The 72089-nt window shown below is 36.1% G+C and overlaps 2 protein-coding genes across 2 annotated transcripts; one reads left to right on the top strand and one right to left on the bottom strand.

The window, feature by feature from the left end:
• Window positions 1-13570: 13570 nt before the first annotated feature.
• On the bottom strand, window positions 13571-16818 carry LOC145066127 (protein DETOXIFICATION 16-like). The gene is made up of 8 exons (XM_079013309.1): window positions 16318-16818; window positions 15669-16213; window positions 15495-15581; window positions 14983-15039; window positions 14674-14912; window positions 14212-14330; window positions 14045-14131; window positions 13571-13768 (listed from the first exon to the last, which is right to left on the bottom strand). Exons 1-8 carry the CDS (start codon window positions 16588-16590, stop codon window positions 13712-13714), a joined length of 1464 nt encoding a protein of 487 aa, XP_078869435.1. The 5' UTR covers window positions 16591-16818; the 3' UTR covers window positions 13571-13711.
• A 26446-nt stretch (window positions 16819-43264) lies between these two features.
• Window positions 43265-44910, top strand: LOC145070131 (chlorophyllase-2-like). Its single transcript, XM_079017077.1, has 2 exons — window positions 43265-43670; window positions 44116-44910. Exons 1-2 carry the CDS (start codon window positions 43425-43427, stop codon window positions 44791-44793), a joined length of 924 nt encoding a protein of 307 aa, XP_078873203.1. The 5' UTR covers window positions 43265-43424; the 3' UTR covers window positions 44794-44910.
• The last annotated feature ends 27179 nt before the right edge of the window (window positions 44911-72089 follow it).

Here is a 72089-nt window from a genome sequence, read left to right as displayed (position 1 = left end):
TCCACCCATGTTTTCCACATTTTTATGATTTTGAGAATTATACTTTGATGACTATTTTACTATGACATACTTTTGGATGGTTTGATATGAATATTTGATTGTTTGGGTTGAATGTAAAATGAAATTTTTACCTATGATTTTTGGGATGTTACAAGTTGGTATCAGAGCCTTGGTTTGAGGAATTCGGGCACACTTTTAGGTTTGTCTAAACTCAAACTGAGGAATTGATAATCTTTTTGAAAGGAAAGAGTTTTCTAAATAAACTTCTATAAAGAAAAGGGGTGTGATGCATGAAAGCAACCGATCACAAGTAAGTATTACCAAAATACCCATACATGTTATTGTTTAAGTATCTATATATGTGTATATCATGTTGGATTTGGGCTAATGATCTACTTAGCATTGCATAGTAGAATGTTAGGAGAGATGCCTTTGTATGCCAGTTTTATGAAACCTTAGAATTGCATGCTAGTATGGATTTTAGATAATTGGATATAGTGGCTTGGTTATGTAGTGCTCTAGGTTAGAACTCAAAGCTCGAATGCTGCTTTCTTTGTGCTTCTAGGGACTCCACTAGTGTCGGCTAATTATTAAGTGAATACTTCAAATTGCATGTTGTGGGGATTTGATAGTTCTCTAAGGTTAGGTTCAACTGTATTGTGCAAATCTTTTTTGAGTCAAACCGTTGAAGAGTGGGACCTAGTAGTCGAAAATTATGTGGTGCTGGTAACATGTAATTGCATTAGTGAAATAGTTAGAAGACATTAGAGGGGAGTCTCTTCTGCAGCTGATGGCAGAAAGTGGTTTGGAAAGGAACCCTAGGAAACGTCTTAGCATGTAAGGTACTCTATAGTGCGAGTAAAGTATATGATAGTAGGAAAGTGACTTAGAGGATTTGATTCAGTCCTTGAGGAAGGTATAAATAGGTGTGGAAGGTAGTATTGGGCCCGTACTGCTGAAAGCATAAGATCTATACCCAAGACAAGGAAGGCCTTGATGAATTCTAGAAACTTCGGGAGTGTGAACCTCTTCGTGTGTATACTAATTGTTTATGTATTATGTTTCAACATGGTGGTGATACGCAGCAGAGCAGGAGGATCAGGATCTGGACCTAGTTCGGGCATCGAACTAATTGATGAGGGTTTGTGCGAGTTCATCGCATCTGAGATTACGAGAGGCACCCTTGATGCGACCCCGATGATGTTCGGTCGATCAAGGAGGGTATCATCGAATTGATGGAGGATTATCTGCGGATCTTTAGGGCTGATTTAGCTGTTGGTCAATACGGAGCCCACATTCTCTCCTTCAAGGATTTCATAGGATGTGGGTGACAAAATTATTTGGGGTGAAGGACCCTATTGCCGCCAGATGATGGATAAAATATATGGAGAGTGCTCAGATGACTAACTTCTGCCACGAGGGGTCAACGGTGAGGTTTGCTACAGGTTGTCTGAGGGAGCAAGCCCGGGATTAGTGGGAGGATGTTGGATTTGCTCTGGGAGCCCCAACCACTGAGGCCATGACCTGGTCAGATTTTGTGACCCGGTTTTGAGTAGAGTTCGAACCGGCTGTTGAAATGCAACAACTGGCAAGGGATATGCGACAGACGACTGGGACCGTGACGGAGATCACCGCTAAGTTCCAAGAGAGAGCTCTATTGGTACCCCGGTATACTGCATAAAAGGAGATGAGGAAGACTCGGTACCATGACATGATGAGATCAGATATCAGTGAGTTTGTTAGCTTTTCAGCCAGTCTGAAATTGGATGACATGATATCTAGGGCCCAGGAACGAGAAATTGATTTGGAGTACATCGGGAAGAGGAAGGTAGAGCAGGTGCAGACGGCTGGGGTTTCAGCGAAGAAACCCAAGTGTTTTGATTCTAGATCGAGGGGCTAGTAGGGTCGGGGCAGTTGTGGCAAGTGCGACAAGACGCATGAAGAATTTTTCAGGGTGGGTGGTTCGGGCTGCTATAAGTGCGGAAAAACGGGTTACTTTGACAGGGATTACACTGCCTCCACCACCACCCACGTTTTTTGGTCTAATCCACTTTCATTGAAATCAGAGGGGCCACAAGAATGTCGATTGCACGAGTTTGACTGGAGGAGCGGTTGCAGCACTCGGTCCGGCGACGTTGAGGATCACTTATAGACGGGAGGGCAAGCAGGCGGCCCTTGTAGCAAAGAGCTGTGCTTTTCAACTGATGGCCGAGGAGGTGCGTGCAACATATGATGTGGTTATGAGTATGTATCTTCTGCTTATCTCTTTATTTATGTTGTTTATCATGCTTATATATTTGTGTTGTTGATTAGAGTCGTTCCTTGTGAACGACATTCCTACATTGGTTTTCTTTGATTCGGGGGCTACTCGATCCTTTGCATCTATTGCGCTTAGCAAGAGGTTTAACGATGTTCCGGGGAGATGGGTTATCCATTAGAGATGGAGATTCTTGACGACCATCTTGTGCGAGTGTCGAGGGTTCACCGGGGATGTACTTTGGAGTTATTCTACAAGCAGTACTCGATTGATTTGGTTCCTATTCCCCTGCGCAAGAGCAAGGTCATTGTGGGGATTCATTGGTTGAGCCCCAATAGGGGCAATGATTGATTGTGGGCTTCAGTTGGTACGTGTTCAAACCCCAATTGGGGGAGAGTTGGTGATACATGGGCAGGGTGCTCAGCGTGGACTGTCTCTCTGTTCAGCAGTGAGGGACATGCATTATCTTCAGTAGGGTTGTTTAGGGTTTGTGGCCTATGTGATGGATAATTGGGAAAAAGAAGGGTGACTGTGGATGATGTGTTGATTGTTTGGGAATACCCAAACGTTTCTCTAGAGGATTTTCCTGGAGTGCCTCCAAAGAGAATGGTGGAGTTTTGGATTGACTTGGTTCTAGGTGTGGCTCAGATAGCCAAGGCACCTTATCGGTTAGCATCTCTAGAGATGCAGGAGTTGTTCAACCAACTACAAGAGTTGTTGACAAGGGGTTCATTTGACCGAGTAGTTCACCGTGGGGAGCGTCAAGCCAAAGTTAAGGCGGTGATGAGGTTGGAGGTTTTGAGGTCTCCATCCGAGATTCAGACTTTCCTTGGGTTGGCAGGTTACTATTGGAAATTCATTCAGGTTTTCTCCAAGATATCGATTCCTTTGACCCGATTGACAAAGAATTCTGTCACCTTTCGTTGGGGGCCTAAGCAACAGACAACTTTTGAGACTCTGAGGCAAAGATTGTGTGAGGCATCGATTGTGCTACTATGAATTCAAGTATATATCAATTATAGTTATGGGCTTAGATACATAATCCAATAGTTTTTGCTCTAAATATTGGCGCCACTATATTTTTGGAGTTCGATGTACCATCTATACAAACCATAAGAGCCTGAGATATCTTATGGATTAGCCTAACCTGAACATGAGGCAGAGGGGGTGGCTAGATGTAGTGAAGGATTATAACTGTGAGATTCTGTATCACCCAGGCAAGGCCAATATGGTGGCTGCTGCCGTGAGTCCGAGAATAGTTAGTGCCCCGATTCGGGAGGTATGTTTGAGGATGACTATGATGACCCCAATCTTGGAAATAATCAACGAAGCACAATCGGAGGCCAGTAAAGGAAGAGAACAGAAAGAGTGGGCAAGTGAGGCTCAACAGGTATTGATGGAGGAGGACCACAAGTTGAGATTCTCCATTGGCTACCAAGATGTATCTTGACCTGAAGCATAGCTATTGGTGGCTGTGTATGAAGAGGGGTGTGGTCTGGTTTGTAGAACGATGCTTGATGTGTCGGAAGGTCAAGACCGAGCACCAATGCCCTCATGGTGGAGGTTCCATTATGGAAGTGGGAGCAGATCATGATGGATTTCATTACTAAATTTCTCAAGACCGCAAAGGGTTTTAATGCCATATGGGTGATAGTGTATCTTTTGACGAAGAGTGCTCACTTCTTAGAAATAAGTGAGGACTCTTCTGCGGAAAATATGGCTGAGATTTATGTTCGGAAGTGGTGGCATGACATGGGGTGCCGACTTATATTGTTTCATATCAGAATGTTCGTTTTACTTCCATATTTTGGAAGAGGTTTCACAAAGAACTGGGCACCTGGTTGCATTTCACTACCGCCTATCATCTATAGACTGACGGGCAGAGCGAGCAGACTATGCAGACACTCGAAGATATGTTGTGTGCCTGCATCATTGATTTTGGTGGGAATTAGGACTCATACCTTCCTTTGACTGAGTTTTCTTACAACCATAGCCATCATGCCAACATTGGCATGCCCCCCTTTGATATTTTATATGGGAGGAGGTGTCAAAATCATGTTTGCTAGGGCGAGGTCGGAAAGAGGGTCATGGAGAGCATCGAGATAGTGCTAAAGATGATTGAGCTTATCCAGCAAGTCAGACAGAGATTGTTGACGACCCAGAGCCGCTAGAAGAGTTATGCGGTTCGGCGACAATCTGAGCTAGAGTTTCAGGTTGGAGATTTGGTCCTTCTGAAGGTATCACCCTAGAAGGGTGTTATCCGCTTCAAGAAGTGGAGCAAGTTGGGTCGTAGGTTTATTGGCCCTTTTAGAGTGTTAACCCGTGTGGGCAAGGTGGCTTACCGGTTGGAGCTACCTAAAGAGTTGAGTCAAATTCATGATACCTTCCATATTTCCCAGTTGAGGAAGTGTATAGATGATGAGATAGTTATGATTTATGTAGATGGCATTCAGGTCGATGGTCGCCTGAATTACATTAAGAGATCGGTGGCAGTTCTGGATTTGAAAGTGAAAACCTTGAGGAACAAGGTGGTGAACTTGGTTAAAGTCTAGTGGCAACATTAGAAAGGCTTTGAGTGGACTTGAGAGCCCGAGGATGAGAAGTGGGAGCATTACCCGGATCTGTTCGTAGAGGTTGACTTCGAAAGTGAAGTCTGATTCTAGTAGGGAGATTTGTAACACCCGTTGTAGATATTTTTCATTCAGCCCTTGTATTTCTTTTAAGTTTTCATATCAAGTCCTTACGTGGGGCGTACAAGGGATACACCGGGCATAAGTCAAACAATTTATGAGACAAGTCAAAATGTGAGTACGCTAGGCGTACATAGGTATACGTCGAGCGTACTCGTGTTGCCTCCAAACCCTAATTTCTTGGGTGTGACCACTATTTAAGCAACATAAACCCTCTTGGACCTTCTCGTGACCAACCTCCATATTCCCCAAACCCTAAAATTAAACCATGGTGTGTGAAGGAGAGTTTTGGAGCTTGAAAAACGATTCTTGTATGCTGGGTGTTAGAAGGAAGATCTTTCAAGTGAAGGTGGTGCATTCTAGCTTGTAAATCCAGAAACTCCATCTTCTTGTGCGCCCTTTCAAGGTATAAAGGTCAAATCTTGGAGCTTGTCTAAGTACATCTTGTTTAGTTTTTCATTTTGGTTATTTTTGTCCCAAAGCTTGGATCTTTGTGAGTTTGGAGTACTCCAGAGCTATTAAGCTTTCCTTTCAGACATTCTACGCTGTCTTGAGTCATAAAAATGCTAGCTTGGCCATTTCCTTTCGTCCATGCAAGAGTTGTTGGGTTTTTTATGAAGTAAAATTTATGGGTTTTGAGTTTTATCTCCTTCTAGCCATGTAAAGGCTTAAAGTCATAGACTTTATGGATTAAGACATTCTTTAGGGGCCAGATCTGTGTTTGGAATGGATGTCTTAAGGATTAATATGTTTTGCATGTAGATTGTGGGAGCAACTTACGTACGTTGAGCGTACGCCTGGCTATGCCCCATGTAGCCATACACAAGACCAATTTCTGATGATGCGCTCTACGCCATCGTAGAGCCGAGTACGTCGAGCGTACTGACCAAGTTGACTTTTGTTGACCTTTATGGAATTTGGCCAATTGAGTATTAGGTGGACGGTGAGGGGTTTGTGAAGGGTAAAATGGTCTTTTACTCTAAGTATGGACTAGACTTGACTTGGGCTTAGTAGTGTATGTGTATGTGTTAATATACCTTAATTATTAATTAAGGTTAACTGGTGTATTTAATTAGGCGAAGTCTAGTTTCGACAGTTCGGGTGTGAGTTCTATCAATTATCAGTGTCAGGTGAGTCTCCTCATTTATTCTTATTTCTATGGTAGAATAGTTTTATATATACATGTGATGACCAGCTGGGTCTAAGTGCTATTATTGTATATGTGTTGATTATATGTGCTGAGACTTTGGGTAGTCTCCAAGGTTGTTGATAACCCACATGGCGTGCTGTTTGGCTACTAAGACTTCAAGTAGTCTTTAGGGTTGCTGAAAACCCATAACTATTTTATATGTTGTGTTATATGTGATATTTTAAGGAACTCACTAACATTTGTGCTTAAAATTGCTGATTATATGTGTTTCAGGTACTTCTGAGGATCGTGGGAAAGTGAATGTCTGATTATACACACTCGCTGGGAGATTAAGTTATTAGACATTTTGGGATACTTTGATATTTAGATGTAAAATTGTATTTGACTTTTTGGGGATGGTTTTTATGAAATTTTTTTATTTATGAAACTAAAAATGAAAAAAAATTGGTTTAAATTTGGATGTTACATTAAGTGGAAGATTTGGAATATATGGCCCAGATTTGTTCCCGCGTTCTCGATTTCATAATTGTTTTCATTTAAAAACATTCCTCTCTCTCTCTCTCTCTCTCTCTCTCTCTCTCTCTCTCTATATATATATATATATATATATATATATATATATATATATATATATATATATATATATATATATATATTATTTTTTTTGATGTTTTTGGCATGTGATTCTTATAGGCAGTGGCCTTTGGGTCCCGTGGTGTTGTTTGTTGGAAAAAAATTTGGTTGGATTTTTGGTTATAAGAGTCACCATTGATGTGTAGTGTTATATATCATGTGTATAAAATATTACTTATAAAAATATATTATTTGTAATAATTTTAAAAGTATATTACAAGTGTAATATTCAACATGAATATTAAATACAATATATAAACATTATATGTAACATTACATTACATATGAGTAATATGTGTAATCGTGACTTCATGAATACGTGAAGCAGTGGTGTCGCCAACAAACAACCCTTCTTTTCTATAACTAATTTTCGAATATCTTTCTAACGAACCTGATCTACTACAACGAACTCATCTTGTTCCCATGGCCAACCATCATATCCTTCTCTCAATTCCCTTTCCACCCGCGTCATGTCATTCTCTAGATTCATTTTCTTGTGTGGGGATGTTGGTTTGGGTTTTAGGTTTAACGATGGATCTAGAGAATAATTTGTTTCTCATACAGGGGCGGACCTAGGGGTCGTCCACGGTGGCACCGACAACCACTAACTTTTCCGGCTGTAGTGAAAAATTTTCGAAAATTTTATTTTTTCTACTACCGTGCAACTCCTACTGTAAAATCCTACGTCCGCCCTGTTCTCATATATTTTAGAAGGTTGGTAGTGTTGCAGGTTTTGCGGCTATGTATATGCATGTGTTTGTTTATACAAATGTTTGATTTCTTAAATGGAATTTTGAAAGTTAGTGGTGTTTGTGTCCGATAGTTACGTGGTGGAAGTGGTGTCTATGCTACTAAATAAAAGGTGGGGAAGAGGGGTGGAATGGTTTGGTTTTTTCTTTGAAAAGGATCCATTTATTTAACTAATATTTTTTCAATTAAGTAACATAAAAATGGTAAAAAAAAAAAAGTCAGCAAGGACAAATCATCGATTATGGACCAAATTCAAAACTAAAACTAAATTACGAGGACTTTTCGAGTGAGAAAATGAAGTTATAAACTAAATATGTAGATAACCCTAAAAACCAAAGGGACCATTCATGTAATTGATCTTTTTTCTTATGACATTTAAGAAAGGGACGATGAAAAAGCAATACAAAACGAATTTAACACACGAAACATTAAATAAAGTGCTGATTTCAAAATTCTTTTTAGATATCTTTGGGGATCAGATCAATGACCACATGAAACAAACCACTTAGTGCATTATAAGAGCATCCGGTGTACGTTGCACGAACGCGTCCGTGGTCTACTTGGCCACGAACCACGGCCGTGCACACCACCCCAGTGGTTCGTGGTGGCTCGTGGTCGTGGCCTTCCGTGGCCCGGACAACGAATGCAAACGACCAATCGAATTCGTTTCTTGTGTAGCCGTTGATTTGTATCCGTTGTGTAGCCGTTGTTAAACGGCTAAATTTGTAAAAAAAATAAATAAATAAATAAATAATTTATTTACCTATAAATACCATACTTTTACTCCTTATTTTTTACACCATTCTTTTCTTTCTCTATACACAAACTACACACTACATCTTCACAACCAAAAATCATGGATCCCAACCAAAATACCCCTCCAAACTACCGAAATCGCAAACCCGATAACGCTTTTGCGTTAGACACAACACCTCGACAATTCCCGACGATGGAGTCACCTCAAGGCGGTTTTATCAATCTACTTCAAAGTGGTTCCCCTATCCAACAAACACCACTTTTCCAACAACAATATCAACCTTTTCCGGCTTTCCAACAACAACAAATGCAACAACAATACCAACAATTTCAACAATTCCAACAACTACAACAACAATCGTCACAACAACCACCAAGCTCACAACCACCACTTTCGCCGGATTTTGTTCCGGAAACGCAACCTTCACCACCACCTCAACCAAAAAAAAAAAGGAAAAAAACCGGCCCGACCCACTACCAACCAAGAAAGGGTCCCATGGACAAAAGAAGAAGAAGAAAAGTTAGCGGAGGCATGGGTGGCGGCTTCCGAAGATCCAATTGTAGGAGATAGCCAGATGTACGGAAGTTTTTGGGAAAAAGTCCGAGCCATTTTTTACGAGTTAATGGAAAGTGAAGCTCGAAATGCCGATCAAATTACGTCGAAATGGCGAGATATTCGATTAAAATGCACCGATTTTGGAGGAATCTACAACAATCTCCTAAACATACGCAAAAGCGGCTCGAACGATTTTGATGTTTTCAAGGCGGCCATGGACCAATATGAAAAAACAACGCCTACACGCAAAGCTTTTCTGTATATGAAGCCGTGGCTAAAATTGAAAGACTCCCCAAAATGGAAAGAGCAAACGGAAGGAAGTTCCCGATCTTCTGGTTCAAAGCGTTCGAGAAACCCCGATGGAACTTCTCAACAATCGGACGGCCGAACACACATCGACATCAATGACGATCCGATAGATCTTGAAACCGACCAACCTCTTCCTCGGCCCGTTGGAAGAAATAAAGCAAAAAAAGCGGCGTCAACATCTTCGAATTCTAGTGTTATGGATATGTTCGGCAATAAATTTGATTGATATGTGCAGCTTCAAGAAACGAAGGCCGAGGTGATGACTCGGATGGAACAAAAAATGATCGAAGCACAAACATCATTTCAAGAGGCACAAGAGACACTCCAAACAAAAACCGATATGGAAATCTTGAAAATGAAAGCGGACGACCTTGAGGGCGAAGACTTGGAACTTTTTCTAGCAATGAAAGAGTCGGTTCGAGCCCGACGTAGGCGTAGGGGGTAGTTTATTTTATGTATGGTTGGAATTTTTAGTTTTTTTAATGTTTTTTTTTTAATTTTTTTTAAATTAACTAATGTAATTTTTATTTTGATTGTTATTTTTATTTTATTTTTTAATTTCAATTAATTTAGTTTTTATTTAATGTAATTTGGTATTTTAATTTAATGGAAAAATAGTATTAAAAAAATGTTTTTAATATATTTTTGAATTAAATTTAAATAAAAAAAATGAGGTGAAGTGGTGTTTCACATTGCGAACTCTCTGCTCCTTGTAAATCTCTTTGTACCCACTCTCCGGCCGACGCCTTCTCCTCCGCCGTTACTCGTCCGTGGAACACCATCTGCTTGTCACTGTAACTTATTCAGGATTTTTTCACGTAAATGCCTTTGCTTCCTCCTTTTCCCCCGTTGAAGGTTACCGGTACTGATGGGTTCAACGGTATGGACGCGATGCAACCGGAGGAACCGACGTTTGCCACTGATTTTGACGCGAAGTTGCCGGATTCTTTTGATCCTTTCGTCTTCGTCGGTGATTGGTAAGAAACATAAACAGAGTAAAAACTTACTCACTAAAGAAATAGCGAAACCCATGGACAGAGTTTCAACAGAAAGAGTAGAACTAAACAATTTGAAAAGAAAAAACTGGAAGAACACTTGTACAGTTCTCTTAATCAACGAAGAACCAGTGCACAAAAACAAATTACAAAATAAAAACTCACGAGTGAAAAAGTTGAGAGGAATTTTGGGTTTCCTCTGATATGAATCAGTTTTAACACGAGAGTAAAACGCTGTGTTCTTGAGTTTAATTTTTAAAGAGGGGGAGGAAAGGGAGGGGAGGAGAAGAAGATGGAAGGAGACAAAAAATGGAAGAAGAAGATGGAAGAAGAAGAAGATGGAAGATGGAATGAGAAGAAGACTAATGGTCAATCCGGATTGGATGTGACCCAAAGTCCGCGTGTTCCTACACTTCTATTCTTCTTTATGAGCTCTGCAGTCCATAAGAATGAACATATGACAACTAAGCCCCTCAACTTTATTTTCCTGCACCAAACATACAAAGTACCTATTCCTAATATATAAAACGAATTATTTCAAGTTTAGGTTGAAAGATTAACTAACAACATTTTTTTAACCTTTTTAACAAGAATAACAACGGATTAGGGGTCATAATGGAAACTAAAGGAACGGATATCTAACATCAAAAATGCATTTAACATATAACATAAAAATGCAAGATAAAATCTGATCATAAAAATGCTTAAGGGAAAAATGTGCTCATCATGTAAAATTACACAAGGAGAAAAGAATATGATATAATGATGACCAAAAAACGAAGAAGATGAAGATGAGGATGAGGGCTATTTATAGAGTTGGGTTAGAGAAATGACCAAAAGTTGAAGGGGGGGAGCAATGATTGGCGTGAAGTTCTGAAGGTTTCTGTTAACGGTTAGGCACGTTCTTCCTCCATTACTGGCTACATCAATAAACTGATAAACCTACGGTACTGCCACCGTTTAAGACCACCCCTAAAAACTGAAAAGGAAAAATACAAGGTACCTAAAAGTCAAAAACTAACGGAGATAACTACTTTTTTTTTTATCAAATTATGGTTTAAGATTTTAGTTATAATAATAGTTACCATATACTTCTCTATCAATTTATTCAAGGTTAAAGACATGACAATGCTAATGTGATTATATTTCGATGGAAGTTTTTATTTATTTTAGAGGTCCTTTAATACAAAAAAGAAAGAAAAAACCCTAATAGCCTTGGGCGTCATTTCTGATACCAGAGAGTTGAAGAAACACAAATATGACAGCCAAATAAACACATGTAAGTTGTGAATTTCAATGATTAGACATGCGACTACACATTTTGCAGGAACAAAAATATGTTGTAAAAATATAAACTGATGTGATCAAGCGTTCAGTGGAATGGACACCAACGATATTGCGGTGATGACGACAATATCTTCAGAGACATGGGATCACAAAAGAAAAGTTGGTCATATTCCGCAGAAGGTATAGAGAATACTCTCTGATTGAGAATACTGTCAAGTTAGTATTTTCCGGCGAAGGTGTCATGAAATAGTGAGCGTATTTAATGAGAAAATATGTTACCATCATTGATAACAATTTATCTTTATGGTGAAGTGTGCATTTAACTTTAACTAGGATCCGTGAAATTGGATTCGTACCATACAAATAGTGGGATGGAACATTTAGTTGTCGGTTGCTTGTCTCTTATGGAAGGATCGTCCTATTAGTTAGGGAAATCGTGGGCATTTGTGATGTTTCTTGCCCTGACTCCATAGTCATCAGAATGCCAACATATGAACAATGTTATTCTATTTGGTTCGAATAAGGGTGCTTTTAGGATTTTCCTTTGCCTGAGGGAGGAGGAAGTCATTTCCTCCCTACCCACTGGCACATCAGTTTTTGTTTCTCTTTTTTCTTCATCTTTTCCAACCCATAACATACAGAAATCATATCTTTCTCAATCCACTCAATTAAAAAAAAATACAAAACAACTAAGGTACAAGTCTTAAAATACATGGTACAAGAGAAAATGAGAGAGAAGATGAAATGAGTTACTGAAACCAATTAAACAAGAGAGTTGTACCTTGGAGGTACCGACGGTAACTCTATTACTAATTAAGATTTTACCTTGGTTGTTTTGTATTTTTTTTTTAATTGAATGTGTTAACTAGGTTGAAAAAGATAAGGTTTCCGTGTGTTGTGGGTTGGGAAATATGAAGAAAAATGAAAGAAAAAAAAACTAATGTGATAGCAGGTTGAGTGGGTTGGGAGGGAATGACTTCCTCCTCCCTAAGTGAGTTGGAATTAATTTTATTTTAAAATAGAAAAAAAAAAAAAAAAAACAAATTTGATTACTCTTTTTAACTATTTCTAAGAGTTAAACAAAAATCAAGCATTTTCCAAAATAACTATCAATTTTGCTCTAGTCACCGTGAAATTCGTAGGAGAAACTACAAACCAACAAAATAACGATTGTTGTTTTTGGGAGTTTTCCTCCACTTTTTCAAATTTGCAGTTTTACACGATTTACTGATTTAGTAAAAAGTTCACCGTGTAATTTTATGAGATGTACATATTTTCCAATTCTCTAAGTTTTGATGTGTTAAGCCTCTAGTTGCTTCTAATGCTCCTCTATAGACATGAAGTAGTGTACTTTAACATTTTTTTTTATCACTTGTCACATTCTTATTCAATTTGCTAAATATCATTTTATGGTTATTTTGAATTAACTTCTATTCTACATGTCATTTTTATGTTTTTCTATTTTATTAATTTCACATAGTATTTAAATGCATATTAATTTTCTTAATGAACTTTCTTTTTAATTTCAAAATTATTAAATTAAAGCTTTATTAATTTCTTTTATTTATTTATCTAAATTATTTGTTTAAATTTAGAAAAAAAAAACACTTAAATTTTTATAATTCAATATTTTTCTCATTTTTCTTATAAATTCAGACTTCTTAAATGTTTAGAATTTTATATTTAGTTTCTTCTTTTAAATAAACTTATATAATACATGAGTCTTATACCTAGTATTTAATAAATGAAATGATTAGGAAAACTTAATTTAGCTAATTAAAGGTCAATTAGTGAAATACTTTTAAAGGCATAGTTTTTACTCACAATCTCAAACTTTAATAATCTTAACCTTGTAAAGATCCATTTGTATAATTGAAAACCCACTTATAAAATCAAAAGCACTAACACCCTTAGGGGGTGTTTGGATTGTATGATTATTTTGGTAGGATTTCGAAGAAATTGAAATTTATTGTGTTTGGTTTGTAAGATCTATACATTGAATTTAGTATAATTCACATTTTCATCTAAACTTCATTCAATACTTATTAAAGGATAATTTGAGAATACAAATTAATTTAAACTAAGAGATTTTCAAAACACTTTGTAATTTAATATCCTTATATATTTTTTTTGTTCCGGACATGGATTATACCGAATTTTAATTCCAAATCCATTAAAATCTAAGAATTTAACGAACCCAAAACGTTTTAGGATAGCCAACTTTCACACTACATGGATCGTTGTATTATAAAATACAAGAAAGCATTCAATCTCGACAAAAAATCACGAAAAAGAAACATAAAAATATTTCTTCGTTATTTACCTTCGCTATGATACTTCATCATGGACCATAGACTCATAAACTCTTTGATTGGCTTTCTTTGCCTACAAATTTAATAAAAAGCAATGCACGATTAAATAACATAAATGTTACATGTAGTCTCATTTCAACTATATATCATAAAATATGTATAGTTCAAGTAAAAAACGACTTAATAAGAAATTAAATTAGTGAACAAAGGCTTTTTCCACTAAGCATCAACTATTTACAAATTTGCACTCATTTCTCCTTCCGTTTCTTCATATATACGTTGTGTGTATCAAATATATTTTAAACATCATTTATTAAACAGAAAAAATCAAACAAGAATAGCGACTTACTTCCTTTTCCCAGTTTGTGCATAATGTCAAAACATACAGAAAGAACGCTTGAGCAAATAATGCAGCAATAATCCCATACCATAATCCCTACATAATAAACATAAAATTAAATAAAAGAAATCTTTGAAAAAACGTTAAAATGTGATCAAAGATGAAAATTTCACTACCTTTCCTCCCATATGAAGTACAAAAGCAAACAAGATCGCTAAAGGAATCCCGATTAGATAATACGCTCCTAAGTTCACAATTGCACCAACTTTTTGTCTTCCACTCCCTCTAACCGCCCCTACCAATTTCGAAGCACAATATATATATATATATATATATATATATATATATATATATATATATATATATATATATATATATATATATTATAAACACAAATGGAAGTTGTCATCTCACATCAAATAGGCATATGATAGATTTTTTCAAGTACTTATATTTTTAACATGGTATCAAAGCTCAAGGACTATATATACATATACTTAACATGATATGTCATTGAACATCTGTCTAGTGACATGTTCACGTCAGTTAGACATTGTCTCATATGCCTAAGTTTGACAGTTAAAATTAAAATAGTGCTAGTAACTCTGAGAATGAGTAGTTAATTGACCGATTGTCACCTGAAAGTACGGATTGGACGCCATCAATGAAATGAGATCCGGCAATAAGCAACATCATTTGTGCGATATAGGTCACCACCTCTTCTTCATTGCTATAACAATACCCCCATAGTTTTCTCCCAAAAATCAAGACCATTGAACCCAAAACCCCTTCGGTCACTACTGCAACCATTGCAACACGTATCGCTAAACGTGCTGCGTGTGCCTTCCCAGCACCTAATTCATTTGAAACCCTTACACTGCAAACAATTTAAAGAAAATTAAACAACAAAACGTGAATTATAACAAGTTTATTCGCGAAAAAATCACCTTGTGGCACTACTTAGACCAAGAGGAATCATGTAAATCATTGAACATGTATTCAAGCTGCCATGAAAAGTCAACTAGTTAGCCATAATAAGATGATAGAATTCAGAATATAAATTATAAAGACGTAGGATATAACAAATTAACTTTTTTTTTAATAATAGAAAAAAATAACCACCTATTTTCGAATTGTGAAATACCTTTTACCTGACAAAGACTTAAAAAAAATGTAATTTTCCTTTTGTGAAATAACATTATCATTTCGTACAATATTAACAACTTTGCAATATATCGTCAAATATGATTTTTTTGGAATCTTTTTATTTTCTTACTTTTTTTTTTCTAATGTGGAACATTCATATAGCAATTTTGCAATATGCAATTGACCTTGCAAAAAAAAAAAAAAACATTTTTTTTTGTAGATCATTTTTAAATGGTAAATGGTCAATTTGTAAATTATGACCACCCCTTTTGGGTATTTTTGTAAATCTTAGCTTTGAACTCCATTAACGAACCTGATAGAAAGAACCGAGGTTTCTAGTTGAGGATTTGGAAGAAGACCAGATAACAACACCATCATCTCAAACGACCATATCTCCAAACTGTTGAAACAATCACATACTTTTAGAAAAAAGATTCAAAAAGCTGTAAACTTTATGAAAAAAATAAATTCATCATGAAAATTATACCAGACCATAACTGCAGAAGGAACTGCAAGTTTCAAAAATGTCGGAATGTTACAGAAAGCTTCTTTCGAGAAACCAGTCCAAGTCTTTTTACACGAAGGAGAAACCCGAACATAAATCGCCAACAACAAAACATTAATCCAAAGAGAAACAGCATTCGCTAATGCTGCACCTCGACTTCCGAGCCCAGATTTAAACACCATAATCCAACAAACAAGAACATGAACAAGCGTCGTAATCCCAGTGCTTAACATCATCGGAATGACATTGTTTTGAGATTGAAGAAATCGAACATGGCATTGAAGTAATGCGTTTGCAAAAAGACTAGGGATCATGAATCGAGCATAGAGTCCAGCTTCTGCTGAGATTTCAGGATCTTGTCCTAGGAAAACAAGCAAGGATCCTGCATTTGCCCAAATGAAAGCAAGAGGAATGCTCACTGATAAAAGAACAATCATCGCTCTCTGCATATGGATTCCGAGCATGTGATACTGTTTTGCGCCATATGATTGTCCACAGAATGTGTCTAAAGCACTCCCCATTCCAATCTGTTCACCATTAAAACAAGAATCGAACTGGGTTTAAGAAATTGGTTGATATCTGAAACGCCATGTAAACAAGACGATGAAATGAAGGAAGAAGATGAACTAACCATCAAGCTTGTACCAGTGACGGAAGCAAAAGAAGTAGCCATTGAAGCACCGGAGAGAGCGAGCTCACCAAGGTGACCCACAAACATGACGGAAATCATCGATAACCCACAAATCAATAGATTTATTGTCATCAAAGGCCCTGCTAAGTATAACTGCTTCTTAAATTCTGTCAATATCTCATCTTTAGTGTATGAATATGATCGAGCTCTCTTTTGTGGTTCTTGATTCACATGATTACTCAGAAGTGGCGATGCAAGCCCTTCTTCCTCCATTGTTCTGGTAACTCTTTGGGAGACTACAAGAACAGGGTCGAATAAAGATAGTGAAAAATATCAAAACGATGACGATGGAGAGAAAGATACAATTTTGTTTTTAAAAACGATTTGAGTAGACTGAAGAACAAGTGGTGAGAGATGCTTTGTATGTTAGTAACAAAATCGTTTTTGGTTTCTTTTTTATAATGGGTGGAAGTGTGATTTTCCACATTAGATACTTTTATAGTGGGATTTATGATAGTATCAGCAAGTCTATCCAGGAAAGTGGTGGGTTTTAAGGGTTTTTTGTTGACATTGAGTGGTAGCCAACTGGATATTTCTTGTTCCTAGTGGAAGGAAGCAGAGCATCTTTCGGTCTTTCCGCATCGCGACATTCGTTGTGTTTAATGAGATAACATTTTATATACATTCTTGAAAATTACTCTTTCAGTTAAATTACAAAAATGGCGCTTTGTATTTTTGTGTTCTTTTGTTATATATAGTTAAAAAAATGAGTTTTGTTCGCTATAAATGTTATTCTCTTTGATTAATATATAGCTAAGGCCCCTTGGTATACACTATGGATGAACGTGGGTCCAAACCCGGAACCGGTTAACGGGATTTTGTAGAATCAGAAACCGGACCGGTATATATGAATCGGTTCCGGGTAAAATGGTCTAGAACCAGAAAACCCGGAAACATCAAAATAGGTAGGTTGGAACCGGATAAAGTGGGTTTAGAATCGGAAAACCGGAATTTTTTGGTAATTACTTACTACTTAGTGGGTTGAACATTGAAAATTTTTATATTGATATCCCGACTTTGGGGGATAGTAACTCATTGAATATGAAATCAAAATTAACAAAATTATAGTCTAAAATCATGTAAAAACTCTAAAATAAACTCTGGAAAAAACCGCATGTCAATCTGACTTTAAACGAATGCGATATGCATGTGTTAACATTTTCACATAATACAAAGTACAAAAACAAATAGTTGAAAAGTTGAAAATTTTCAGTTTTGATATCCCGACTTCGGAGGACTATAAATCATTGAATGTTAAACCAAAAATGACAAAATTATAGTCTAAAATCATGTACAAACAGTAAACTACAAGTTGGAAAAAACCACATGTCAATCCAACTTCAAATGAATTAGATATGCATGTTTTAAAACTTTCACCGAACACAAAAAAACTGAAAAATAAAAAACTTCCAGCTTTGATATATCGACTTTGGAGGACTATAAGTCAATGAATATAAAACTAAAAATGGCAAATTTATAGTCCAAAATCATGTGCAAACTCTAAACTACATGTTGGAAAAAACTGTATGTCAATCGGAATTGAAACGAATGAGATATGCATCTTTTAAACGTTTCACAAAAAACCGGTTCCGGTTCCAAAAACCGGTTCCGGTTTTTAGACCCGGTTTACCCGGACCCGATGGACCCAAACCCGGATTACCCGAAACCTGGGTAAAGCCAATTTTTAAACCCGGAACTAGTCGTGATTCTATATATTCCGGTTCCGTTCCGGTTTTCCGGTTCTAAATCTCATCCCTAGTATACACATATCTCCACCACATCAAAAATGTTGTAATTTGAGTGTCATATCTTCACCACTTCCACACCACATACTCATGCTACCCGTTACTTGACACACCTGTTAGTGTGGTGGTGATGTCATGGTGGTCTACGATGTGCACACTAGGTCGCCTTCGACGTGTGCTGTTAGTGTGGTGGTCATGCGGTGGAGGTCTACGACGTGCACACTAGGTCGCCTTCGACGTGTGCAGATGTGGAGCCACATCAATGTTGCAAAACTCATTAGACGTTCAATGTTGGGTAATCTTGGCGTGTGTCACACCCCCGAACCAGACGACGGAAACGTCCGAGAGCTATTGTGACTCAATTGAATACCATCACAATGAATATACATGAAACATAACATCATTCATCACCAAGCATTGAATTAATACAACTGGTAGCGTTTACATTTAGTACATTGTTTCATAACATTACATTCCCAAAAAGTAGATTGCTCGATACTAGTTATACAAACGACAAGACATCACTGGTTACATTTTTCCTTCGATTTACCTGTTACCTGAGAATATAAGTATTTTGAAAAACGTCAACATATGAAATGTTGGTGAGTTCATAAGTAAGGTTTGAAACATAATGTTTTGTATTATTTTGAAAAACCACCATAAAATCCGATATTTTCTGAAAAGATTATTGTAAATAAGAAAAAGTGTGAAGATCCGTAAGTATGTTTGTTTGTTTCTATAAGTGTGAAAAATTATTATACTTGGTATGCATCACGTAGGTGTAAGTGTTGAAATCCCTAGGAAAACCCGATGTTTTCCTAATACTTTAAATTACGCGTTTTATATTTGGTTATACTGTAGCGACGTGTGTATTCGATGATTCCAGGTGACATTGGATTAAGTATGGGTTGTGAGTTGTTATAATCACACATTAATGAAAATGACTAGGTTACAACTATACAAACGATCCCTTAGGCATCGTCCGTACTACCCACTTAATCTAACCACCCTGACTTCTCCCACAACCTAGGAGAAAAGAGGGTGCGAAGCCCCCGTTATTTCCATGAGTCGTTCAAGGCTATCGTGAATGCGAAAGGCCCTTGGCCGACTCGCATTTGACTTCAGGAGCAGTACCAAAGGACCCTTGGGGCCCAACAGCACAAAAGCTATTGAAAGTCCTTTTACACGGAGTTAGGTCGTATAAGACCCAACAACATGTAAGCGCGTTTCCTTCGGGCCTAAAGATCATGTCATTGGGCTAGCTAGGCCCAACAAGCATGATTTGAAACTTTCGGGCCCAAAGATGGTGTATCGACGTCTGGTGAATTCCCACGTGTGTATTGACTTCTCGTAAATTTCCACGTGTGTATTGAAGTATCATCGTTTATTGATTTTTGATTCGTTATTGATTCGAGACCGAATCAATTCGTTTGGTAACGATTTTTGGTGTTGAAGGTGTATTATGTTCGCCGGTAGTCGTTGTACTCGTATTTTATCTTAAAGGATTTATTGTTTAAAACATTAGAATTTTTCTTTTTGAAGCCCCTTCTTAGATAAATTTACACTTTTAACCCTTAAACCATTTTTCTTGACACTTTAGTATCAAAACTTGTTGAAAAGGTATTTTTCAGCTCAAATTTTCTTGAAAAACAGTTTTAGTCCCTCAGAATGAAGTTTTCTCGGTTGAAACCTCTAATTTCGCGATTTTTACAATTTTGACCCAAAATGGAAAATTTTTGCATCTTTGGTCCTTTTTAAATTTGAAAAGTATTTTTAACCCTTGAAATGGACTTGGTATACTAGTAGTCCCCTGTTTTACAGGAAAGTGCAGTTTCAGCCCCTCTAAATTAAAAATCTCGCAATTTGGGCTTTATTGGGCCGAAAAGTTCATTTTTGGCCCATTATGTTTAAAAATTCACATTTTAATCCTTCAAAAGAGTAAATTTTCAGAAAATACATTTTTGAAACTGTTTTGACTCATCTCAACCTTCAGAATTTTTATTTTGTCGTTTTGGGCCCTTTAGTTTTATATTTTTAGCATTTTGAGCCCAAAATGGGTTTTAAGCCCATAGGTGTTCATATTAACCAACTTGGTTATTTTTCTAGAATTGATTTGTGTGAAATAACATAAGTTATACTTATTTCATTCAACACCTTGTACATCTCGGTTTTTAAGCTCTTTTTGACTAGAACCAACACCACAATCACATGAGAACACACACATATATATATATATATATATATATATATATATATATATATAAGCATATAAATCACACAAAGCATACATGTACTCATAGATCTACACATTTGCTTGTATTATCCCCCCACAAAACTTCTAAAAACCAAAAAATAGGGGGTATGAAGCTCACCTTGAGTTGTGGTTTCGACTTGAAGAAGAAAAAGGAAGAAAGTGAGGTGATTTTCGGCCCTAGCAACACCTTGATGAAGATCTCGAGTTTGAGGTGATTCTAAGATGCAAGATCATGATTTCTTATGAGTTAAGAAGAGATTTTCGTATAGAACAAGGAGTCTAGAGTGTGGATTCAAGCATCAACTTACCTAGATGATGATTTTTGTGAAGAATCCTCCTTGCAAAGCCCTTGAAGCTCGAAATTTTTGAAGGGAAAGTAAAGGGATTTTTGGCGTGTTCTTGAGAGAATGAAGAATGAAATGTGGGTGTGTGTTTTTTCTTGGATTCGGCCGAGAGAAGAAAGAGAGAGGAGAAGAGAGAGGTTTGACAAGATAGTTGCATGGAAGTATGAGTGTTGCATGGATATCCTTGGTGCAAAAGTGAGGTGGCACCCAACAAAGTCAACCCTTCCTCTTTGTGGGCTTGGGCCGAGAATGGAGAGGGGAAAGAGGAGATTTTTGGGATTTTTGCCCCTAAGCCCATATTATAGTTAGGTTGAATGATTGTTGGCCCAAAAAAAAATATAAATGTGATTTTTATGTTTTATTAGGCTAGATTAGGTTAATCATGGTCCAAAATGGTTCATAATATTACTCTATTTCATTCTAGGCCCAATATGGCCCAAAATATTGAATTAAATGAAAATGGGTCCAATTAGAGCCCATTTAAGAGTTCTAAACCCAAGATGGTCAAATTGGAAGCTTATTGGTCCATTGGGCCCAATAAGGAAGTCCTAGTCCTAAAGTGGTCTTAAACAAGAACTTCTACGGTTTCCAATTGCCTATTGACTACTTGAAATGCTTGCATGGTGTATTTGATTGAATTTTTGTTGTCATAAAGTAAGCATCATACATGTTCTTAAGTTTTTGATTCATAATTTTTACGTAAGTGTTGTAGTTACAAGGCATAAAATTTCTAGTTGTGACAGCATGGTTGTCACACCCCAAAACCATGAACGGCGGAAACGTTCTGGGGCAGAGGACGTCATGTACAGTATCACAACAATGAAAAATAGTAAACTAGCACCAACATTATCCATTGCATTAATAATATAATTTTAATACAAGTGTGTTCTGTCAAATTATGATAAACACTAAAGTATAATTCAAAAATGAAAGATGAGTCTTGAACGAGCACCATCTTCTCTAAACCTTGCATCGGTATCTGTCTATTTGTTGACCTGAGGATACAAGTTATTTTGAAAGAGAGTATCAACTTTAAAGTTGGTGAGATCATAAGTATTTTAGTGTCTTAATTTGTACGTAAGTATTTGTATGTATATGAAATGTAAGTATTTGTATGTATATGAAATGTAAGTATTTGTATGTATATGAACTGTAAGTATGAAAACGTTTTGAACATCCTAGAAAACCATATGTTTCCTACTAAAAGTATCCTTATACCAAGGCATCTAGTATCTGTGTGTGTCTCTTGTAAGAGTGTGTAATTTCCAAAATCTGACTATCATTAACCAAAAATATAGTTTCTACATTACCGTGCATCGTGTGAATGTTCACAAAGTGAATGTAATGGGAAAATGAAATAGTACTATGGTGTAGTATCAAATAACTACAACCGTACTAAGTACCTTTAGTCTATGGTAATTGCGTAAGTACTGTAGTATTTGTAATAAGTGACTACTTATGTACTATTTTGCCTTATTTGAGGGATAAGGCATAATGTGATGGCTAGATCCCAGGCTAGACGCTCCACTGTCAAAGAGATTTTGGGACCCAAACACGACCCCTGCATATTTGCAAGCCGTGAACATCCACATTACTATGATCATGTATACCCAATATAACTATCACAATGCGTTGTGATTCATTGGTATAGTTAGATCCTGAAATCGTTCCATGCTATAGCACCTAGTGATGTCTGTCCTATCATCGTATAGGATCTATGTAAAAGTATATGAACGTATACCTTTGCTACCCAAAGGTACTAAACTGACTGAAAGGAACTATTATGTCCATATATGTACACATGATATATAACTAATATTTAAACGACCTTCGGACGGATACCTGATACCCACCAGACCACATCCCAACGGTGAAAAGGAAATAGAGCGGATAGCCTTCCTAAGTCCGTTAAACATTACTTATATAACTATACATATATAGGCATGCTTATAACAGGGTCTCTATGTAAACGTATCTATGTAAATGTACTCAGGTAAATGTACTCATGTAATAGTATAGTAGTGTACTGTAATGTTCTGCGTGTGCTAGCTGTAACGTGTGTTCTCTCTATCTAGCATGTATAGTAATGTACTGTGTGTACTAGCTGTAATGTGTGTTCTCTCTCTATCTAGCATGTACAGACTCATGAATGAACTGACTCGTGGTATGATTCCGTATTCTAGTAAACATATTAGTATCTTCCTAAACTACCCATATGGTAGCTTACTAGTAATATAATTAGTAAGTATGAACATGGAAGTATACCCTTGCTACCCAAGGGTATTGAACTGACTGGAAGAACCTTTATGACTATATATGTACACATGATACATAACTAATATTTAAACGACCTTCGGACGGATACATGATACCCACCAGACCACATCCCAACGGTGAAAAGGAAATAGAACGGGTAGCCTTCCTAAGTCCTTTAAACATTACTTATATAACTATACATATATAGGCATGCAATTGACAATATAAAAGCATAAAAATAAGTTTTTTAAAACCTTTGAACATGATTACTATCTAAGAAAAGATCGACTTGATGTCAATCTATAAAACGGGTTGAAAGCATTTGTTTGATAAAACAGTTTAAGTATAAAGAAACATTTGTTTGAAACACAATTGTAAATGAGTTTGAAATGAAACATACAGTGTAATATGAACAGTTTAATAAGGAGTTTTAAACATATAAAACATATATGAAAATCTTTTGAAGAAAAATGTTTGGTAAAACAGCTAATATGTAGTAAATCATTTGAATGCTGTTTATCAATCACATGTGATTGATATAATAACTAGCATGATTCTACTTGTATCCCCCCCTATAAAACATTTAAAAACATTGATTAAGGGATATGAACTCACCTGTAGTGAGTGGTACGGACGAACTGAAGATGTAGGATTGCGAGGTGTCAAGTGAAGTCTTGAACATACTCTATGATCCTAGTTAACATATAATATCACATATATGTATCAAATTAGTCTTTAAACAACTAATAAACAAGGTCTAGACACCCTAGGACATGTTAAACACCTTTAACAAGTGTTATAAGCCTCAAGGATTGCATCTAAGTGTTGTAGGGAAAAGCTAGTATGTGTAGGGTTCAAGGAAAACTCCCTAATGGAGTTCACGGCCCTAAGGTCACCAAAAAATGAGTTTACGGTCGTAAACTCATGGGTTTATGACCGTAAGCTCATACTTACATGACCATTTGATGTTTGAGGCTTTACAAGACCCTAAGAAGCATCTCTACTTAATGGCAAGGTCTTTGGAAGAGATTAGGGCACCATTCATCTCCTTTGGGGAGTTTACGGCCCTGGAACCACTTCCCTTAGAGATCACGGCCGTAGTCTCTCATGGAAAGGGTGTTTTTGGTGTTTTCAAGTCCCTAGTTTAACTAGGAATGAATCTAGGCTAATGTCCAAGGCTTATGGAGAGTTTAAAGCACACTTTGGCCCTTTTGTTTGGAGTTCATGGTCCAAGAACTTCTTGGGCCGTGAATACCTTACTCTTGGTGTTCTTGGGGTGTTTTCTAGTCCTACATACATTAGGATACGGGTCTAAGCTAGTTTCATTGCAAGAGGAAGGGACTAGGGCACTCTTTGCCCCTTAAAGAAGGGTTTACGGTCCAAGATGTTCTTGGGCCGTAAACTCTTTAATCTTGTTGGTTTCTTATGATTTCTAGTGTATTAGACACATATCAAACCCTATAATACTCTTAGATAGAAGTACTCACGATTTGGGACGAAAGGCCGAAGATCCGTGAGAGAGAATTTGGCTTTTCTCTAGTTGGAAATGTAACAAATGAATAAATATGGCTTAGAACCATATATATACCCCTAGGGTTTTTGGCAGAAAATATTTTTATTTCGATAGTGAACTCTAATATCATAGAGTTCTCAAATAACAGAGTTGCACGATACTCTAGTGCACCCTCTCTCCTGATATCTCTCTAAGTGTAAATCTTGAAATACTCAAACTTATACTAAACGTCTGAAAATTTACAACTGTTCTAACTTCTATTGACTTGATATTGTTTGTACAGAATGGAAATTTCGGGTTGTCACAATGGGACATGGGTTCATTGGAGTTATGAGTATGGATAAGGCTGGAGGGAGTGGTGCCATGGAAACCACACTCCCTTCACTGCCACATGTGTGCCACATCACTTTTTACCATACAAGTGTGGTTTCTTGTCACACCAAGTAATGGTGCCACACTTTTTTTTAAATAATTTAATTAAAAATATAATATTTCACTAATTAAAAATAAAAATGCCATACATTGCATAACTTAAAAAAAAACCTAAAAATTTTGAAAAGCAAATTAGAAACATAAAACCTACAACTTAAAAAAAACCACACCAAACAATTAAAAACATGAAAAAAACACTAGAAATTAGCCACGATTTAACGTTTTTTCATTTCCTCCTTCATCGCCAAAATAACTTGAAGCTCGTCCTCGGTCATATTCGACATGTCCACCGCTAGTACTCTCATGTCGCTCTTCCTTTGTTTCCGAAGCTCTCTTTCTGAAGCAATTTTGTAAAATCCTGTCCATTCTATCTTTTATACCCTTCATGTCGGCCCCCCATTTCTTTCAACTCATCTGAATCCGACGTTTTACCTTTGTTTCTGTTTTTTGCTTTGTCTCTTCCCACTGGTTGGAAAGCTGGTGAAACTGGAACAGGTTCATCTACATTCAGATCGAATTGAACACGAGTATCTGATGTAGTGTGGTCGGACTCAGATGTTCTGATGCGTTTTGAACCACTGTCAATATGCTCGTCTCATGTTTTGTTGTTTTGCCATTTCTTGTTGTCTTTTACAAAATTCCAAACTTCAAGAAACTTGAAAGCTTTCACGTTTTCTTTTTAATACACTTTCAACTCTTTCCGCAAAATCACGTTAGCGCTTTCTCCTGGGGCGGAACACAAGAAATAAAAGAGGGGGGGGGGGGGGGGGCGAAAATATTTTTATGTGTATCTATATGTATATGTACATTGTATTATGCATGCGTACATTGTTGAATGCAGAAAAGCAAATATAAATTTATATGCATATGTATATTTAAAGGGAAAAGTGATTTTAAGTGATAGTAATTATAAATCATAAGATAATATTTTCTTTTGAACTAAAAAAAACTTGTTTTCTAGAAAACCTTACAAGAATTAAACATATAAAACAATCAATAACTATAACAGCATATAAAGAAGAATTTGTTTTTTTAGAAAACCTTAAAGAACTAAGAAGCAATTAACATATAAAACAACTAATAATTACGGAATATTAACTTATCAAGATATAAAAAAATTAATAAAAGAAAGTGCCTACCCAACTAATAATTACGGAGTATAAACTTATCAAGATATAAAAATTAATAATTACGGAGTATTAACTTATAAAGATATAAAACAACTAATAATTACGGAGTATTAAGTTATCAAGATAACACTTTATCTTTTATCGGAGAAAGCGCCTACTCACCATTGTTAGACAAAAAGGCACTCCATCCAATTTCCGGCTATATTCATAAACACGTAGATAAAGTTCTAAAAAAAGGGCAACAGAGAGACTACAACAAGAGGAGACGGCTGGCCAACGGTGAGAGATAGAGAGGCAGGCGGAATCATGACCCACTAGGGGCAACCGACGATCGGCATATGTAGACCGAATGGCTGACGACGTATGTGTAGAGGTGTTGAAGCAATTCAAAACACTCAGTTGGAGGCCAGGAGCAAAGTGGCGCACCAGTGTATCCCTTGCAAAACAGTTTTGATTCTCTTGAAATATTTTAAACTTTTTCTTATATCGCGTTTGAGGATTTTCAAATTTTTGAAGGGTTTTTGAAAATTTCAAATAACAAACTGTCATTTTGATTTTTTTCAAATATTTTTGAAAGATTTTTTTTAAACAAATTTAGTTTAAAAGGATATAATTTACATTTGGGATCAATGTTCTAGAATTTTATGTATAAACCTTGAAAGTTTATAGGTTCATATTTTCTTTGTATGATAATTTTGGAACTTAAAATAGCCATATTGTATTGAGATTTAATCTTCATGCTATAAAAAACGGGGGGCCATGGCCTCCTTGGCTCCTTAAAGCATCCGCCACTGGCTTTCTTCACTTTTCCATTGATGTTTCATGTCGGTATACAAATCATTAAACAACATGATTTCCTTATTCATCTCCCCCCATTTCGATTACACTTTATGTTTTGAACGGTGCTCTCCACAGTTCATTCCTTTATGGAACCTATGTAAAACCCGAATCCAAAAACGATCATGCTTTTGGTCTTTTCCAATCGTCACATCTTCTGAAATATCAATCCATGATTGTGCAAGACTAACACTTCTAGGGGTTCCCAACCTTTAGCCTGCGCCTTCTCTTTGCTTTTAGTTGCTGCTCGAGTGGGTTGAGTTTCTGTAATGATTTCCGGTTCGGAATAAAAAATGACCGTATGTGGTTGTGCTTGTGTTTGTTGAAAAAAATCAGGTTGAGACAAAAAATCAAATGGATTAAAATCTAAGTCAGGTTGTGGTAGTGTTTGTGTTTGTGGTCGTGGTAGTGTTGGTCGTTGTGGAAAATACGGAAGCATACCACCATAGTGGTAATACGAAGACAAAAAAATCGATTTATCAAATGAAGGTATTAGGGTTGTGGTGTTTCTAGTTAGTGTTTTTTCATTGGTAGGCCTTTTGGAAGAAGACATTTTGAAAAAAATTGAAGAAAAGATGGTAAAATGGTAAGGAGTTTGAGTGAGGATTGTGTAAAAAATGGTAAGTATATATAGGGTAAATTAAAAAAAATTAATTTCAAACGCAAGGACCGTTGAACGGTCAAAGAGCACCAACCAACCAGAATTCGCGGCGGTTTCTAGCCACATTGCGACCTAAACCGCAGTAGACCGCACCTAGTGGGTGGTGTTCCAGGTCCATGTGGCAAAACTGTGGTTTGAAACCGCGACCACTCCTTTTGGTCTAAAAGGATAATATTTGATTTGATTTATTTAATGTTTGAATAAAGGACTTTTGACCAAGTCTAATATGAGAAAATCGTGTTTGCATACTTGGTCATTGTAGTGTCCTTTTCTTTAGGAGTAGTAACTAGCTTTTAGGATGATATTGTTTCTTTCCGTTGGGTTTTGTAGGTTATTTATAGCCATTTGTTTTTGATTAATGAAGTAGTTGTTGAGTCCAGAATATAAACAAAGTCTCCATCTCTTCTTCTTTTCTTTTCTTTTTATGTACAACAACAACATGGAACAACTCTTTGTTTTCTTTCTTATTTGTTTAGAGGTTGTAGGGGCTGGTCCAACATTTGGTATTAGAGCCCGAGGCTCAACACGTGGAATCTTTGAAGAGGTCCTATGTGAACCTGTTGCAGTTATGTGTGAGCCGAACAAAGCTTGTGTGAGCCAAGTTAAAAAAATATGTGTGAATAGAGTTATTTTTTGTAGATAAATTTATGTGAGTTGAAGCAAAGGGCTGTGTGTAGAGTAAGTGATGTGTGCTGAGTAAGTGTTGTGTGCTGAATTCAAGTTTTGGTGAACCAAGAAGACAAGGAACCTATGTGGTGAAGCTAATCTGTGTGAAAAAGCTAATCAAAGTGAGAAAGAAGATCAGAAGACAAGTTTATTTTGTTGTACCTGCAAGTGTGTGTGGGTGGTTTGAAGAAAGGAATAAGATCTTGAATAACTCAGATCTGTGTGTGTGATCTGTTGTGGTTAGCATCTCACCAGAAGAAAGGATCAAGTTAGAGACATGCCAACAACAAACCCAGGAGGATCAAGTCAGGTTGTACCTATGACCAGTCAAAGTATCCCGCTGCAATGCCCCAAGTTAATAGCTACGAATTATACAAGTTAGTCGATTATGGTGGAGTCGATCTTACAAGCATACGACTTATGGGAAGCGGTTAATCCGGAAACGGGAAGAGCGATTGAGGCAAAGAAAAATCTAATGGAAAGAGCATTTGTGTTGCAAACTCTACCTGGAAATATATTGCTTCAAGTGGCTAACCATAAGGATGCAAAAAGATGTGTGGGAAGCACTTCGTGTGCGGTATTTGGGAGCCAAAAGAGTTCAGAAGGCAAGATTTCAAACACTTAGAACCGAGCTAGAGATGTTAAAGATGAAAGAGGGTGACACGATTGATGAGTTTTCTGGTAAACTTAGTGGGATTTCATTTAAATTCAGGAGTCTTGGGTCTAGCTTGGAGGATGAGATAGTGGTAAGAAAACTACTAAATTCAGTTCCTAAGAAATTTTTGCAGATTGTTGCATCTATTGAGCAATACTCAAAGATAGAGGACATGTCACTTGAGGAAGCTGTGGGAAGGTTGAAGGCATATGAAGAGAGAATCAAGATTCTTGATGAAGATGAGAATGATCAAAATCAAAACAAGCTTTTACTGTCAAAAGAGGAATGGGAAGAGAGAACCAAGTGTGGTAACCTTAGTCAAGATCAAGGAAGAGGTCGAGAGGGCCGATTTCCAAAGTTATGAAGATCGAAGGGAGCAAGGTATGTATCGAGATAAGCAACATATTAAATGCTACAATTGTCAAGAATATGGACATTATGCAGCTGAGTGTCTTAAGAAAGAAATAAAAGAAGAAGTTAATTTGACTCAAGATGAAGATGAGCCTGCAACACTACTTTGAAGAATCAGATTCATGTCAAGATTAAAGGGATGAGTGTTGGGTAACCTTGAAATGAGTCATGGGTTTATTGGAGTTATGGGTATGGTTAAAATGATAGTATTTGATTTGATTTATTTAATGTTTGAGTAAAGGACTTTTTACCAAGTCTAATATGAGAAAACGTGTTTGCATACTTGGTCACTATAGTGTCATTTTCTTTACGAGTAGTGACTAGCTTTTAGGATGATATTGTTTCTTTCTGTTCGGTTTTGTCGGCTATTTATAGCCATTTGCTTTTGATTAATAAAGTAGTTGTTGAGTCAAAAATATAAAAAAAGTCTCCATCTGTTTTTCTACTTCTTTTCTTTTCGTGTACAGGAGCAGCAACAGGGAACAAGTCTTTGTTTTCTTTCTTATTTGTTTAGAGGTTGTAGGGGTTGGCCTAACATTCCCAGGACGGCCGACTAGCGCCTAACGAGTATTCGGTCGAGGAGGAGAGTACTTGGGGAATACTCGGATTGGATAAATTCTATAAAATTATATATATATATATATATATATATATATATATATATATATATATATATATATATATATAAAACAAGTTTATTAGAAATTATAACAAAATAGATGAATATCAATAACAATTATAAATTTTTTTTACTAAAAAATGTCGAAATTTCTGAGTTTTTCCGATTTTGACCGATTTCGATTTTTTCGATTATGACCGAGTTTGATCGATTCCGAGTTTGTTGGCCAATTCCTAATTAGGCTCCTCGGTCCCTACCCGATTCCGATTAATCAGCTCATTAATCGTACATCTAGATCGAGTTTTGCAATACTTAGCCACACCACATGGAATGGCCTAAGCCACAACCGCTAAACGCCATTCTTTATTCCTTCCTTTTCTCTCCTATTTTACCTTTGTGTTGTAGCATAGAGAGCACACCAAGAATAAGGTGGTGTGAAGGTGTGTAGTGGTGAATTGGAAGAAGATCCAGACATCTTATGTGCCCATCAGGGAATTTGCGTGGTTGTTACATTTGTAACCATAAATATAAAAGGTCTTGACGAAAATTTATTTTCGCCATTTATTAAAAACAAGTAAATAACATGATATCAATAACTTTTAATTATAAATTCTTTTAACCAAAAGCGATATTATGAACCGTCGATCCTTCCGTTTGAGTAAATGACTTTTTACCAAGTCTAATATGAGAAAACGTGTTTGCATACTTGGTCACTATAGTGTCATTTTCTTTACGAGTAGTGACTAGCTTATAGGATGATATTGTTTCTTTCCGTTCGGTTTTGTCAGCTATTTATAGCCATTTGCTTTTGATTAATAAAGTAGTTGTTGAGTCAAGAATATAAAAAAAGTCTCCATATGTTTTTCTTCTTCTTTTCTGTTCGTGTACAACAGCAGCAACATGAACAACTCTTTGTTTTCTTTCTTATTTGTTTAGAGGTTGTAGGGGTTGGCCCAACATTCCCAAGACGGCTGACTAGCGCCTTACGGGTATTCGGTCGAGGAGGAGAGTACTCGGATTTAATAAATTCTATAAAAATAATTTTATAAAAATATATATATATATATATATATATATATATATATATATATATATATATATATATATATATATATATATATATAACAAGTTTATTAAAAATTATAACAAAATAGATGAATATCAATAACAATTATAGATTTTTTTTACTAAAAAATGTCGAAATTTATGAGTTTTTCCGATTTTGACCGATTTTGATTTTTTCAATTATGACCGAGTTTGATGGATTCCGAGTTTGTTCGATTCCGAGTTTGTTGGCCAATTCCTAATTAGGTTCATCGGTCCCTACCCGATTCCTATTAATCAGCCGATTAATCGTCCGTCTAGAACGAGTTTTGCAATACTTAGCAACACCACATGGAATGGCCTAAGCCACAACCGCTAAACGTCATTCTTTATTCCTTGCTTTTCTCTTCTCTTTTACCTTTGGTGTTGTAGCATAGAGAGCACATCAACAATAAGGTGGTGTGAAGGTGTGTAGTGGTGAGTTGGAAGGATATCCAGACATCTTATATGCACACCATGGAATTTGCGTGGTTATTACATTTGTAACCATAAATATAAAAGGTCTTGACGAAAATTTATTTTCGCCATTGATTAAAAACAAATAAATAACATGATATCAATAACTTTTAATCATAAATTCTTTTTACCAAAAGTGATATTATGAACCGTCGATCCTTCCTTTTTTTTTGTGTGTTGCTAGGTATGTAATTTGCTATATTAAATTGCATTTTCTTTAGAAATCACAAAAAGAAAACCTTCACTTCCATTGTATCTTGTATTTCAAAATCTTCTTTTTCAATCAATGTTGCAAATTTCTTGAGTTCGATAAACGTAAATGAACAAGGGTGGAAGCAGGGCCAACCTATAAGGTGGGATAAGTTGGGCGATGGTCTCGAGCCCAACAACGGTTTCGGTCCGATATATATATATATATATATATATATATATATATATATATATATATATATATATATATATATATATATATATATATATATATATATAACACAATTAAAAGAGAGAAACCTGATGTAGACGAGATGGCAAAAGCATTGTTTTGTTTTTTGTAAGGTAGCGTGTCCAAATCCTTAGACCAGAGAGAGTGGCGTTAAGTTTGTTACGGTCCACGTAAGCGACACATAAGTTTTGTCACTCTTTCCCATTTTTGTCATTTATATGGTGTGGGTTGTCATACTTATCATGCTATTTTTTTTTCTAAAATTAATTAATATAAAAAAATAAACATTTCAAGCATAATATTTTTTAAAAACTAAATTTTCATTAAACTTGCAAAGAAAATTACAACACAACAAAAAAACTTAGAATTTCAAATTACGAACCTAGAAATTTAAATAACGAAACCCCGAAAGTAAAATAACGAAACCATGAAAGTAAAATAACGAAACCTACATGTTATACTTTTTAGCAACCTCCTCTTTTGCTTTTATCACAATTTCTTTTTCACGTCTGTTGAGAGCGCTAATGTCTCTCGTTAAGATCGTCATAGCACAATTTTTTTCTTTCTCTTGTGCAACCACTAAATATTGTTCCAAGGACGACTTCAAGTTGTCCATTTTGGTTGTTAGTTGGTCGATGTCACCCGAACCACTTGTCGCTGCTTTTCCCTTTCGCTTGGCTCGATCTATTCCCATGGGACGAGTGAGTCTTGGAGCCTCAAAAGGCTCCTTTTCATTGAGGTCAATCCCGACATGCGCATTAGACGATTTATTATGCATCGTTTTGGATGTTTTGGTTCTTTTAGAAGAAATTACTTAACCCATGCCAAAGGATTTTAGCAGTAGGAAAGGATAGAGTGTTTTCGTAAGTACGATTAGAAACCCATGGGAGTAGACTACGTGTTTAGTTTTGTTATTCCGTTAGTCGATAAGCGTAAGAATTAATAGAAAACTTGGATCGGATTCAACGTGCATAGGTTGGCATAAGGATACAGTTAGGCTTTAGCACCCATACAGTGTAGATTATGGACATCTAAATCAATTATAATCGCAAAAGTTAAAAAACCAATAAATGTTGTGATAAGTAGATATAAAGGAAGGAGGATGACTAGGTTCCTTTAGGACTATCAGATAATGGTTGTGAGTCTTTAAGAGCACCAGAGGGTTGATTGGGAGTCTTCAGACCCAGGGGATAATGACTAGAGCGATCTGGCATCGAAATACCAGTAGTTGGACAAGTGTCACGACATTCCCTAAACAAATTGCTCGAACAATAGTTTTACCTCGATATAGGTAATGTAATTAGAGCCTTGAGAGAGAGCTATTAGGCGACTTGGTGTTCATTATAATCTAGTAGGCTGAAAGATAAGCAACCCTTATCATGAGTCTGTCGCTAATATTAGAGTATTGGTTTCATCGTTTTTAAGACAGTAAACCCGTTGTAGTAAATTTGGTTAAATTCAGGATGATGGAACTCCTGAACTAGGTAAAAAAACCAATTGCAGTATTGATTCACCAATATTAGAGCAGGTAACCTTTTTCCCTTTGTCCTTAAAAGGAAAAATGTTTTCAAAGAATTCAGCCTCTGCTGACTCCATGACGGTTTGATTATGGATATCATCAACATGTGATTTATACACAAGAAACCTATAGGTTGCACTATTCATGGCAAGGCGAAGATAGATGTAATTTATGGTTTTTGGTCCAAGTTTAGTCCTCTTGGGAAGAGGTACTTGTAACTTAGCAAGGCAACCCCACACTTTCATCCTTTTGTAAGAGGGTAGTATCCTTTTCCACAGATAATAGGGTTATTTATCACTCTTTTTATGAGGAATTTTATTAAGTATTGAATTTTTTGCAAGACATGCTTCTCCCCACAAATTATGTGGTGCTCTAGAAGTAATTAACATTGAATTAATCATGTTTTTCAATGTTTTATTCTTTCTTTCTGCCACTCCATTGTTGAGGAGTATATGGAGCAGTTGTTTGATGTGTAATACCATTTAAAGAACAAAATTTAGCAAAGTCTTTGGATTCATATGCTCCTCCTCGATCAGACCTTATAATTTTGATCTTTTTATCAAGTTAATTGTCAACTTCAGCCTTATAATTCTTAAAAGAATTCAAGGCTTCATCCTTGGTATTTAACAAATAAATATATCAATACTTGTTGCAATCATCAATAAAGGAAATATAATAATTCTTTCCTCCTCTTGTAGGTTTTGCTCTAAAATCATATAAACCAGAGTGGATTAAGCCAATTATTTCAATAGATTTTTCAATTGATTTATGAGGATGTTGTGAGAATTTTGATTCTACACAAACCTCACATTTTAGGTTTTTATCTAATGAACATTTTGGTAACATGCCAAGTTTTTCTATTCTTTGAATAAAACGAAAGTTGACATGTTGCAATCGAGAATGCCACCAAATTGAAGGATTATGCATATAAAGGGGGGCTAGTAGTGCCATTATTTCATTAGCATTAATATTGGTTACATCATTGCTTGGTATTTCAACACCATAGTACAAAGGTAAGACACTGACTTTGAAGAGACCCTCACTAAGGTATCCCTTTTCAACATACATCCCACCCTTAGTAAGAACAAACTTATCAGACTCAAATACAATTTTGAATCCCTTGTTACTAAGAATAGGACCAGAAATCGTATTCATAGCAATTCCAGGAACATACAAGACATTACTTAAAACAAGTTATTTTTTAGAAGTTAGTTCTAGCTTCATTTCCTTCAATTTTTGCAGTAAAGTCATTCCCCATAAACATTGGTTCAGAATCAAAGACTTTTTGGTATGTGGAGAACATAGTTCTAGAGTTGCAAATGTGCCTTGTGGCTCCAGTATCAACCACCAATTCACACAATTGCTAACCAAGTTGGTTTGAATCACAACAACAAACTGATTTGGTGATTCAATCATGTTGGTTTGACCAGAAGTTCCTCCAACTGAATTATCGCTATTGTTTCCATTGTCCCTCCATTGTTTCCTCTTTAACCCCTCCTGAATCTGCAATCTTTGGCCTTGTGTCCAGTTTTTCCACAAACATAGCATGAACCATAATTCTTCTTGTTTGTGCCATGATTTTTACCATCTTTTGGAAGAGTTTTTGGAGCATTGTTTCTCTTTCTTGTTGTTATACTTGGTCATTAAAGTACTTGCTTCTCCAACAAAGTTTGCACATGGGTTTAAGGAATTTTCATATGCCTTATCATTCAATCTTTTATCTTTTTCCACACGAATTTTCAACACAAGTTGCTCAAAACACATGTCATCAGTTAAGTGCTTAAGATATAGTTCCAAATTATTACAAGAAGGAGGAAGTTTTTCAATGATTGAACCAACAAGAAAATTATAGTTAATTCCCATACCTTCAACTGCAAGATCATGTGAAATGACTTAAAGTTCCTCCACTTGTTTGAGGACAAGTGTGATATCCACCATCATGAAATTCATGAACTTTCCAATCACGAATTTCTTGTAACATGTCACTTCTGTTTTGTACTTCTTTTCCAATGATTCCCATATATCTCTTATAGTAGTCATGGTAGAGTAGATATCATAGAGGGAATCATCCAAGGCATTCAAAATATAATTTCTGCAATTATACTCATTTGTGTTCCAAGTTTACATAACCCTTTGATGTTCTGCCAATTGGGCTGCAGTAGGTGGTGTTGTTCCTTGTGCAGTGGTTACACCAGTAGGAGGAGACGAAGAATCATCAATGAGAACATTAGAAACATGAAGAGTTGTTACATAAAACAACATCTTCTATTTCCATCTCCGAAAATCTGAGCCTTTGAATTTCTCAGGCTTTTCCACATGTGTTTTGATGATGGATTGTTAATCCATTCTTCCACTTTTTGATGTATGTCTTAGATTGTTATGACAAAAGTAATCAAAACACAGAATATAAAAAACATAAACACAAATAAATCAATTTTTATACAAGATTCATAATCAGAAAACATACTTGAATGTTGATGTTTACAACATAATCACATATACGAAAATATATAGATTGAGGCCTGCAAATTGCAGTATCCTAAGATAAAAATTGCCCTGAAATGGGTCTGTCTTGAGGATACAACAATCAATTCAAGAACAGATCTTGAATATGTCGAAAATCACTATGATCCCTTGTGATATGAAGAACGAATTTTTGAGAGAAAAGTGTGTGTTTCATTAGTCTTCAAATTCTGTCCGATTCCATGTATTTATAGCCTTCCAATGGTGGTTGTAAACCACCAACCGAAATTAACTGCTAAAAACTGTCAAGCAGTTAAGTCTCTAACTAACATAATTTTACTAAATAAAATATTAATTAATTAAAACTAATTTCAGATTTATAAAAATAAAAATATATTAATTATCCAAGAAGAGCCCAAGAACCCAAGGCCGAACCATTAATATATAATAAATCCAAGTCTTCTACTAGCCCAATTTGACTAGTCCAATACTACAACCCAAACTCAAGATGCTTAACCCATTACTTGATTCATTTGATTAAATGGGTGGGAAAAGTCTTATAAAGAGGGATAAGGTTTTCTCTTCTTCCTATGTTGGACAAGTCCCACATTGTATTATTTAGAATAAAGTTCCAACAAATTCAACCTACGATTTCAATCAATTCACCAAGTAATAGGAACAAGGACATAAGGATTAAAGTGAAAGAATGCATGATCAACAATACTAAGAGGAAGGCAATTCAACTTCCAAAATAGCAATCAACTTTCATGTCAATATGAAGAATGAACACATATGGAAGAAGGAAATAAAGTAACTCGCCAAATTGATTCAATTTTTCGGCTTCACTAGCAATCCCAAGAAAGCCTTAAAATCAAACTTACCAAGTGGGGATCAACCCTCCTCCTGAATATACACACCTCCTTCCTCCCTCATTCGATCGTGTCCTTTTTTCTCTTTTTTTCATTCCTTCCCAGTCGATGCCAAGCAGAACAATAGTGTAACACCCGAGTCGCCATGTATGGAATTAAACCATTATTCATTTAAAAGCTAAAGAAGGGACCATGAGTGCACTGGGAGTACACTAGGTACGCACATCATACTCAATCCAGGGGAAAACCCTAATTTTTAGGGTTTGCATCCTATTTAAGATCATTAAGTCCCTCAATTTCATCACCTTTTTCAGCCCCCATTGCCTTTTAGTTCTAATCTCGAAACCCTAGCCATCTTGAGAGCATTTTGAACTTACAAAGAGTTTTTAGGTGTTATTTTTGATTTTGAAGAAGAAGGAAGCTTAAGGAGAAGCAAAGGAGAAGAAAAAGCTTGTAGATCCAGAGTTTATGCATAATTTCTAGCTCATTAGAGGTATAAAGTCTGAAACTTGTTCATTCTAAGCTTTGATCTAGGTTTAGGGAAGCATTTAGCATCTTTTGGTCCCATAATTTGGTCTTTTGGATTATTGGATACTCCATACCATTTGAGCTGTCCTCTGGACTCTTTGGGGTGCATGAAGTCATAAAAATCGTATCTTGAAGGTTAATACTCAACCATGCATGAGTTGGTGACCACTTAAGAGAGTTAGTAGGCTTAATTCATGGTTTGAGTCCTAATAAGGCATGCAGGAGCATAAAGTTTGCAACTTTATGGATTAAGACACTTTTATGAGCTTGGATCTAAGTTTTAGATGTTAAAGCTTAATGGGTTAAGACATTGGAGCATTTTTCGGCTGACTGGCCAGTACGTTGGGAATACTCTTGAGTACGTTGAACGTACTGGGCCAGTGCCTCGATTCCAGATCAACGAAATACGTCGGGCGTACGAGCCATGTACGTCGCGCGTATGAAGTCTATGGGCTTAAGAGATTTTTGGGCTCGAGCTTTGTCGGGCTTTTTCATTTGTTAGGGTTAGGCCTCAGGCCTACCTGTAGTAGCAGGACATTTTGGGCTCTATGGTATTATAGGAGTTCTTGGCCTATATTGGGCCTTAGGGCCTTGTAGTTGGGATTGGAATGCCGTTTTGGGCTAGTTTGGATCTGGGCCGTGGTGGGGGGAGGTCCAATGAGGCAAGGTTGAAGATAGACCGAAGGGGTTTGCAAGCACCCATATATGCTTGACTGTATCCGGTTGAGATAGACCGAAGTGGATTGCAAACACCTAAATATGCTTGAATGTATCCGGTTGAAATAGACCAAAGGGGATTGTAAACACCTAGATATGCATGACTGTATGTTTGTATGGTATGATGTATTTGGGGGAATTTGTACTCAGATAAAATATTGTTATGATAGACTTTCGACTACTTAATATGATTATCATATGTTTTGAATGAATTTTAAAATAAAATTTTTATCTTTATCTTTTTGGGATGTTACAAATAGGCAAGCTCTATTTTTTTTCCCTTCTTTGCTTCTGTCGACGATGGAAACCGAAGGAACAAGGCCAATTTCTTTTTTATGTGAAGGCCAAGGGAGCCTAATCGATCGAGCTCCTATAAAGCCTATTATGTTCTCTCTTTTTTCAACTACACTCCTCACATGTCCAACTTTGTATTCCACTCACCCTAACCCTAGATAAATGGCAATTTTAGTTCCTTATAATGACAATTAGCCCCTCCACATCATTTTAGTGAATTATTCCTTTTTTATTTTTGCCATTTGACCCCATGTATTCATTTTATTAAATCTTTACCTTTTACTTATTGATTAATCCTTTTAGATATTTAATAAATCTATTCTTATTGAATTTATTCCATTTTAACTTCATAAATCTAAAATTATTCGTTTAAATAGTTATTAGAGTAATAGAAAGCTAACATCATTAACGAAGGGATTTGGGGTCGTTACAATTTAAATGGTCTAGAACTCGCTCCCAAAATGCCTCCCACCTTTGTTGATTTCCACATGTCTTATCTTCTGAAACGTCGATATACGCCTTAGCCAAAGCCACCTCTTCCCTTTCTTCCTTTTCTGATTATTTATTTGGTTTTTGGCGTTTTGTATAATCATGTGTGTTCTTGGTAACGGGTTCGTAGTCCACGTTTGTTTGTTCATTTCCAAAGCGAGCGGGTTCATCAGTAGGTTCTTTATATTTTATGTTTTGAGTATCATGAAATTAGGAGACCTCAAGAGGAGAACAATATGGGGTTTCCAAAACTGTTTAGAAAATTATATTTAGTGAATATAACTAGTATTATCTTGCAAAAGGAAAAACTGTTTGTAGGATTGTTGTAATGACGTTTGGTTATATTGTTGTTGATAGTTTGGGTATTATGGATAGTATGGGTTTTGGGTTTCTTGAACAAAAATTGTATAATAGAAAATCTGGATTGGTGTTTTCGTTTTTCCTGTTGCATTGTTGGCTAGAACCGCCTTGTTTGGATTTTCCTTGAGAATCCATAGAGTGAAATTGGATTAAATTAGAATGGAATTGGAGAGTTATGGGAAGGAAATGATGAGGTATGGAATGGAATTGGAGAATATGTGCTTTGTTTTAAAGGTAGAGATATGTATTTATATTGGTAATTTTTTTTTATATAAAAAAGTATGTTTGACTAGTTAATGGCCAAAGGTGGAGAAATATAGAGACGTTGGGTAGAGAGAGGGCACATGTTCTCCAACCTACCAGGCTACCATCCAACAGTCCATGCATCTTCTTGAAATTGAAATCTAGGCGATACCACCTACCAGCTCCTCCAAAGTGTCGATGAGTCCATGCATCCTTAAGGTTAATAAATAGGTATAAAATAAGAAATATTATAACAATGAAGAAGATCGAATATGATAGCACTCTAAATTTGGGTTAGATGTTTTTAACCTTAGAAAGTGTGATTATGTCATAGAAAGGTTAAAACAATATTAAATTGTGAAACCATGTGTTAACGAGCAAATAAAGATGAAAAGTCTAGATGAAAACTTCTCTATGCATCAGTTATGGGATGATAAGAAATTTAAGTACGTTGTTATAACAAATACTTGGCTTCACTTGTGTTACAAAAGAAGAATCTGGTTAATTTGTCAATTGTTATTTCTAATAAGGAGTGAAAGAAACATGATGAATGTATGTGGTATTTATGTATCACCATTTTCTCTTTAAGACACCTTAAAGTTCACTATTTATGAGTTTGGGGTTTAAAGTGTTAACTGGAAACACCTAGGTAGGTAACTAAGAGAGTTTAGGGTTTTAAGGTCAAATCTTAAATAAGTTTAGGGTTTTAAGGTCAAATCTTAAATAACCATCGTTTGGTGAGAACTCAAATTTATGAGTTCGGTGTTTAAAGTGTTAACTGGAAACTATTAATTGGTAGGTAATTATGTGTGTATGTGTGTTCTTGAGAGAAAAATGAAATCGAAGAGGGCTTTAAATAGGAACTCATATATATAGAAGATTGATAAAAGCATCAAAATCAAGCAATAAATCTCATTTGACTAAAACCGAGGATTCTCCATTAAGATCCTTTCGTTTGAGATTAGATGGATAAATTGGAGATTTAGAAGGACTAGAACAATCTTTTTAATGTTTTGTGTCCATTCAATCTAATAGATACCAAGAAACTAGTTTCTAACGCGAGTTGTAAGTTTGAGATGATAAAGATGGTGAAAATTGTTGAGTTTTTAATGGTGATTTGGGATTAGATTGTTAAGTGATATTTGACAAGTGTTAGAACAATGTTTTTCATCATTTTCAATCATTAAAACCCATAGAATTGGTCCTAAAGTGATTTGTGATATATGGATGTTGAAAATGGGTAAAAAGCCTTACAGTTATGTGGTTTTAGGTTATGCATATATGTTTACGTCCATAAAAAGGAGGTCATAAGGATGTACAGATTTCCATTAGAGTGAAGAGTCACTTATATAATGGAACCTTCTTGCAAGAAAAATTATAAGGTATTCCATGACTTTATACGTTCGTACGTAAGGGTTGCAAGGTTGTGCAAGGCATAAGAGAAAGTTTGTGGAAGTTTCATTTCCGGGAGCACACTCTCAAACACAATTTTTGTATAGTCGTGCATGAGAGAACATCCCATGCAATCTATATGCAAGGACATGCATATTATTATGTTAGATAGGGGTCTGGTGATGCTTCGAAAAGTCTTGAAAAATTATTTTATGGTCGCACATGAACCCTATACCATATACAATTTATTTACAAGGTCGTAAAGATATAAATGGATAATTTTTAAGTATATTTACTTGCAGAGTTTCACGAGTCTTATATTTATTTTTTATGACTTATAGTTGATCAAGGAACAATTTAAAATGGTAAAAGAGTGTTCATTCACAAGCTAGCGATTTGGTACATAGTAAATGAGCACATTTATCCATATTTTTTAAAATAGCACATCGCCCGATAGTCGAAACTTGTGTGATTTTAACCTATCACAATTCCTTTAGCACATGTACTAGTGTGATGTCATATTTTCTTGTATGTGTTTTATGATGATATTCTTTGTATTACTTGCTACTATATATATTATTTGTGCATTTTACAAGTAAAACATTTTAAAAAAGAGAAGTTCTAAGATTAAGGACATATTTTAAAATGAGTTACATTTTCTAAAAGACAATTCATGTTACATAAATCTTCATCTTGTTGATTTAATTCATATGGTTAGATATACATCAAGAGACTGAGTATGGTGTGGACATTTTTTAAGACCTGAATATCTACTTAAGAAGTAAAAAGTTTGTGTTTGAATTCTAAAAGACTTTCACAACACGAAACGAAGTGGCGGACCCAGAACAAAACGTCACTGGTAGCACACTAAACTTTAGAGGTAGCACCCCATAAAAGTTACACAACACCAAAAAATTTATAATTTTTTTCACTACTCTTAAAAATTCAAAGGGTAGCACAGGCTACCTCGGGCTCCTTAGTAGATTCCCCAGTGACAACACGTTGACTCTTGCAAACCATTCATGCGGTGAGTAGGTGTGTTCATGGTCCGGTTTGAAACTGTGAAACCGGCCAAACCAGTTATCCGTTTTGGTTGGCGGTTTGTATTTTTCTTCATGGTTTGGCTTGCGGTTTTAAAATTTTTTAAACCGTATAAAACTGGACCGGACCGGACCGGACCGTAAGATATATATATATATATATATATATATATATATATATATATATATATATATATATATATATATATATATATATGTTCATGTGAAAACATAAATATCCTACGAAAATGCGAAAATAAATTTTATCTTATAAAAATTAAACACATGTACAACCCGCGCATCAACATAAACTCATTTAATTCGGCAAGCCCAATCCTTTTTGTGTTATGTCATTGTGATGTGAGAATTATGAATGTGAAGCCCACTAACTCACTGACAGTAGCAATATTTGACAGTTTTTTTAGAACATTTTTAATAGAATTTTTGTTGTTTTGACAACTTTAATATTGCATTGTTTTTCTTTTTAAATTAGTTGAATGAGCTCGATTAAAATGAACATAAAAAACCCAAATCATGAAACCAAATCGGAGACAAACCGTTAGTAACGGTTCGGTTTGGTTCGATTTTAATTTTTACTGGTTCGGCTTCGGTTTTCGATTGACAAAAACTGTTACTGACGGTTTAGCTTCGCTTTGACCTAAAAATTCGGAAAAACCGGAACACGAACACCACTAACGGTAAGCATGTGATCCGTGGTTCCCATATTACCTACTATATGCGTGGAATTTGACATTTGTTTAATTGGTATGCTTTCTCATAGCTATGATAATAAAATCTAATTAACCATCAATTCATTAATTAAAGATATGCCATTATGATCGACATTAAAATAATTGAAATAGTAGCTTTTTAAATCATTTAATTATAACATTAGTAATTAAAATTAATAGTAAATAAATTATAAATAACTTTATACTAGCACAACAACATGATTGTTGAGGCCGCTAAAATAAAATAGATATTTATTTCAAATGATATTTATTTAAATTTGTTTTGAATTGTATTTGATTATAATAACTATTTCAGTATTCAACATTGCAATAGACATCTATTTTATTATGAGTCAAGAAAATAACAATATGTTATACAAACTTATTTTTATTTATTTTAACTTTAACTTTGAAAAAAATTTAATAAATAACTTTTATTGGCGATACATGGATATTCACATAGTATAATTATAAAACTTAACTGAAATCAAGCAGTTGATATCCATTTTAGCTGAATTGATTTACCGGATTTTATACTAACATGAAGACGTTGAGGTTGAAAGTTCAATTCCGAGAATTTTCCCAAAAAATCCATACGACTAAAAAAAATTGAAACAGTTTTGTGCGAATGTATGAGACCCACGTTTTGGCATTATAGCTTTTTTTCATGATCTCAAAAATTCAAAACTACATAGGAGCTCAGAAAGACGAAAGTCCCAACTCCCATACTTTTTGCGTCTCCACTAACGTTCAAGATGGGTCTATGAAGACCACACAATTAAAAAGGAGTGAACTTTATCTCAATATCATATTATATTAAATATAAATATCCCACCAAAGAAAAATCAAAAAGATCTAAACTTGATTCAGTTCATCGATGGCTCCTTCTTCAGTTGCAGCTGTAGGTTCAGAAACAGATGTGTTCGCCATTGGAAAGCATGAAACAAAGCTCGTAAAACCAGAAGACGAAATCACTCCAAAACCTTTGTTGATATTTACACCATTAGAAGAAGGAGAATTCCCAGTTCTTGTTTTACTCCATGGTTATCTTCTCTATAACTCCTTTTATTCCCAGCTCAGTCATCACATCGCCTCCCATGGCTTCATCATCGTCGTTCCCCAGGTTTCTTCTTTTCTTATTCTGTACTTTAGTATACACTACTTTGAATTTATAAATAAAATAAAAGAATAATCACAAACCAATCGACATTTAATAAACTTATATATATACTATTTTTTTTACCGATAAAAAGAAATAACATGTATTTCGTAAATTCATCATTTTTTGTGGTGGAAAAAAGCAGTTTCTTAATTTGCAAGGGACCAATTATTAAGTTGATGGTCATTTTATAATAATAATAGTCCAAATAATGGTTATTTTGGTGAATATGGTGGTTACTTTTTTCCCCTAAATTAAGTTATTTAGTAGTTATAGATCAACTAGTGTAAAAAGATTGGTTACGTGAGAGTTCAACCATATTTTATATAAGATCGGTGCTATGTGAAAAGATTTATATGTTCATACGAAAAAACATTAACAACCACTCTTTGCTCCCATGCAACAACAGTTATATTCAGTCACAGGACCCGATGCAACTAAAGAAGTCGAGTGTGTAGCTGAAATAACCAACTGGCTACCTGAAGGGCTTCAACAGTTCCTCCCATCTCAAGTAAAACCAAACCTAAAAAAGCTAGGTTTGGCTGGCCATAGCCGTGGAGGAAAAGTCGCATTTGCCCTTGCTCTAAACAAGCTTAACACGAAGCTAAATTTGAAATTTTCGGCACTGATTGGAATCGATCCTGTTGATGGAATGGACACAGGGAAGCAAACTCCACCAAAGGTGCTCACTTATGTTTCACATTCGTTTAATCTTGAAATGCCTGTTATGGTTATTGGTTCAGGTCTTGGTGAAGTCAGGAAAAACCTGTTGTTCCCAGCTTGTGCGCCAAAAGGGGTAAACCATGAGAACTTTTATAGTGAATGCTGTAAACCAGCTTGTTATTTTGTTGCGAAAGATTATGGGCATCTTGATATGCTTGATGATGAGACGAAAGGGATTAGAGGGAAGACTACTCATTGTTTGTGTAAGAATGGGAAGTCTAGGGAACCTATGAGGAGATTTGTTGGAGGGGTTGTCGTTGCTTTCTTGAAAGCTTATTTTGGTGGGGATTTTAGTTATTTAACGGGTATAAACGATGATGGAAGTGCACCTGTTTTGCTCCAGAAGGTTGACTTTATGCTTTGAAATTTGTGGTGTATCGTAGTAAACTGAATTTGATGAACTTACAAATGTTGATGATTTGCTATCAATTTTTGTTTAATGATGGATATATCCTAGCTATAAGACATTGCCAATTATGCATTTTGGATTCCTTTGTTGCTTGTTTCTCTTGACACCTTTTTGGAATCTTATTTTTAACCAGGATAAAACTAACTTAATGGATACAAATGATTTCATCTGTTGTGGTCTAGAAAGTTGACTTTTGCTTTGAGATTTTGGTCAATGGTAGTTACGACAGAGTTGAAGGTAGAGTACTTAATATACTTCCAAGTTTAATTAATGATACTGGCCTTATATAGCTAGGCTTACTAGTTGATGGTGGATGAAGGAAATGTGTATATAAACCTTATATAGGCTTACAAGTGACAAAAGATCACTACCAAAAGAAAATAGAAACTAGAAAAAATGAAAAGTTGTCAAGGTTCTAATTAACACTACTAATTAGCTTTTATGAAAGTATTCAAATCAAAAACGGAAAGGATAGTCTTTGAAGCATTTTATTAGCAATTAACCAAAACACCCCCTTGCTTCAAAGTTGTAAACAACCATAAGCATTCTGTGTAAGGTAACAACATGATGTTGCCTTGATGATCAAAATATAAGTTAAACGTAGAAGAAAAAAAAAAGGAAACTAGGAAATAACAGGAAAATAAGGAACTTGAATTTACTTTGTTAACAAGGTTTATTTTCTGAAAAAACTTAACTTAATAGCATCTAACATATGTTTCTATATATACTAGACAGAAAGGTATCCAAATCAAATTCAAAACTATCAAAAAAACAACTTTCCAAAAATACCCTTGGGGATGAATGTGTCCCATATTTATGAACTAATCCAACATCCCCCCCCCCCCCCCCCCCCCCATTCAGAAATAATCCAATACGCTCCCCCTTAATCCAACTTGTTCAATCCATGTCTTTAAACACAATGCTCATCTTAAGAATCAGTGGACCTCAACGTACTCTTCCTTATTCATCTTGTACATAAAGAAAACATTACACCCAAACGACCCATTTGAACTACTGACTCGCTGACATGTGATACGCGTGATCCACAAACAAACCCGATTCTCGACATTTCCCAAACACCCGACCTCTACCTCCATCACATCCAAAGTCTTTTTTCACTCCCTTTGATCATTTACAACACATGTAACATATAACATGGCATTTAGTTGGACACGTTGTTGAGAGAAAAACTTGAGACACACTTGAACAAACGTTAGAACAAGTATAGTTGCGGAATAATTAATCTCAAAGGATCTAAAAGTTCAACAATAATAAGTTAACGAGTTAGATGGTTAGAGATTTAGTTGCGGAAATGTAAGGAAATATAAATGATATCAAGTATACACATAAGTTGATTCATAACATGGAATGCATTCAAACCAAGTTAGTGAGTGAGATCACGCTTAGTGATAAAGTCACGAATGACTTTCTCCGAAGAGAAATAATATTCAGTTATGTTCGAGAGGATTTTGAGAATAAGAAGAAATTTGAGATGCGTAATAGAGAGATGTAATTGATAGATGCGAAGTTGTTCAGATTGTTATAAACTGAGAGAGAATGAGCTCTATATATAGAGACTTAAGAATTACATTGGATCACATCTCTAAGAGTAGCCATGCAAAGCATACTGGACAATAGAGAGTATTACAGAAAAAGTAGATAAAGTTAAACTAAGTAAGACTGCAGTTGGATAGATGACTTCGGATGAGGCTGTTGATGAGAGCTTGACTGCGGATCCTTGAGGGCTGCGGTAGACTAAGTTCAAGAGGGTCACTTCCATGATTCAACACACGTTCATTACCATCTTGACTTTTCCTGGATTCACGATCTTTCCCTGACCACATCCAAAGCCATATCCGATTTGAACTCCAATGCCATAATGTTCACACAATGTTGTTTCTCTAATCTCTTCCTTTGTTTCAATCACCATTATTTAAAGAGGAATCTCCACCGTCTAAGTAAACAAAACCACATGTTTCACCATTTTCTTTCAACCTGCCAAACGAAACGAATTGAATCCAAAGCCACCTACTTTGACGAATTTTTTATGCCTGCTTTTCACGCACCTATGTCGGTCTCCCTTATCACGAACAAGTCAATATTTCTTCCTCGCTAATCATTGTTGTCCAATTAATGTAAACACAATCCTTTGATTTTTCTACCTTCTGATTTCAATTGATCAATATCTTGTTCTCTTTTTTGACAACCCCAACGCTTTAATAAAGCTTGTTCCAAGAGCACTCTTCCATCGAACAAGAAGACAAAGTTACAACCACCGTTATCGTCTTCCGTCACCCACAAAATGAACCAAATCAAAACCACATGCTTTGATGTCTTTATGCCCGTTTTTTCCATGCCTTCGGTCAGTCTCTCACTACCTTAGAATAAGCTCGGCAAGAGAAATCGAGGCTGCTGTTGAGACACTTCAATTTATGATTCAAACTGACTTACACCACCTTCAACCGAACTTGGTTTCCTGCTATGTCTGCCCTGCAACGAAAACTACACTTTTCTTGAAACCAACTCTCAAACAAGCCTTCTACGTCTTCACGAGCCCTAAGCTCTGATACCAAGTGTAAGGTAACAACCTGATGTTGCCATGATGATCAAAATATAAGTCGATCAATAGCAGAAAAAAAACAGAGGAAACTTGGAAATAACACGAAGAAAAGGAACTTGAATTTACTTGGTTATCAAGGTTTATTTTCTGGAAAAACTTATCTTAATAACGTCTAACATATGTTCCTATATATACTAGACATAAAGGTATCCTAATCAAATTCTAAAACTATCTAAAAAAGCAACTTTCCAAAAATACTCTTGGGCTAAATCTGTCCCATATTTCTGAATTAATCCAACATTCTGAAGTCTTCAACTTTTGTCGAAGGTAACAACTTGGTATGCCACCTAATGATTTGTACCACAATACTTTAACTCAATCATCCCCTTTGCTGCAACATTGCAGATAAAATGATGTCACATATCGATGTGCTTCATTTGTTAGAAAGACTGCATTTTTAAGAAAGATATTGTTGTTCTACCACAAAAGATCAGCTTTGCAATGGTTTGCTCTGAAAAGAAATCTACTAACACTCTTCTAAACAAAATATAACTTGACAACCTGTTCAATTTATTGCTGCATACTCTGCCTCCAAATGATGACAGCTCCACATGAACCAAAAGTAAAGATATATAGCCCAAAGTACTTTTTCTATCATTTACACAACTTATCCAATCACTATCAGTGTAACCATTTGGCTTGAAATTTGATACTTTAGAATGCTAAATTCCCAAATTTGTAGTGCCCAAAATAAATTTCATGATTGGATTTAATGGTCCAAAAAGATGCCTTGACGTACTATTATTAAATTTGGCAAATACACTTAGGCATCATGTGAGATAATTAGTATTACCAACACATATTCCAACAAATCAACACATAACTGATCTTTTTACAAAAGGATTATGTGCACCATAGTTCAATTTTATTTTGTCCAAAATGAACCTTAATTACATTCACTAAGTTTCATCTTGAGGAGAGGTCACCTTGAGGGGAGGATATCAAGATTACATGTGTACACCATTATATGTCAGCTTGTATTTATTCGGTTAGAGTTTGTTACAAAGATTGTTAGACGGTAGTTAGGTGTTCACATTCTCCCTTTTGTAATATATATATATATATATATATATATATATATATATATATATATATATATATATATATATATATATATATACTCTATTAATAAACTTACTACCGATCTCATTAGATGAATTGAGTTTTCTATTCTCTCTCATACATATATTGTTATAGTATATTATTTATCATTTATAGATCAAAATTTTAATCATTCTTCTTCTTCTTCTTCCAATAATTATGCACCTAATTCCAAAAACAATGATCTGAATATGTTTTTGGTTTCTTCTCATCTCACTGGCAATGAGAACTACATGTAATGGAAACATTCGATTCAAATTGCTTTAGGAGCGAAGAAGAAGGTCAGATTCATTGATGGATCTTCAAGAAGCCAGAATCTGAAGGGAATGAGCTTGATGATTGGACAAACAATGATTGTATGGTCCGATCATGGTTGTTAAATGCAATCTTGAAGGAGATCGTTGGACCGTTCATCTTCACTACTACTGCTTGTGATTTATGGCTCGAGCTCAAAGAACATTTCTCAAAAAGCGATGGTCCTGTCATTTATCACTACAAAGACAAATTGAATCAATTCATCAAGGTGATCTTTTATCTCAAAATAATACACAAACCTCAAACAACTATAGGGTCAATTGAGTTGTCTTATGTTATTACCTATGTGTAATTATAGACCTACAAAGTCAGTGTCAAAATTTACATAATTTACTCGACTTTTGTAATCCATGATAGGATTGAATGATACATATGAGAGTCTAAGAAATCAAATCTTAGTTCTCGATCCTCTTCATTCTGTTCACAAAGCGTATTCTATGGCATTGAGTGTGGAGAAACAAAAGGGATTCAGATCAATTTTTAGTTCCAACTGAATCGAATATGCTTGTGAAAACATCATCCAACAAAAATAACAATGAGAAAGATAGTTCTTATACAAGCCTAAATCTGATTACAATAACAAAAGTAACGGAGATAAATATTTCAATTTTTGCAAAATCAGTAGATATTGAAGAGATGTATGCTTCAAATTGCATGGCTATCCAGATTGGTACATGCATCTAAAGGAATAGGATAAGAACAATCTCAAAACAACACACATGGTGAATACAAGTTCACGAGAAAATAGTCCTTTGTACGACAACAATGAATTAGTTCCATCAAGTCAAGACCACACTAAGTCCATGAATGCACTGTTGTAGTTGAGGCATGATCCAAGATCAATTTATGCATATACATGAAGAACCCTAGATTAATTGAAGAATAATTATGTGAAGAAGGTGCTATCCCATTGATGTTGAAGATAATGATTTCATATTATGATTCCTTCACTTCTAGTAATGATGTCTTAGTCATGAGTTGTGATAGATAGAATTACACATAGTTATGGTGCTTATATAGTGAGGTTTTAGGATTTGAAAGAGAAGAAAAGTTAGTCTCTTCATATGCTCTCTTAAATGTGTGTTTAATTGATTAACTACACCTTATGGGAAAGTATTAAAACCACTCATATTTGTTCTCTCAATTTATGGACAAATGTCATATCCATCATACTACACATAATTCTAGGACCTGATATATCATATGGAAAATATTATGGTATGTAATGTAACTGTACCCAACACATAAAACCTTACAAAATAGTTTGATGACCAGATTAAAATGTTATTTTCCAACATTCTCCCACTTAGTCGAATGACTATTGGTATTTATGTATTTATTATTTCTTTGGCTAAGTTAAGTTCATATTGTCTCATATTATTACTAAAAGTAGAAAAATACAACCTAACATGTCATTTTTGGACAAGAGACCCCCACCAATTATACTGTAGTGATTCATATGGAAATTATGATTAATTTAAGCCAAATGACATAATATTTAAGTGGTAATGTCAAACATTTGTCTATATAAAAACTAAATGTGCACAAGTTATTAATAAAGGCAAATTGCATATTACAGATGACTAATAGTCAAGTACTTGAATAATTAAAATAGTAATTAAAAGTTCCACCAAAACACTATGCTAGAATTATATTGTAATAAGCATACTCTCAAACCCATATCAACGACATAATGAAATGTTTTGGGTGGTATACCTTTCGTTATTGGATCTGCTAGCATATTATATGTGTTGACGTGCTTGATACAAACAACATTCTCTTCTATTTACTCTCAGGCGAACATGTATTTTGTATGGATGGTAAAGCCCCACTCCAATTTAAGTAGTGCTAGTAAAAATCTTAGAGGGGAAAGGTTATAGCAATAAAGTTTCCATTCATGGCCTTAAAATGAAATTTACATTCATGAGTCTTGTAATTAAATTTCTCAACAAAATTAGATGGCAAGTGACAACATATTTCACCATTATAGTTGATGTAGTCGTTAAATTTTGATTAAGGCTCTTTCATAATATTGGGCAACTGATAACATAACTATGTATCCCAATAATGACTATTTACCTTTGCATTTTGCAAATTCATAGTGAAAAATCATAGCACTTCTTTCATAGGAAAGTTTAAAATTAGGAATCCCATGTAAATATCGCAAAACTTTCTTGTTAATTTTTCAATGATCTAGACCGTGATTTGATTGATAACGGATCCCATGCCAGTAAGATAAGAAATATTGCAAGGAATATAAACTTAGGGATATATAAAGCTTCCAACTATTGAAGTATAAGATATTAAGCTAAGGATCCTTGAAGTTATGCATGAAAAACGCCATTTCATATGATCTTCAAGTGTGTACGGCCGCACACACCAAGTGTAACCGCACACACCCTTTTAAGGGTCCAAAATAGCAACAAACTTCCATTCCGGCTAAGCAACGGTCAAAACACCTTCCCTAGAACATTCCTACGGCTTGGAATCACGTTTTTGACACACTTCATAGTGAGTGTGCAGCCGCGCACACACTTGGCCACACACACTGGTAGCACACACATAAAACACATGATTTTGTAGCCTTACACTCCAATATAGGGCCATACACCCCTTATGTGTAACCATATGTGTTGGTAACACTTAATTTTAAGTGTTTTTATGTACCTAAGGGATGTCCCTATCACCATTATTGGTTATATACATTGAATGTATTCATATATGTGTAATTATATGTTAAATAGGATTCGTTTGTGCTCAAGACTCCAATTGACACCCAACAATCCTATATCGATCTTTCATTCCAGTTACTCACTACAGGTGAGTTCATACCCCCTTAATTAACCTTTTAAATGATTTTAAATGCTTTTATAAGGGGGAATACAAGTTGAAACATTATGGTTATTAGATCAATCACATGTGATTAATAACTATCAAACAAATGAATTTGCTATACTTTTAACTGTTTATCAAACTCTTTTACACGTTAAACTCTTTATCAAACTTGTTTCTATATGCCAAACTGCTTTTAAATCATTTTATAAAATGACATCAAGTAATCAATATTTATTTAAACTCTTCAAAAGGTTTTACAAAACTTATTTTTGAACTTATATATTGTCAAAACCATGTCTAATGCATATATAGCTATATAAATAAGGTTTGAAGGACTTAGGACTAATAACTCACTTTATTTTGTTGTTCCTCGTTTGGTTATGGACTTAGAGTACCTGGTTGTTTGTCCGAGTGTCGTTTGATTCTTAGTTATATATTATGTATATATATGTATAAGTCATAAAGGCTTTTATCTCAGTTCAATACATTCAGTTATACAAACAATTCTACTAGTAAACTATAATAGGTATAGTTTTGGAAGATATTACTCATTACTTCTAGTACAATGAAGCATACAAAGAGTTAGTTCATACATGAGTCAATACTTACTATATGAGAAACATAACATACTATATGAGAAACATAACATACTATATACTAGACAGAGAGAACATACAATACTCTAGCACATACAATACGTATACAAGTATACTATAACATAAATGTGAACCATTGTTCGGGGCATGGCATCTTTGTCATGGCTCGATTTGTATCTAGAGTCTCCTGGAGGGAGAGCGTGAATTTGTGTATAGATCTATACTGGATTGACTATCCTACACCTTATTGTTCGCTACAGTGGGACTTGCAAGTTTACGGCTGCCAAATGTCATTTCTTCCGACGTCTTTCATCGTCGTGTTATTAGTCGATAGTATGGTGAAACCATTTCATATTTCACCTTAATTAATGGCTGGATTAAGGTAGATAGTACAACATTAGTTACTATAATACTTTATTATTTCCCCATTGCATTCACATTGTGATCTTCTCACATAAAGGGTAATGTAAAAACTATATTTTCGGTTAATGATAGTCACATTTGGGAAAAAATGTAACATCCTGAAATCCAGGTGCGTCTCTTAAACCCTTCTCCTTTTTCCAAGTTGTCAAGTTAAACTCTTAAAAGAAATATTAAGGCAAATGAGTACACTGGGCATACTGAAGAGTACGTTGCACGTACTCATTCGCTTAAGTTGGACGCGGACTCGCCTAGGTACGTTGGGCGTACCTAGGGTTACGTTGGGGGTAGCGGGCCCAGATGCAAACCCTTATTTGTGGCTTGTACACTATAAAAGGAATGTTAAGGCCTTATCCTCAGCCACCATTTCAGAGAGTGAAACCCTAATAAAGAGCTACCCTTCTTTCCTAGCTTTTGTGTGTGTGTTCTAAGCTTCAAAGTGCCATTTCAAGGTGGTGAAAGAGAAGAGGAGGCCATTTTAGTAGCTAGAAGTTGGTGGATAAGAGTATATCCGAGTTCTATAGAGGTTGGAGCTTCTTTCTGAGGTAAAAAGCTCAAAGCTTTCCTTATCATTTGTGATTTGTGCTTCTTGGACCAATTTTTAGGATTTTTGGTCCCAAGGTGGAGACTTTATGAGCAAATGGTCTCCATTGGCCTAGATCTTCCATATTTCAGGGTAATATAAGTTGTATCTTTATAAAAATCCAATCTTGTGCGTGAATATTGAGCCATGCAAGAGATCTAGACTTTATGAGGAAGAAGGAAGGGTGTTAGAGTGATTAGGGACCTTTACAGCCATGCAAAAGCTTAAAGGTCTCGAGTTTATGGATTAAGTGGTCATAGAGAAGTCAGATCTATAGTTTGAGTTTATGTCTTAATAGTTTAAGACCAAAATCCAAGAAAGGTTGAAACTGAGACTTACGTTGGGCGTAACTCTCAGAACGCGTAGCGTAATGGGTTGAGACCCTGATTATTGATCGCCGCCGTACACCCCGCATACAGAGATGGTACGCGCCACATACTGCCTCCTGTTGACTTTTGTTGACTTTTAGGGTTTTGGTCAACATTTGGACTTTTCGGTAAGGGAGGGGTAAAATGGTCTTTTACCCTTCTGTGGGATTGTAGGAATGGATTTAATATTGCCTTTAAGAGCCATTATTTATTTGAGAGTACTGTTTATGTGATTAGGCGGGGGCTAGATCCGTGTTTTCGTGTGCGAGATTATCCGAGACACCCGATGTGAGTCATTACCTAGAGTGGTATTTATGTGTAGACCGGAGGGTCTTGTATGCGATGTGTATGTATGAGATTATGTGCATTGTGTTATATGTATGTTATGTGTTGAATAGATCGGGCCGGAGGGCCTAACGATATAGACCGGACCGAAGGGTCCAACGACACAAATTGGACTAAAGGGTCCGACGAGCTATGATTGGACCAGAGGGTCCAACGAGCTATGGGACTGGAGGGTCCCACTGAGACACATCTACCAGAGGGTCGTACTGTAGCCTCGAGTGGCGTATGTGTTGCATGTGGTATTTTGGCGAACTCACTAAGCATTTATGCTTACAGTTGTTGTGTTATGTGTTTCAGGTACTAGCGAGGATTGCGGGAAGGCGCCGACATGATCCGTACACACTCATAGAGACTATGTTTGAGATTCCGGGAATTGTTTTGTTATGATAACATTGGATACATTATGTTTTTATATTGTCTTTGGTGATTAAAAGTATGATTTAAAAATGAAAAATTGTTTTGGAAATTTACGTTGTTACAAAAATACACACTCATACAAGAAACAAACATACATAACATTTGATGCCTTGGTAGAAGGCTACATTTAGTAGTAAATATAGGATTTTCTAGGAGATACAGACATTTACAAACTGCTACATCAAACATTTACTACAAACATTCACAAACTTATACACCAGACACTTACAAACATTTTCATACAAACAATGACACTAAAATGCTTATGAACTCACCAGCTTTAAAGCTGATCTCTTTCAAAATAACTTGTATTCTCAGGTCATCAGTAGACAGGTATCGTTTCCAGGTTTTGAGAAGATGGAGCTCGTTCAAGACTCATCTCTTATTTTGATTTACATTTTTGGTGTCTTATAAACTTCACAAAACACACTTGTATTAAATTATATTATTAATGCAATGGATGATGTTGTTTCTTGTTTACTACTATGCTTTATTGTGATACTGTACATGACGTCCTCCACCCCCGAACGTTTCTGCCGTTTCGGTTTTGGGGTGTGACATACGGTAAGCTTACCCAATGAGTACGACCCACGTATTAACCAAGTGCCAATTTGAAAGAAATTTGCATTAGGGGTCAAAAAAGAAACTTACCAAAACTTGAATGTTATAATAACACTAACACATTATCTTAGGTTGGGATTTTCCCTAGTGATTTACTGAAATCCATAAACATTATCATGTTTTCATAAGTTGGGATTTTCCCTAGGAGATGTTCAAGGCTTGTAGCATTATCATGTTACAAATAGGGATCCTTCCAGTTATATTTTAAGTTAGGATTATTCCTAGTTAATTCCTAAGGTTAGATCCTCCCCGATTTACTATGTAAAAACCTAATAAGGATCTTCTATGATGAACTCCTAATGCTTGGATCCTTTCATACGCGAACTTCATAATCATACTAATAGAATCAAAACTTCAAATTTCTCCTAAGTCAAAAGATTATAAAACCCAAAGATCACCAGGTTTTATCACCATAAGAGAATTACTTTTCCTACATAATGAATGAAAGTTTATCTCCATAAAGATCTTAACTATTTTAAGATCCCATATTTATTACTAATCATTTCAGGTTATCCAGATCTTAAGAGCTCTTGTAAAATTAGAACTCTTTAGGATCCTAATTATGTAGGGATCCTCAGAAGACCTACAATCATGTCAAGCAAATCAACTACATAAGCGAGAACATGAAGGAACCATTATAAATTAAAAGAGGGTTGTACATTAACCCCACCAAAAGAGAAATATTGATTTACAAGAACTAGTCAAAATATTTTTATCTAACAGGCCTAAACTATAGATTAGTCATCATCGCTTGAAGCCTTCTCCTACTTATTTACGCTCAGCTGATGCGATTCAGGATCTTGACTGGTATTAACATGCTCACCAGTTAGTTTAACTAGGGTTGTACGCCACTTACCTAAAGGGTTTTGAGCATATCTATAATCCTATGTGATCATGCAACCCTAATTGCTTTAGATCTAAGTTTTTCACTAGTTATACATGCAAGTAGAAATTCTAAAACAATAACCCTAATACTAGCATACAATTTCGAAAGCCATATGGAAACTAGGGTTAGAAGATTACCTTGCTTGCTATATAGTAATAATAGGAATTCCTTGGATGATCTTGACTCTTGAAAGCTTAGTGCCTGAAGTGTTGCACCTCTAATGGAGTTACAAACACCAATAGTAAAGGATGAATGAGAGAGGAGGTAAAACACTATGAAAATCGGCTAGCGTTATCTAAGAAAGCGTAGTGCCGAAATTCATATGGTAGGGGGTCTTTATATAGTTGAGGTTGCTTGGGTTTTCAGGTGGAAACCATAATTTCCTTGCTTAGGCCTTAAGCAGTCCATGGACCTCCACAATAGAAGCCTTGGGCGAAATTCTATAGGGCCTCCTATAGATTTGATCCACTCCCTTCTAAAGGAGTCCATCATCCTAACTCTTCAACCATCATTGATTTGCAAAACCAGTCCCCGTTCTTTTCATCAGTTCCTTTAATCCTAATATTAATTCCAAATTAATTTCTGATTAACTGTTAACTAAATAATATGATTTCTAATTAATATTTATTCTTATAATGTATTAATAAGTTATTTATTAACCTCTTTCTCCAAAAGTCATCCTGTCAAGTCGCTATGGTGAAGGTAACCCGAAAGGACCATGCTACTATCAAAGCAAATACATACCAATTTCTAGTTATGAGCTTAGACACCTAATCCATTAGTCTGCCACTTGGATAAGTCTAATAACAAAAATTGCAAGTATAAATTCATAACTGTAGTTCTGATTGAATCGAGTAATCAAACAAAATCAGAGTATGAAATGATTTAGAACACAAGATCTAAGTATAATCTGTTTGGCACGTAATATTGCTTGATCAGTTGAATACAAGAGGAAAAGAGAAATGATTACAGTCAGGGAAAAGTTCTCAACCTCTAAAAGTATCCTTCCCATATTTATAAGGAAAACTGAAAGCTCAAAAAGTATAAGGACATTTGACATTTACACTTCGATACTAAAGTAGTCCTTAAAATAAAATACAATCCAATATCCGATATTACAAATACAAAAGAAAATTTCTACATCTCACAAACTTCCAACCCCAACATTCTCCCCCTTTGTGAGAAGTGTTGAATCTAAGTCATTAACATCTGGATTGCTTGATGCATCAAACTTCTAATCGTTGCATACCAATTCATCACCATCTTTAAATCAGTCTTATCTTTCTCATTGTTCTTCTTACAGTTATTCATTCGAACCATCAAGTTCATATAGTGTGATGTAGTATATCTCTCGACATCACAAACTTGAAACAAATACTTCGTCTTTCTTCCCTTCTTTCTTCTCCCAACAAAAATTATTCCAAGTGGCTTTAGACAAATCTCTCCATCATCATAAGGCTGTAAATCAGCTTTACTCTTCAAGATTGATTGAGGTACAATTATCTCTTTGCCCATTGTCAAAGGTAATTCAACATATGTCAATGCTAAATAATCGAAATAATTGTTGATGAAAATATTGATATGAGCAAGATCCAACAAATAATCTTGTTTGCTTGTATCCTGGAGTTTTGTTTCATTGTTGACCTTAAGAATCTTTGCGACTGTGATTAAGTCATTCAAATTCATGAGAGGAATGTCAGCAATAGTGAAGTTGAAATTCGTGTTGTTTTCTCTGACCACTTGATATCGAAAATTTTGAAGTACACCCTCAAATAGTACATCTTTGGATATACTCAAAATTCAAACAATCTTGATAAGCGACCATAATTCTTCTTCTTCTTTTCCAAGTACTGCATGAAAACGAAGTTTTAACTTCTTGAACTCTTACTTGTCATCGAACTTGTCAACAATCTGATATTGCGAAGTAACAAACATCATCTTGTTGTTGGGAAAATCCAGCTGATTCATATCTAAGTTCTCAGTAGCATAACTCTTCTTTGGCCTCTTCTCAAGGTCATGTATCTCTCCATGTACTACCATAGCTTCAATATTATAATAGTTATGTAGTTTCCTTGGATCACCTTTGTTTAGAGTTGGAAGATCATTTTGATGAAGTCTGAGAATACTTTGAATATGGCGTTGTTTTTCCATTTCAGCTTCAAAAGTTGCTTTTCTCTCTTCCTTTGATTGTTCAACAACAACAACTTTTCCTTTCCTTTTATCAGCTTCACTGGGTGTTGGCTTTGTAGATGAACTAGAACCACCAATAACAATCCCTTTTGCTAGAGGTTTTGTTGTTGTAGTTGTCGAAATGATTTGATCAGTCTTCTATGGCAAAGTTATAGGAAATTGAGTTGTTAGAACTTTTCCCACAACTTTTACATCACCACTTACATCTCTACTCGCCTTCCAAGATGCTCACCAACCACCTTCCTTTCTCCCACTTGCACCCCTGTAACAACAGGTGGGCATCCATTAGTACTAAGTTCAATAGTTTCAAAAGTGGAGCCAATTCAAAATGAATTGTCGACTCAAGCAACCGAAACTTTTGAGTTAAAAACTCAGGAGTGAAAAGTGCTGAAGAACTAGACTTCGAAACCATTGCTTTCAACTCAACCATCAATGAATCAATCTTTCCAAACGTATTTATCTTAGACTCAGCCTGTGCATCCATCTTCAGAAGCATGGAATTGTAATACTCAACTATTTTGGATACTGCACCAGCAACAATATCTACCTTCTCGAGAATCGAAGAGTAGTTATTGATCACCTCTTGTAACTCCTTGGCAACATTTGATCTTAATTCTTTAATATTTCGGTTGAAATCCTCTCTAACAATCTTCACATCCTGAACAAACAAAACACGACGTTGCTTATCAACTGCTTTCAAATCTTTCAATTCACCATTAAAGGTCTCAGACTGAGCTTTGATCCTTAATTCATTTTTCTTGTCAGACTGATCAATCTTGTTGAGGAGATGAAGCTCTTGAGCTTTCAACATAACATCCATTTCAATTCCAGAAACTGAATGTTTTCCCCCTACATCTGCTTGTAATTGGAGTAAAGAGTTGAGTTTGTGGTTTAAGATCTTGAACTGTTTCCCAGACATGAGCATGTTGTCGGGAATATTCTCCTATTCTGGATCAAACTCGATGTCAGCAAAGGAACCAACAAACCCACCATCATCAGTTTCATTGTCGTGAACTGTTATGGGTTCTTCGGTAGATTGTGATGGGAATAAGGAAGTAATGGGTTGTTGCATAATCGTATCAAAAGTATGAGAATGAGTAGAGGAAGGGATATATGATATATTGGGAACAATGAATGGTGGTAACGAAACTGAAGTATCAATATTAGAGGTTTCAAAAGTAGATGATACAATAAGAGAAGGATTACCTTGGGCTTCATTTTTCGAAACTCCATCATCCTTGTTGACATTTGCACTCGTATCAGATACAGTGATGCATGAGGTTCGAACCTCCTCATGAAATGATTTAGTATTTGAAACCTCAGGTGGGATGATTGTTGTCTGATCAGGAGTTGAAATCGTTGGTTGTTCACCTGGATTGATAGTTGTGTCCATTGTAGAAGTTTTCACAGTGTCATCAGGATTTGCAGTCTTCTCGAGATTCGACTTAACTGGAGAATCCCTCACAGGTGAAGAAGGGCCCGTCTGATCATTTCCCAATGGAGAGTCTGGTACAACCTCATCATCCATTTAATCATCGTGAATGATCAATTTCCTCAGCTTATTTTGTTTCTTTGAGATTTTCTTCGCCATATCTTCTGGTCGTCTCTTCTTTGTTTGTGGAGAAACAGGTATGGGTATTTCACGAATGAGAACACCCTTTCGACCAATTTGTGGCTTTTTGACAAAGGATGGTGAATAACTTCCAGATCTTTCAGGAGAATGGCAAGGTTTGTGAGCCATTTCCTTGAGTCTTTTGAGAACACTAGTCTTCGAAGGTACCACATCCTTCGAAGGATTAACAGGTTCAGTAGTAACTAGCTTTGATCTTTTCTTCGAAGATTTTAATTTAATAGTAACCTTCTTTGGAGATTTCACCTCTTTTGCAAATGGACCAACATTCGAATGACTTGGCTGATCTTCCTTCTTAGATCCTCTTCTCTTCTTCGAAGGACCTTTAGTTGTCTTTGTGAACAACACCCCAGTTTCAACATCTGGATTGATCGCCGTTAAGTAAATCACCAAAACAGGATTCATAGGATCAACCTTTTGAAGCAGTGCATGTGGAATTCTAGCAATAATTGGAAAAACTTCAGCATCATCTTCAATAGTTTTAGGAAACTGATACGAAGCAAACCCAACAGTTTCTTCGTTTTCAGGGACTAGAATACCCTCTTTATCATACACGAACTGAAGAATAAGGCTCCAATACCTAGCACACAAAATCCCATCCATGGCATTTGTATTCCCAATACTTTTAACAAATTCATCCCACAGTTGAGTAGCATAATCAACTTGTAGGTCATAGTAAATGCCAACCACCATTGCATATACTTCCAACCGTGCTTTATCTAATCCCACACTTCGACCTGTCAAGAATCGAAGATAGATTCCAAAGAGAAAGTTCCAAATACACAACAACCCCGATTTCTTGAACTCACTAATCTTGGTGAGAGTAGGTTGATAACCCATCTCATTGAAAATGTGAATCACTTGTTCATTCGTAACTTTGTTAAACGATTCTGAATTATGGATGGGCAGAATTTGTGCGAATAACTTCTTGGACAGTCTAAACTTCTTGTCATTAGTCAATTGGAAGGTAACAATCATCATGTTTTTGTTGTATGTTGCAAAAGAACCAGCCAAAGATAACCAAGACATAAGAACAACAAAAGAGTTGAATATAGCAGTAGACAACCCAAAACTCTTGAGAGCCACGATGAGCATCTGTAATCCCTCTGGATAAACACTTTCATCACCTTGAAGTTGGTAATTTGTTCTTTGAATCTTCATTAGTGGTAGAGATGAGACATCATCTGGTGTTTGCGATTGATGAGCAGCCATGATTAGGGTTTTGAAGGAACTTGGAAGAACAGAGAGAATAAAATCACATATCTTTGGAGAATAGTTTTGTGAGTGTAAAGTTGAAATTAAACCCCCAATTTCCTTTTATATGTAATCACCATTTGAATTTCAAACGGTTAGCATTAATAGCCTTGTCACGTGTTCCTTGAAAGTTGTACTGGTATCCGTAAAGCACGTCATGTTAGGAAAATGTGATGAGCACTTTACCCTAGAAAATAGCACAATAACCAAACCGTCACATCAAACGTCGTTTCGAAAGTACCCAGCGGATAAGTATCAAAAACCTTTGGCATGGTGGTTGGGCTCTTTCACTTTGGGTTTAAAAGCAAAGTTATATGCCAAACTTGCGAAATCATCAACATGATTTGGTATTATTCAGAACCTCAAGGATTTCTTGAGTGCAATATGTGCCAATGAAAAAGATGAGAAAAAAATTAAAAATTTTTTGAGTCATGTGATGTCGAAAATAAAATTTCGACACAAAGGCAGTTAGATCCCAGGCAAAGATCACTTCGTTAATTATCAAGAGAGATAATCAACAGCTTGTGTGGTTTCCTGTAAAGTACAATCAAATACTTGTAGAGAAGTATCGAAGGGCATCCTTTTATATGGCTTCATGGGTTGGTTTGACATTTCGTTACATATCACATCTAAACATAAGAGTGAAAAATTGTAAACAAAATTACTTGTTTGACCAGTGTAGTCAGAGACAAGTATGGCTTGGAAAAATATTTGAAGTAACGAAGAATCAAATAGATACTTGTTTGACCAGTGTAGTCAGAGACAAGTATGGCTTGAAAAATTGTAAACAAAATTACTTGTTTGACCAGTGTATTTGGATCTTGTTTGGTAAAAATGTCATGGGTTTCGAACATTTTAGCAAGACCACACAAATAGACAAAATATGATTTTAAGTATCAAAATTTGGTACTGTAACAAATGTTTTGTTAAAATCTGGAACAAAGTTCCCTGTTAATTCCTTTCTTGGTTCGAACATTTGGGTTTCACTTCGATCACGGTCTCATGATGTCAGATCATAAACGCAGAGTTTTGATATGTCTAGATCTTGATTGGTATTTACCAGAAATCTCTTGGACATATGTCATAGTGTGACAACCCATAATTTATTCCGTCACGGTAAACCATTTTCGTCAGTAAAACCGTTTGTATTTAAAATTTTCCGTTACCATTTTGGATTAGGTCATTTAAATTAAAACTTTTATTTTGACCTTTTGAGTGTCCAAACCCATTATAAACGCGTGAAAATACTCTCGTTATTTATTTGGAAAATTTTTAGTTTCATCTAAATCGTAATTACGACAAATTAATCGGATACGACCAAAAGCACCGTTTAACGACAGTATCAGGTAGACTTCTGTCGGGCCATAAACTCAACCCCTATATAAGGGATTGAGTGGCATCATTCGAAGCTTTCTCTCTCTCTCTCTCTCTCTCTCTCTCTCTCTCTTAAAACACGTTCTCTCACTACTCTCTCTTTAGAACTCAAGATTGATCCAAAAACCCCCTTTCAAGCCTCAATTTGGTAAGCAATCTATCCTAACTTGTTGTTTAACTTGATTGGTATGCAAATTCATGCTTGAATCACTCAAAAACACCCATGAACATGTGTTTACGGTTTGGGAACCCTCCCAAAACCGTGAACACCCCTAAAGAGGGTTTTGAAGCCCCAAAACCCCTCCAAACCCCTCCAAACCCCTTCTAGTGCTTAGATATGGCTTAGAAACTTGCATGCATGAACTTAGGACCCCAAAATCGTACCATTTGAGGATTGTACATGAGTTTATGGTCCAAGAACATGCTTGGACCGTAAAACCTCATTCATGGACCATAAACACCTTTTTAAGGTGTTAAATTGCCCTTAAACACCTACAAAAGCTTCCATGAGCTTCCATGAGTGAATAGAACCTTATATTCCTTCATGAGATGCACCAATACATTCACAAATGAGTCAAAGAACATTCTAGGACTGTAAACACCTTTCCTTAGACCATAAACACCCCAAAGGGTGTTAAAGTGCCTTTAACACCTTGTATGGCTTAGAATTGGACCTAGAACTTTGTATGCTTAACCTACAACCACTAAAACCCATGTATCATGGACAAACATGAGTTTACGGTTGTAAACTCTTGTCTTTAAGGTAGTAAACTCCCCAAGAACATCTTCATAAACCGTAAACTCCTTTTCCAAGGCCATTTCAAGTCCCGATCACTTCCTAAGCCATGAAATCAACCCTAGAGCCTTCCCTTGTGCATTGTTTGACCATTTAGCATCAAAGAACACACCACCCATGATTTTACGGCCGTAAACTCATGGGGATATGGTCAATGGGCCGTAAACTCCTCAAGGAGTTTACTCTTGAAGATTAACTCCAAATTTAGGCCCTACACGCCCTTAGATGCCACCCGGGTCACTCCGAACACTTGGAATGAAGTGTTTTCGCGTCTTGGAGCGTATATTCTCAATTAATTAGTAGTACAAGGTTTAATTGGATACAAATGTGTATCTCTTCATATTACATAGGAACCTTGCGCATTCTCAAGCCCCGAACTGACACATAACGTCCAACCGACACAATTCCCGACTGGTGAGTTCATACCCCTACGTTTTTCCATGTTTTCAATGTTTTCAGGGGGGAATACAAGCAAAAGTACAAGGAAATCCTGTACTCAAACTTATGATTTCATTTGAAATGTTTCATATTTCGTATGCTTTTAACTTAGAAAACTGTATTAACCAATCGTTCAACTTGTAGAGTAAACCATCATATTATTTTTGAAACTCATTTTAAAATGTTATATTTTATATTTCAAAAATGAATTTCCATATCATTATTGTTAAAATGCATGAATTTTTAAAACTTTAAAACGTTCTTGATATCACTCCCCGTAGATACGAGAGTGCAGGACTAATAACATTAAACTTAGAACTTTACCACTCCCCGTAGATACGAGAGTGAGGGAATAATAACATTAAGCTAGGAACCTTACCACTCCCCCTAGTTACGAGAGTGGTGGAATAGTAACATTAAACTTAGAATTTTAGACAAGTCCTTGATAACACTCCCCCTAGTTACGAGAGTGAAGGACTAAATAAATAGAATTTCCCGTTTTATTATCTTTTAATTCATTAATCTTAAGATTGGAGACACGTCCTTGTAACACTCCCCCTAGTTACGAGAGTGTAGAACTACCCCCGTAACCAGAATCTCTTGGAGGGAGAACGTGACTTGAGTGTATAGATCTATACGGGATTGACAACCCCGCACCTGGCTGCTAGCTACAGTCGAACCGAAAGGTTCAAGGGTGACAAAAGTCATAAAAAGATACTGGCCCCTGTTTCGAGCCTTATCTAGTCTATAGTATGGTTATGGAACTCGCAATTTAGATTATGAATACTTTTATACTTACTTATTAGTTTTATATACGTGTTAAAACCAATGTACTTTTCAAGGATAAACAGGTTTTCAGGAAACATCACACGAACAGAAAAAGTATGGTAGACACTTGTACATTACTTTCAGAAACCGATAACCAACTATAAACTTTTAAGGAAAATAAGGGTTTTTCCTGGGATAAGAAACTGTACATAACCGGATCGTATAACAAACGGATAACTAAACTATACATATAAGAAAATATGGGATTTTCTTGGATAACAAACTTTCTCGGACAACCAAAGGAAACTTGTACATTTTCAGAAAACAAACCTCTTATGAACTCACCAGCTTTATGCTGATTTTCAAACTGCTTGTATTCTCAGGTTTACGTTAGGCAGGTACCCCGCGATCTTTTGGAGAAGACGGAGCATAGAAGTCACGTCTTTACTTTGTTCATATGATATATATATGTATAACACTTGTAACTCTTTATTTTCAGACAATGTAAATGAATCTATGTAATGTAAAGTTCTGTGTTTACTATGCTTACTATGTACATTGGTTGCGATACTTCATGACGTCCTCCGCCCTGGAACGTTTCCGCCTTCGGTTTCGGGGTGTGATAGATTGGTATCAGAGCCCTTGTTTATAGTGAACTAGTATACCAAAACTTACATGGTATAAGACTATAAACACTAAGGGGCCTAAGTGCTCTGAACTAAAAGTATACTTTAAAATATAAGTATTTTCAAAAGTATACAAGTATACCTAACCGTCGAAATCCGTAACTACAAGTAGAACAAAACATAAGTAAGTGGGTGTTGTACGCTGCGGTTAAACCTGGGCAGTTATGTAGTCGTGTCTAGGATCAATATAGCCTGGCCAACTATATTCATTCGAGACACGGCCAACATGTGCTCGGGAGTGACTGTGGTATGCGGCATGCCTAAAACTTACCCAATACCCAAAACAACGAGCTGTCGTCACAACGAATCATGAAATACTATGGGAGTATTTCTCGAGCCAAATCCTTTATAGAAATCCTCATTCCAGCATTTCTCCTCAATCATTCCTTTAGCGATAGTTTATCTGATTTGATAATTCTTTCCTGCTTTATCGCTTAATAGAATTCTATATTTGTCTTAATGAGATATCCCCTGTTCCATATCTCTTGATTCAATTCAGAGGACTTATGATCCTCACTTTCCTGATCTTTTTAGATCAAGATGCCTCCAAGGAAGAGACCCGGCTCAAAGAACAACAACAACCCTCCGCCACCACCTCCTCCCCAATTTGATCCCGTAATGTTGCAGGCAGCTGTTGCTGCCGCAGTGGCAGCCGCCATGTCTCAAATAAACCCCGGTGGCCCCGGTGGTCCAGGAGGTGGTCCCCAGCCCCAAAACCAAGAAGGTAGCCAAGGACACTGGAAGGAGTGTTCCTATAAAGACTTTATGAACGTGAAACCCACATCTTTCGATGGCACTGGAGGTGTCATTGCCCTAACCCGATGGTTCGAGAAAATCGAATCTATTTTCGAAATCTGTGCCTGCTCTGAATCGAATAAGGTGAAGTTCGCTGCCTGCACGTTCACCGATAAAGCCCTAACTTGGTGGAACGGCCGAGTCAAATCCCTAACCCTACCTGTAGCCAATGCCATGGGTTGGGATGCCATGAAGGAACTTCTACTTGCAGAGTACTGCCCTCGGGGCGAAATGCAGAAGCTAGAGCACGAACTTTGGAACCTGAAGATGAAGGGTTCCGATATTGCCGCTTACACTTCAAGATTCGATCACTGGGCGCTACTCTGTTTGGGAATGGTTACCCCGGAGAGTAAAATGATTGAGAGGTTCATCTGGGGGTTGACCCAGCCAACCAAAAGAAATGTCTTGGCTGCGAAGCCAGACTCCTATGACAGCGCCAAATGCTTAGCGCAAACCCTGATCGACCATAGCGATGACCTGGAAGAAGCAGCCACCACTCCTGACCCACAGAGAGGAGTGGTGAGCAAAGAAAATCTTGGAAAAAGAAGAAGAGTCAGCTTTCTCAGGAGTCCTCGAAGAAGCAGCAAACGGTGGCAATTCGCGCTGCTACTGTCCCTACTGTTGTCTCTGCCGTTTGATCCACAGCTCAAACTCCTACCAGTAGATATGCTGCTACCCTCCCTCCGTGTAACAAGTGCAACTGTCATTACCTCACTTCCAGCCCATGTCGAGAAGTATTTTGTAACAGCTGTGGCAAAAAGGGTCACACTGCGAAAAATTGTAAGACACCAACCTAATCAACCCATCAAGCGAGCGGGAATTAGTCCGGCCTGCTACGGTTGCGGCGAAGTCGGGCATTTCAAGCGAAACTGCCCCAAGACAGCAACAACTGGCAACACTGGAAGAGTCCTAGCTATAGGACAAGATGAGGCAGCCGCCGATCCCACCGTTGCCACAGGTATATTCTTCCTCGACAGCCCTTATACTTGCAATCCTTTTCGATTATATTGTTGAAAGAGAATCTGTTATCTATTCAATTAAACATCATCTTAACCTTAGTCCTCCATTAGTAACCGAAATGTCTATCGTCCAGATGAGTAACAACGAGAAAGAGGACGTTAGCGATATATTCATAGATTGAATCCTTACCCTCGGTGAATCACTCCTTTCCCATCGATGTAATGTCAGTTTCTATGAAGAGCTTTGATGTTATCATTGGCATAGATTGATTGAGTCTCAGTTGTATTGATATCCTTTGTTCCGAAAAATCTATCCATCTCAACCTTCCCCCTGGTCAAACTCTTACAATCTTCAGCGATAAACTTAGTTTCAGCCTTGGTATCGTTTCATACATCAAAACTCAAAAGGCTTCCTCGAAGGGAGTGCCATAAATTCCTAGACTATATGACCATCGAGAAACAGGAAGTTGCGTCCCCGAAGTCTGCAATTTTCCTGCTATTTCCCGAAAAGCTTCCAGGAATTCCTCCCGAACGTCAAGTCGAGTTTCACACCGACCAAATTCCTGGAGCTTCCCTCGTAGACAAACCCTGGTCACGTGGTAAACTAGGAAGGCATACACGTGGACCCATCCAAGACCCAGGCGATAGAGAATTAGTCGGCACCAAAGAAACTCATAGAATTCTGAAATTTTTGGGTCTCGTCGACTACTATCGTTGATTCATTCAAAACTTTTCCAAGACTGCCAAACCCCTAACCACTCCGACACAGAAAGGTGTAGTCTTCTGTTGGAAACTGTGTCCTATTGAAAGCTTTACCCCTAAAAGACATAATACGCTTTGGAAAGCATGAGAAAATTAACCCGAGGTACATAGAACTTTTTGAAATCCTCATTACGATCGATCCGTAGCCTACAAACTCTGAATACCCTCAGAACTTAGCAGCATTCATCCGGTATTCCACATCTCTGTCCTTAAGAAGTGCCTATTCGACGAAACCCTAGTATTCCCTTTGATGAGACCGAAATCAACGAAAGTATAAACCTCATGGAAGAACCAATCGAAATCATAGGTCGAGAGATTTAACGTACGAAACAAAGTCGTATCCCGATAAATGAAGGATCCGAGATCACTTGGGAGCGTGATGATCCGATAAAACAGAAGTATCCGTATCTGTTTCCAAATCCTTGAGTCGTCTCTAAAGTTTAACTTTCGGGACGAAATTCCCTCTAACGGGGGGATAATGTGACAACACGGGGGGATAATGTGACAACCCGTAAGTTATTCCGTCACGGTAAACCATTTTCGTCAGTAAAACCGTTTGTATTTAAAATTTTCCGTTACCATTTTGGATTAGGTCATTTAAATTAAAACTTTTATTTTGACCTCGTGAGTGTCCAAACCCATTAGAAACGTGTGAAAATACTCTTGTTATTTATTTGGAAAATTTTTAGTTTCATCTAAATCGTAATTACAGCAAATTAATCGGATACGACCAAAAGCACCGTTTAACGTCTGTATCGGGTAGACTTCCGCCGGGCCATAAACTCAACCCCTATATAAGGGATTGAGTGGCATTATTCGAAGCTTTTTCTCTCTCTCTCTCTCTCTCTCTCTCTCTTAAAACACGTTCTCTCACTACTCTCTCTTTAGAACTCAAGATTGATCCAAAAACCCCCTTTCAAGCCTCAATTTGGTAAGCAATCTATCCTAACTTGTTGTTTAACTTGATTGGTATGCAAATTCATGCTTGAATCACTCAAAAACACCCATGAACATGTGTTTACGGTTTGGGAACCCTCCCAAAACCGTGAACACCCCTAAAGAGGGTTTTGAAGCCCCAAAACCCCTCCAAACCCCTTCTAGTGCTTAGATATGGCTTAGAAACTTGCATGCATGAACTTAGGACCCCAAAATCGTACCATTTGAGGATTGGACATGAGTTTACGGTCCAAGAACATGCTTCGACCGTAAAACCTCATTCATGGACCATAAACACCTTTTTAAGGTGTTAAATTGCCCTTAAACACCTACAAAAGCTTCCATGAGCTTCCATGAGTGAATAGAACCTTATATTCCTTCATGAGATGCACCAATACATTCACAAATGAGTCAAACTTGAGTTTACGGCCCAAGAACATTCTTGGACTGTAAGCACCTCTCCTTAGACCATAAACACCCCAAAGGGTGTTAAAGTGCCTTTAACACCTTGTATGGCTTAGAATTGGACCTAGAACTTTGTATGCTTAACCTACAACCACTAAAACCCATGTATCATGGACAAACATGAGTTTAAGGTTGTAAACTCATGTGTTTAAGGTAGTAAACTCCCCAAGAACATCTTCATAAACCGTAAACTCCTTTTCCAAGGCCATTTCAAGTCCCGATCACTTCCTAAGCCATGAAATCAACCCTAGAACCTTCCCTTGTGCATTGTTTGACCATTTAGCATCCAAGAACACACCACCCATGATTTTACGGCCGTAAACTCATGGGGATATGGTCAATGGTCAATGGGCTGTAAACTCCAAATTTAGGCCCTACACGCCCTTAGATGCCACCCGGGTCACTCCGAACACTTGGAATGAAGTGTTTTCGCGTCTCGGAGTGTATATTCTCAATTAATTAGTAGTACAAGGTCTAATTGGATACAAATGTGTATCTCTCCATATTACATAGGAACCTTGCGCATTCTCAAGCCCCGAACTGACACATAGCGTCCAACCGACACACTTCCCGACTGGTGAGTTTATACCCCTACGTTTTTCCATGTTTTCAATGTTTTCAGGGGGGAATACAAGCAAAAGTACAAGGAAATCTTGTACTCAAACTTATGATTTCATTTGAAATGTTTCATATTTCGTATGCTTTTAACACAGAAAACTGTATTAACCAATCGTTCAACTTGTAGAGTAAACCATCATATTATTTGTGAAACTCATTTTAAAATGTTATATTTTATATTTCACAAATGAATTTCCATATCATTATTGTTAAAAAGCATGAATTTTTAAAACTTTAAAACGTTCTTGATATCACTCCCCGTAGATACGAGAGTGCAGGACTAATAACATTAAACTTAGAACTTTACCACTCCCCGTAGATACGAGAGTGAGGGAATAATAACATTAAGCTAGGAACCTTACCACTCCCCCTAGTTACGAGAGTGGTGGAATAGTAACATTAAACTTAGAATTTTAGACAAGTCCTTGATAACACTCCCCTTAGTTACGAGAGTGAAGGACTAAATAAATAGAATTTCCCGTTTTATTATCTTTTAATTCATTAATCTTAAGATTGGAGACACGTCCTTGTAACACTCCCCCTAGTTACGAGAGTGTAGAACTACCCCCATAACCAGAATCTCTTGGAGGGAGAACATGACTTGAGTGTATAGATCTATACGGGATTGACAACCCTGCACCTGGCTGCTAGCTACAGTCGAACCGAAAGGTTCAAGGGTGACAAAAGTCATAAAAAGATACTGGCCCCTGTTTTGAGCCTTATCCAGTCTATAGTATGGTTATGGAACTCGCAATTTAGATTATGAATACTTTTATACTTACTTATTAGTTTTATATACGTGTTAAAACCAATGTACTTTTCAAGGATAAACAGGTTTTCAGGAAACATCACACGAACATAAAAAGTATGGTAGACACTTGTACATTACTTTCAGAAACCGATAACCAACTATAAACTTTTAAGGAAAATAAGAGTTTTTCCTGGGATAACAAACTGTACATAACCGGATCGTATAACAAACGGATAACTAAACTATACATATAAGAAAATATGGGATTTTCTTGGATAACAAACTTTCTCGGAAAACCAAAGGAAACTTGTACATTTTCAGAAAACAAACCTCTTATGAACTCACCAGCTTTATGCTGATTTTCAAACTGCTTGTATTCTCAGGTTTACGTTAGGCAGGTACCCCATGATCTTTTGGAGAAGACGAAGCATAGAAGTCACGTCTTTACTTTGTTCATATGATATATATGTATAACACTTGTTACTCTTTATTTTCAGACAATGTAAATGAATCTATGTAATGTAAAGTTTTGTGTTTACTATGCTTACTATGTACATTGGTTGCGATACTTAATGACGTCCTCCGCCCTGGAATATTTCCGCCTTCGGTTTCGGGGTGTGACACATAGTGTTTGATCGTGAAAGAACCTTAAGGATGAAAAAGGTTGGTTTAAGGATTTGAAAGTACCACTGCTATTCATTGACAAGACAGAAAACTCTAAACTCGGGTGAGTAGAGTATGGTAGCTCATTGACTAATGGAAATATAGCCTAATTGGGAAGAATCCTCGGAATGAGAGATCCATTAAGGATTCGAAACCCATTGAGTTGGGGAGGCTTGGGTCGACATGCTGCAGAAAGCTTCTAGGGACATCCTAACTAGGACGTAGTTTCGAAAATATACCTTTCCCTTAAGCAACAAGCATAAATCTTCGCTAATACCTACTCAAGAAAAGATTAACAAAAACAAAAAAAATATTTTTTGGATTTTTGAGTTTTTGAGTGAAAATAACAAAAATAATGAAAAATCTTTTTGGTATTCTTGATATTTGAAAAAGAAAGACAAGAATAAAAATCTTTTTGTTGTTTTTGATTTTTGAAAACGAAATACAAAAATGAATATCTTTTTGGTTGTATTTGATTTTTGATAACGAAAATAATAGACAACAAAATAATTGTACCTGACTAATGAAATTTGAAACATATCAAAATTAACAAAGATTTTTGTCAAACCAATGATCATGATCTCGAAAGCGAAGCATGTCGAAGCGTTGACTATGAACAGTAACCACTGAATCGACATCCTTTCTCCACTTTGGCTTGTCACTCTAACGAAAGATGACTAGGAATAGAATTCACATCCATCATTCCTAAGCCATTTAGAATTCTTACAAACAATTTTTCATCCAAGGCTTTTGTAAATATATCGGCAAGCTGATCAGTGGTCTTTACAAAATGAACTTCTATGTTTCCATCTTCAACATGATCTTTTATAAAATGGTAACGAAGAGCAATGTGTTTGGTTTTTTAATATTGCACAGGGTTATGGCATATGTGAATGGCACTTTGTGAGTCATAATACAATGTAATTTTCTTCATGTAGATTTCATAATCATGTAGTTGACTTTGTATCCATATGATTTGTGAAGTGCAAGCTGCAACAACAACATATTCTGCTTCGACTGTGGAAATCGACACACATGTTTGCCTTTTCAATTGCTAGC

Source organism: Lactuca serriola, chromosome 8 (assembly GCF_051521515.1).
Source record: "Lactuca serriola cultivar US96UC23 chromosome 8, Lser_US96UC23_V15, whole genome shotgun sequence".
In the NCBI taxonomy this organism is placed as follows: Eukaryota; Viridiplantae; Streptophyta; class Magnoliopsida; order Asterales; family Asteraceae; genus Lactuca; species Lactuca serriola.
Note: the sequence above shows the minus strand (reverse complement) of the source record. Positions and strands in the feature narration are given on the sequence as shown.

What these genes read in the sequence shown, in the direction of transcription:
- LOC145066127 (XM_079013309.1), bottom strand. Translation starts at nt 16,590, where the DNA reads ATGGAGGAAGAAGGGCTTGCATCGCCACTTCTGAGTAATCATGTGAAT. An exon ending in TCACTGGTACAAGCTTGATG is followed by an intron (nt 16,214 to 16,317) that starts GTTAGTTCATCT and finishes AATGGTGAACAG; the next exon opens with ATTGGAATGGGGAGTGCTTT. An exon ending in CCTTCTGCAGTTATGGTCTG is followed by an intron (nt 15,582 to 15,668) that starts GTATAATTTTCA and finishes TTGTTTCAACAG; the next exon opens with TTTGGAGATATGGTCGTTTG.
- LOC145070131 (XM_079017077.1), top strand. Translation starts at nt 43,425, where the DNA reads ATGGCTCCTTCTTCAGTTGCAGCTGTAGGTTCAGAAACAGATGTGTTC. An exon ending in TCATCATCGTCGTTCCCCAG is followed by an intron (nt 43,671 to 44,115) that starts GTTTCTTCTTTT and finishes ATGCAACAACAG; the next exon opens with TTATATTCAGTCACAGGACC.